This window comes from Leiobunum rupestre, chromosome 8, assembly GCF_980474605.1.
Source record: "Leiobunum rupestre chromosome 8, qqLeiRupe1.1.hap1, whole genome shotgun sequence".
Taxonomy (NCBI): domain Eukaryota; kingdom Metazoa; phylum Arthropoda; class Arachnida; order Opiliones; family Sclerosomatidae; genus Leiobunum; species Leiobunum rupestre.
In genome coordinates, this window is record NC_143391.1 from 43,628,053 (window position 1) to 43,700,141 (window position 72,089).

Consider the following 72,089-nt stretch of genomic DNA (forward strand, 5'->3'; position numbering starts at 1 on the left):
GGTCCGCTACACCATCGTATATCCCCTTAAAAATACCTTTTACAAACTTCCCCGCTCGCCTTATGCGTATATATAGTACTAGCTCAAGGCCCGCCCTACGGGCGGCAAATACAATGTTTCCAAACCCCCCAGTAAGGCACCCCTTACACTTTTCCGTGTGCTAGAATTACCGGTTTACCCTTTTTCCCTTCGCAAAAATAACTTAAAAACTTGCCTTCTCTCTCTAAATCACTTAAGGGCGCCTTTATCTTTCGTCCCAAACCCCCCAGTAAGGCACCCCTCCTCCTTTTCCCCAAGCCAGAATTACTGGGGTACCCTTTTTCCCCTCACAAATAAACAAAAACTCGCCTTTCTCTCTCTTCCCAACCCCCCAGTAAGTCACTCCTCCCCCTTTTTCCCATGCGATAATTACCGTGGGTCCCATTTTCCTCACAAAAAGTACTCAAAAACTCGTTTTTCTATCTCTTTCAAAGCCCCCAGTAAGCCCCCCCCCTTTTTCCCCATGCGATAACTACCGTGGTACCCTCAACACCAATTTGTGGTGTTCCCCCGGTTCTTTAACACTAACCCCATAAAATGGAAAGAGTCAAGTGTTGGCAGGTTCGGGGAAATTTACCATATTGTGGAAATTAGGATCCATTTTGGCTCTGAGGGAAAAAGGCATTTTTTTTAAAAAAACGTTGATTTTGTGGGAATTTTCAGGTCTGCGGGTATTTATCATATGTTTTTTAAATTTGACTATCAATAGGAAACCCAAAATTATCTAGAGCAGTGTATTTTCGTGAATCCAGGGTTTTAGAAATAATATAAAGGAGGTGCCTTCTAAGACTACAATCAATCAATGCATAGACCCAACAACCAAAATATTTAAACATTGCAATTTCAATAAAATTTAATTTTGAAAAGTAAATTTTCAAATATTTGTAAAATTTAATTTTGAAAAGTAAATTTTCAAATATTTATAAAATTTAATTTAGAAAAGTAAATTTTCAAATATTTATAAAATTTAATTTTGAAAAGTAAATTTTCAAATATTTATAAAATTTAATTTTGAAAAATTAATTTTCAAATATTTATAAAATTTAATTTTGAAAAGTAAATTTTCAAATATTTTTGGAATGAGAGATAAAAGCGGTATGGACTTCGAGCCGGTTGAGGTAGAAAAATGAGAGACGGAAAGAGAACGGGATATGGTTGTCCGCAAATCCCCAGTCCGATCCGCAGACCGCACCGCCAGCGGCGCCTCGCTTCTCAGGGGCGAGGGAGAAAACCGCCGGGTGAAAAGGGCGAAAAGGCCTTAGAGTGTTATTATATAGACTAGCTGAAGGCCCGCCCTACGGGCGGCAAATACAATGTTTCCAAACCCCCCAGTAAGGCACCCCTCGCCCTTTTCCCCATGCCAGAATTACCCTTTTCCCCACAAAAATTACTCAAAAACTCGCCATTCTATCTCTTCCAAACCCCCCAGTAAGGCACCCCTCCCCCTTTTTCCCATGCGATAATAACCGTGGTACCCTCAACACCAATTTGTGGTGTTCCCCCCGTTCTTTAAAACTAACCCCATAAAAGGGAAAGAGTCAGTGTTGCCAGATTGTGGGAAATTTCCCATATTGTGGAAATTTTAGGGATCCATTTTGGCTCTGTGGGAAAAAGGTATTTTTTTTTCTTTAAAAACGTTGATTTTGTGGGAATTTTCAGGTCTGTGGGTATTTATCCTATGTTTTTTTAAATTTGACTATCAATTGAAAACCCAAAATTAGTGTATTTTCGTGAATCTAGGGTTTTATAAATAATATAAAGGAGGTGCCTTCTAAGACTACAATCAATCAATGCATAGGCCTGCTAACCAAAATATTTAAACATTGTAATTTCAATAAACTTTAATTTTAAAAGTAAATTTTTAAATGTTTTGGGAAATTATGGCATGTTTTCCGTTGAGTTATTACTATCCAGCAATGGGAATTTCAACTTTCGAACATTGGCAACATTGGAGAGATTTGAAATGAGAGATAAAAGTGGTATGGACTTTGAGCCGGTTGAGGTAGAACAATGAGAGACGGAAAGAGAACGGGATACGGTTGTCCGAAAATCCCCAGTCCGATCCGCGAACCGCACCGTCAGCGGCACCTTGCTTTTCAGGGGCGAGGGAGATTGCTTTCCTAGCACGCAAATTAAATATTTCAAACTGTGCAATAGTGGATTTTATTTTAAAACTTAGTTATATGTACTTTTTTTTTCAATGGTATCCCACCCCCCCCCCCCCCCAACTAAAATCCTTGTTACGCCACTGGTATCTGTTGTCTTCGAATCAATACTTTACAGAGAGTCTACCCGTGGTAGTCACTGTTCCTCAATATTTCCTTTATCATAGAGCGCGTATATGTATTTTGCCAGCGATCGATCCAGACATAGAACCTTGGACATGCGCTCGTTATTGGCTTTGGCCAAGTTATTTTGCAAATTCCCTCAACGCGTATGGTTTAACGTCTAATATTAGCATACTAAAGCCCTGTTGGGTTAAATTAGTTTCGCCTCTACCTAGGTCGGAGCTTTGGTCTAGAAGCGCCGTTAGTAGCGGGGTATTGATTTCAAAAACAGTTCTATTATGAATGTCAAGTATTAAGCTTGTTTTCCACTGGCGCGCGTAACGACGCGTTTCTCAGCTTAGAAACGTTCAAACGTTTTTACGCGCGTAAAGAAAGTAACATTATGACGCGCGCTAGTGGAAAACAAGCTTTACGCGGAAAACAGCGTTCTCTGTTAAGCTGGTTTCACACTCGACGGAAAATTAGCAGCGTAAAGTTGAACGTTAGCGGTATATCGAATGGGAATCAATTTTCAGCTCGGCGTTTATTATCGTCTTTGCGGCATACTTTCCGTCGAGTGTGAAACCAGCTTTACACAGTATTCTCGACGCCACCTTCGTTTTCTTTGTACGGCTCTGACGAAAGCCAATTCCATCACTTTCTAAGTTTCAATCTGCTTATTTTATTATCTTTACTACACGTTATATTCGAATTTTGATCATTGAAATGGACACAGGTATTTTAGTATTAACTATATATTACAGTTTCCAAATAGAAATATGAAATATATTAAATAAGCTTTATACTGTTTTATCATACCTAACATAACCTAGTTACTCATAAGTACTTCGTAAATATATTTTCGTTAATGAAACCGTTTTCACCGGATATGCCGTAAGTTACGTAACTAACTAACTCAGTTACGAAAAACGCATCATCAATTTTATGGTTGGGAAACGGAAGTCCATGAAGCTTATTCAGAATACCTGTCGCGTTTATCTCTTTGATAGAGTCATATCTATGAGTGATTATGTTCACTTTCATTTATATCACATTAATTTTCAATGCAAGCGGTGATACCTCCAACATTGTTTTAAACTAACAACGTGCGCTGAGATTAGACACATTAAGATAATTTAACATGGGAAGACAGCCGGACACGATATCCTTCAAACTTGATGATTGCTTCCAGACATTATTTCCGAACCCTAAGCTCTTTCCTTGCGCCAAGTCACTTATATAATTTGGCATCCGTTTTCACAAATTGGTTTTTAACAACCATCTCACCATTTACGCATTGTTTACTAAGTTCGAGACTTCTCTGTAATATCCGAGTGGTGCGTTGCCCTTTAGTCTAGTGCGTGCTTTGCTGTAACACTCCCGTGTATCGTAAGATTGGGGTCAATGACTTTTCCCAGGCATACGTATGGATTAGTTTTGCCCCCTTCTTTTCTATCTACTTACAATACAATCGCGTGTAACTGCGAAGTACGGGCTTGTCCAGGAGGCTACGCAACACGCTGTTTGTAATTTTAAAAGGGTGAGTTTTCATTGAAAAAAATCGCATTTTGATTTTGGCTAATGAGTTTTACTAAAACAAATATATCAAAAGCGCAAACTCTGTGAACAACACTTTCTCCGTGACGTGAAACAGACGGAAGCAGAGTTTTGACACAGATTGCGCTAAATATTTGTTATATAATTTACTCTATAAATAAACGCAAAGGCCTGTAAAAACTGTTAAAGTAGTTCTCATATCATCAAGTCGTTACGTCAGTTTTAAAAAATCTTAACTCTATCTTCAATGTATGGCAATTTTGGATGTTTTTAATATATGGTAACTAAGCATTAAACTAAAATATTAATTGGTTTTATATCGTTCGTAATTTTTTTACTCTCTCACCTACTTGATTTTAATTATAAAAGTACTTTACCATTAACTGGTAATTTCAATTACTTTATCTGCATGGGCTTATTGAGATATTGGGTGCCAAATTTATAAATATAAATTATACAAGAAATCGTGCAGGTTTCAATGGATTTGGAGATATTTTCTTTCGGGCACTGAACAATATTGTGATCATGTCTGTCATTTTTACCTCTCCGAGGGGACTTTGTACCCTAGGAGGGGTTATACAACCACCGTGTCTGTCTGTCTGTCTGTGGGTCTGTCTGTGGGTCTGTCTGTCAGGCCTGCGAACGCGTTCGCATTTTCGGGGCAAAGGGTAATCACTGCGTACGCAGTTTCTTAGAATCAGGGAAAAGGTTTTTCCAAAAGCGCCCTCTTTTTGTCATTGGGTGTAGTATAATTTTTTATCTTTAAAAAAGTATAAAAACCTCTCGTAACTACGCGCACAAACTAATACTGATACGCTTCGTCTTTTTCTTCGGACAATTAAGGTGTCGACATTCAATAAATGAAAACTAATTGAACCCTTACATCATGACATATGGTTTCGAGGATAATAGGATTTCGAACATTGGAACCGAAGTGAAGTTCTCCGACAAATCTGTTTCGACCTCTTGTCCATCTTGCGGAGTTGACATTCTCACGACCGTTGGAAAAGAAAACGGACCAACAACGTATTTTCTGTCTCTACTTTGCTTCTTTACTCTGTAAGAACGCCTCCATGACCAATAATCTATTTATGAAAATAGCAAACGCAATCGAGAATTGCCGCTGTCCCATTACGGAAGTCTTTCCCCATGGGACCGCCGATTGGGCTGGTGTAAATTTGGATTTTACTTCATTTCGAAAATTAGATCATTTCACTGAACAATTTCGAAGTTTTATTTTCAAAATCTATGGCTAAATGACCAAAAACAACCCGAATAATTAAAACGCATTAATCAATTTTCTGGCCGAAACGTTTTCTAATTCGCTTATTACATTTTAACAATTTAGAAAAGACATATTTATTCACTGAACGAAAATAAATTCTAATGAGAATATGACTTCATTTTCGAATTATTCCATTTCAGCAGTCAAAAGCGTTCGTCTTGTACGCACGAATACATCGGTTGTGTTTATAGATTGCCTTTTTAAATGATGTCTTAGCGTGCATTTATTCGTAAGTCTCGGTATTTGGTGAAATATAATTTTCATAATAATCAGGCACCACCCTAGGTCCAAGTCTATCGACTTTTAATGGTATTAATTTAGGTGGCCGGTTCCAACGCGTAGGAGGGTGGTGGCCCGACCTCCATGCCACGTGAGGCAGCATCTCCCTATATTTACTATTACCATTAATCTCAACAAGTTTTAATGGAAAGGGGAAACCAAAGAATTCGGGGACAAAACCATTTTACAAGTATAGGGGATAACTCTATACGCAAAATGATTTTTTCCGAGTTTTCAGTCGTTAGTCCTCTAGAGGTGATACTTACCAAACAGTGGCGTAACTAGGAACTCCGGGGCACCCCGCGAAAAACGACTCTGGGGCTTTTAAATAGCACCGATTTTAATCATGAACGTTTGGGGGACCCCTATTCTCGGGGCCCTCCCGCGCCGCGGGGTATGCGGGGGCGCTATTTACGCCACTGTTACCAAACGAAGGTACAGTACATTCGTAAAGATTGTCGGGGAATTTCGGTGGCCCAAAAATGGACTTTTTCGTTAAAGGACTTTGCTAGCACTTTGTTGAAATTCCAACTTCGTAAAACGAGTACTGGATAAATTAGTTTTTTCAGTAGGAGATAATTTTATATTCGTTGAATACGCGATCTCAATTGATATCAGATCCACCTTCTAAAGGAAATGTTCCTTGGTGCGTGAGTACTTGAATTACACCGTTATAAGATGAAATTGGAAAGTATAGTTTCGGGTATGATTAAAAGATCTCACTTACAATATTGGCCGGTTATAATCTCTGAATTGCAGACGTGTAAGATATTCTAACGAGCCTGGCCCTAAACCAAAAATAAATATTACTTGTATCCGCTATCGCGGTGCATTGGGGCTAGCATTACTTATAGGGTCCACAGGCTCAGTGAACTATCAGTAGCATAAGTATAGAGGGGGCTCAATTTCCCTATTTGCATTGAGACCCAAATTTTCTAGTTAAAGGGGAACGGCCAAGCTTTTCCAAAGATAGCCTTATTTCCGTATCAAAAGATTAACAAGACGTTCAATATACTAACACGTACCTTTTTTTGCCTTGAAAAAATGTCTTGAATTTTCGCCGCCATCTTAGGGGCTGCCGCCAGCGCCCCTAACCCCGTATGATCGATTTGCGAACTATCCTAACTTTTAAAATCGCGCAATTTAGGCTTAGGTCTCTTATAACTGGAACGCGCCGCGCGTACAAAACATATTTTTCGCGTCTTCAGCAGCGCTCGCTTTTACATTGTTTTTCTGTATCACCGACTACTCACCAGGTGTCGCGGCGGAAGCGCGCTTTTCGATTTCCCGAAATTTCTTTATTTTATTAAAAATTAACCACTCAATATTTTTTGATGCGGTTTTCGCCATAAATTTTAGTTTTTAATGGGCTATAGGGCTATCTAACTGGTTAAAGCTTGACCGTTTCCCTTTAAATATATTTTTGTTAATGAAACCGTTTTCACCGGATGTGCCGAAAGTTACGTCACTTACCATCTCAGTTACGAAAAACGCGTCATCAATTTTATAGGTGGGAAACAGAAGTTCACGAAGCTTATTTTGAAAACATACAAAATTCCTGTCAAATTTCTCTTTGATAGAGGCTAATCTATTAATTATAACACATTAATTTTCTCTGCAAGCGGTGATACCTCAAACATTTTTAAACTAATACTGTAAAACGGGAAAAGAATTGTTTTCAGAAAAATACATTCTTCTCGATTTTTCATGACATCTTTATTAAAAATAAATATCCACTAATTAAAAAGGATATTAACTATTAGACTGTTATCTGAAAATATTCTGGAATTACTATATGTTTGAACTGCGGAATTTTTTTTATTGTTACGTATTTTTTTTGTAATCTTAGCTGGGTTGACATATAAAGCATCCCCACAAAATTGAATATCAATTGCCAGCTTTGCTTTTCCATCAACATTTACCACTCCTCGGAAAGGATATACCATACCAAGAATGTATTGAAGTTACTAAGAATATTTCAGCGTAGCATTAACCCCTGGTACCATCCTCACAGCTTTTGTTTAGAAAGTTCGTCTGCATTTAAGGCGCATTCAAGGTCATACCATATAGCAAACTTGAATGGAAAAGCAGACGAATTTAAGCTACAAAGGCTGCGAGGATGGGAATCAGAATCCTGTAGTCCAATATTCTTAGTAACTTCAATACAGTCTTGACCATACTTCGTCAATAATTTCATCAAGATTGCGTCAATTATTAACTAAGCCATCACCTTAGGCCCAGGTCAGCTATCGACTTTTAATGCCTTTAAATCAGGTGGCCGGGTTACAATGCGTAAGAGGGTGGTGGAAATCCCCACTTCAAGTTTTCATCAAGTGCCACAAGCAGGCATTGAAACCGGCTCCTTCATGTAACTTGAAAAACCCTGAAGGGAAATGTCTCCATAGGCAACCGTTTTGCCATGGCAACCAAAAATGTTTTTGACAACACAAAATGTAAATTTTGCCATTGAAAATAACATGGGAATCTGATCAATTTTAAGGGTACCCCCTGTAAAAAAATTAATTTTTTGAAAATGCTAAAAATAGAAAATATAAATATAAAAATAATGAAAAAGTGCGACTTTGATTAAAATTTTTACAGGGGGTACACTTAAAATTGGTAAGATTCCCATATTATATTCAGTAGGAAAATTTCCATTTTGTGTTGCTAAAAACAGTTTTGGTTGCCATGGCAAAACGGTTGCCTATGGAGACATTTCCCTTCAGGGTTTTTCAAGTTACATGAAGGTCTACCAAACATCCGAGTTTGATCCAAATCGGTGTGTTACACCTCGGGTAGTCTCCTTGTTAGTGAGCCTCTCTCGCGGTTAGCTCTCTCATACATAGATAAAAGCAATATAAACACGTTCTAATTTGGGTCTTTCTCGCAGCGACTCCTACTGTTATAACAGTAGGAGTCGCTGCGAGAAAGAACTGATCAAATATCATAATGATTAAGTATTAAAAAAAATGGTTTCATTTATACATGGATGTCCATTTTTAATTTGCAGATGTCCACTGTTTTGGGTTCCTCTGGTCACAAGTTTCAGCAAAGACACGGTGCACTACTGCCCGAACTGCGGAGTAGATGTTGGAGTAAAGACACCTTTCAAATGCTAAATCGCATTTTTTCACGAATCTAGATGCCAACGTCGTTTTAGATTTGCACATATTTTCCTCCTATGAATTTTTAGGCTTTTCCAATTTATGAAGTGTGCTTAAGCTAACTAAAATAATTAATAAAGTAATGTATACTATATTTTCTACTTAAACATGAATATTACCATGATAGGAAAATTTATAATATATAAAACTATCTTCGACATTTTTACATTTCATAAATATACCCGAATTTTTATCGGATGAAATGGCCGATACTAACTTACCCCCATAACGTTAATTTAGAGTACAAATTATTTGAAAATTATCTCATTTCATATTTGTAAAAATATTCTCAAAAATTTCAATAGGAAGGTTTCATAATGTTTAACTACGTCACTAGCATAAGCTCTTAAAATGACGATGGAGGTCTTCGCGATAGGCTTAAGTAAATCACGCCTGCCAAAATAATTCTTTACACTTGCGGTCCTGCTGGCAAAAAGATACATTTTTAATTATTTATATTTATTATTATATTTTATAAAAATTAATTTTCTGGTATTTTGTATCGTACTATTATATTTAATGTGTTATTTGCATGTCGAAGTTTCATTTCCCCAAATTGATAAACGCCAGAGAGTCGAGTATATTTATTTATTCATTTTGATTTTGAGGTTTCAAATTGTTTAGTTTTGAAAATCGTAGATTAGGCATTTAGCGGCGCATTCATAAAAAGAAAACACGAGCGAGAAGAATGTAAAATAAATTCACACCTGTTTTGTTTCTATCGGATTTTCGTGCAAGCAACACTTTAAACGTTTTTCAATTACCGAACCATAAATAAGAGACGAAAATAGATTTAAATATAGCAACAATACCTTAATTCTCTTTATCAAGCGATTTATGTTCGTTGGATTTTTTAACGAAGTACACAAAAATGCCTAGGCTTAAAAGAGTAAATTTATAACACAATTAAATTCAGCGAAACACTTAAACTTTAACAATTTAAAACGCTCAACGTTAAAAACCAATTGGAAGTAACGTAATAAAATAATATTAATTATATTATAATAATACATTATATAAATTCAGTATAATTTACTGATACTTAAATAGTTATTATATTATATTATAATATATTATATTATATTATATTATATTATCATAATTATATTTTTTTAGTTAAGGCATACTCAAGGCAATGTGGGGGCATCTATTATTAATATTTATATACTAAAAAGATAATTCAAAGCTGCATTTATTATTAATATTTCTATATTAACAAGGCTATCTTTCTGTTACAGGGCATTCAGTTAAAATTTATTCGTTATTTAATCTGCCCCTCGATTTGAAACCAATTTCAATTTTCAAACTTACGTGTTTAATAGCCAATCCAAAATTAAGATTTTTGGTGTCTCAATCTATTATTTAATAGTCTATTGATAAATGCTTAAACAAATTGCGTACAGGGAAACCACCATTTTTAAAATTACTTGTACTAGATGCCGCCGATTTAAACTGTTACGAAGAAATAAATACTCTGTGATTTATTACGAAAACCACTTCTAAATACTGGAAATAATCGCGAAAAACTGTTGCCGCCATCTGGTAAAACTTCGATATTTAAAAAATGACCTTTAATGGCGTCCCCTGTGAAACGATATTCTCTATTATCAAAATGTGTGTATTAATGAAATATTTTAAGAAAATACTAAAGATTGGTTTGAAAGAAAGTTTGCCAATCGCATAATTAAATAAATGGAAAACTTGGATTTTAAATTATATATTCTCATGTAGCTTCGAACAAAAATCATTAAGCTGTCTGCCTAAAATAGATGAAATAATTGAAATTTATTTCGGGCTTAAAAATGTATAAAACAAAATGTTTGTAAATTTACATTAATTAAAGGATTTTAAATTGAAAATAAGAAGTTCGCTTCCTATTATACTGAACGAGGGGCCGTGAGGGGTAACGATAGCGAGTGTATTTTGTGGGTCTTGCCTCAAGTTAATTTTTTTATATTCCACGAACAGGCAGTATCTTGTGTCCACACTTATCAAGCTTTCACCTAAGAGTTTATCATATGGGTTTTACGATAAAGAATCGTCTGCTTAGGTCCGGAATTACCGACACTGATCAATGTCCGCTTTGCGAGTGCTACAGAAACAATCCCTCATCTGTTTCTGGAATGTCTGGTCGGCTGTTTCGTCCTTGACAGCGGCAACGAAGAAAGCCATTTGAAATAATCGTTGTCTCTTTAGCTTGGGGAAGATCACCACCAATTAAGAGGGCGCTGTTTTTTCGTTTTCGCGCGCTTTTAAAAACAGAGGCTCACAACCAGATCAATTGGTACATGTACACGGAGAACAGACCAGCGAGTAAAAAGACTATTTCCGTTTCGCAACTGGGAAACCTCTTTATGGGTATTTCAATGAGTGTTATATGGTATTTTATATATTTTAATTTATTAACTATTCGCTCATTAACTATTTTATTTTCATATTTATACTTTTTAATGACAATTTGTATTTGTTTTTATGGATAAATAAAAAAGGCGATGGCTTAAGGCACCAGTCTCTTCGGAGGCGTGGGTCCGAATTCCACCGTTGCCCCATTTTTTGGAAGTTCTGCGAAACGCGACTAACGACCATGTCGGTATTATCTCCCTCTTTTACTTTCCTTTTGGTTTTATTGATATAGATATAACCACCTCTGTTTTCTGACGACGATACCGGTCTGTGCGTCAATATTTTAAGAACGCAAAGACTTATTTGAAAATAATACCGGAAATGATCTATTATTTTACGTACTTCACTTAAATTTCCTTAGATTTTCGAGCTTGACAAATTTGCCTAAGGCCTCCCAGGGCCTAAGCCACTATTGTTCAACCGGCAGTGTTTCCGCATGGACTGTAAATTTTAGAGGACGAGTAAAGCGTAGCCTTCCCCTGTAGAATTTTGGTTTCCCCGAGCATCAATCACTTCGAACTAGAGAGAGAGAGTCCGTCAAGGTCATTTGTACCACGCATAGAGATAGACCCCCCGCATGTTATCTGGAAATCGGGCCGACCGAATACTCCTTTTTGGCCAGAAAATGGGGCGGAAAAGGGAAAGGGACGTGAGCATGCGCCAAACATATTCTTGTTTCTTTTAGACGCCATATTTGAAATCGCGCCAGCTATTTTGTATGGGAAAAATTCAGGGGTAACTTCGAAACACAAGTTATTAAATTAAATATGGTTTGATGCAGTATCTTTGGTTGTAAAAGTATTTATGGAGCTCAATTAATTATATTTAATCGCTTTCCAAAGAAGATAACTCGCCTTTAGGCAAGAAAAAAACACAGAAAAAATTGGAGCCCAACGCCGAGTTTGAGGGTTTGTAGCAGACATTTTCGGAGCCCCAGGACTGGATTCCAACGCTAAATTTACCATCTAGTATAATAATTCTCCAATCAAAACGTGAATTAGTGGGGAAGAAAGTCAGCTAGATAAGAATAAATAAATATGAAATTGGATAGTTACGAAATATTAAATGAAATTGGTTCCTTAACTTAAGCCTTTTTAAGTTTTTAGTAACTTAAATTTCTAGAGATAATTCGATTATGCCTTCTTTCTAGGAAGAGTATAAAGTTTTTATGAATGAATTGGTTCACCAGCAAAGACTTGGTATATCACTAAATTTTCATAATAATTACATGTCACTTGTAGAGATATAACCATAGAAGATAATATGGAAAACTATTCTAAAGAAGTTGAAAACTCGTCCCACCGTACACCACCACAAGATAGTATTAAAAAGACAACCATATCACCAATAGATAATTTGCATGAAAATTTTATCCAGAAATGAATGGAAATGTGCCTACGGAAGTTAACCTATTACCCGAGGCTTTTCGATTAAAGTTTTGTTATAAAGGAACCCAGACAGACTACAGATGATTCAACCTGAATTTGAGAACCGAACTTTACGAGAGAGCATTAGAGCACTGAAAGAGGAAACATCACCCATGCTTTTTCCAATAGATAAAAAATTGCCCTCAAAATGGCGGCCATAGCCCAAAGCTACAGAGCAATACTACTCTATTGTGGATCAATTTATCACTGTCATAATGAGACTGAAAGTCCAATTCGAGTCTTAAATTTATTCCGAGTCTACAATTTGCAGTTGAGCCCAATCTGAGCCTTATATTAGTCAGAATCATTCCAAAAATTAAATCAGTAATTAAAATTTAAAATTAGTACCAATGTAGTTAAACATTTTTAAATATTACGAAGTAATTAACTAATTTTCTTTAAAAATGTTTTTTAAATTTCTAGATTTGTTGGTTTCTAACTTACAACAGGAGTTGTTTAATATTAACACGCAGGTCAACAATATACCATAGAAAAATAGAATATATTTTACATTTCCATTTCACAAAATCAATGTTAGAAATCTCACAATTCTAATCTGAGTCAAATATTAATGTATAAAAAAACCTAAAAGAGCTTTTAATTAGCTGTATAATTTTATACCACATTGAAATTATTTTTAAATTTCCTATAAAAATAAAGATACAGGAGTTTAGAATTTTCAATCTCTTAAAACTTAAATCCTTAGTAATCCTAATGAAGTGGTTAGAGTAAACCATATCAGTTATTTTTCCACTCCGGTGTACCTTTCCATGTAAAAGAATAGCGAACCTGCATGACTCTGATGTTATAATATACAAAAAATATATAAACCATTAGAAAAAATTTAGAACTTGCTAATAAGTTACAGAAAATATAAGACACAATTATACCCAATAACCAAATCGCAAGCCCCACCACAAATAGTTCTATAAAAATTGACAAGTCCGAGGCGTACCAGCCTGGGTTCAGGAGTACATTTTGAACCGTGCGCCAAAAACACTCCTATCTTTAGAATATCAAAGCTAATTATAATTTGTTTTGTCTAGAACCGGGCACCATTTACCCACAGTACGCCTCTGGGTCAAGTACCATAACCACAAGGTAACTGACGGATCTCATAGATGGGTAACATCTTGATTTGATGTAAAGAAACTGCCCATTAATTTATTTATTTAGAATGAAAAATTAGTCACGAATTAAAGCAGGAATAAATTAATCGATATCACTATCAATTCACCACACAAAAATTGTAGAGCTTCCTCAAATTTTAACAAAATACTAAATAGTTTAATGTGCTACTGCTTTCCAACTTCTGTAGAAATAGAAGGCCGAGCAACATCCACGTTTTCGTCAAGGCCTAGATTTTCATCATGATCTAAGTCCGGCAAACCGTACCTGTTACCACTTACATGTAATATTTTCTCGTGTTCGCTCTTTTTTTCTTAAATTCAGTAATATAATAACTTTTTTTCATTCAAATTTAATTCCTAAATTTGTTATAACACTTTCAACGTTTTATTATAAGTTTCACTGAACATTCGTTATCCATGGTTAACATACGGAGAGATGGCGTCGTCTGCTTCTAAGAAACATTGGGCCGTAAGCGCATGCGCGTAATTAAAACCAAAAAGGTGTATGACACGCGCTTTAGTTTTTTTTTATGACCTTGAGCGACTCCCGTCAGCCTGATCGGTGAACGGGGCGTAAAATACCTCGGGAATACCGGTCCTCTAAAATTTACAGTCCGTGGTTTCCGCTAGATATTTTCTAAATGTACAGTCGTGGAAGAAGGTTTCCAAACCCGATTGTCTGATTATACATGGTGTTTTCATTTGATCACCACAGGCATTTTGCTCAAAATCTATATTACCTAGAAATGTGAACATTTCAGGATGTAACTATAGAGGAAGGTCGTTATTATTTGTAGATTTCAGCAAACTCGTGAAATTTTTCACGGTTATGAAATTTTTATTTTTATAACGATAGGGGGCAGACGAAAACTGTCAATGAACAAGTTGTAGATCACACTCGAAAACCTTTAATGAAATTGGTTTGGTCGGAATAGGTCGATTTGTCACTGAGATATTAGGTCCTGAAAAATAACAAGTTGGTAGTACGTGGCCCCAGAATGATATTTTTTAGTTGCGTAAGCTATTTTACACCCAATCTCTAATTTCTTCAATTTTAATTTTATTAACACTACCACTACTAGAAGTAAATTTCAAGTACTAAAGTTCTACCATTTGAATCAAATTCTATTTTGAACTTATTTAACTCTAGTCATTTTTAGCGTGAATTGGAGTATCCCCAATCGAAGAACCTGACATGAAAATTTTCACACTTGCATACTTATCTTACTTCTTATTTTACCCTCTCCACCAATAACCTCACAATGGTAATAGGTGACTTAGATTGGACTTTTGCAACTGGTTCATTACCATGGACGATGCAAATGAAGATCGCCTCCGTTTGCTCTTCGTGTCCGATGAGTGCTTATTCTCGAGAGACGGCCCGTGTGACAACCACGTGTGGAGAAATGAAAATCCGCACTGGGGATTTCCTCACCACAATCAGATACAATTCGCTTCTGGGCTGGTCTTATAGGAGATCGCGTTATTCGACCATTTTATTTACCGAATCAGATTAATGAGGAGAGCTACTAGGCCTTCCTACAGAATTAAGTTGCAGAAGCTTTGGAACATGTACCTTTAATCGAAATTCCACACCTTTGGTTCCAGCATTGACGGTGCGCCTCCTCACCAGCAAAGAGGTTGCATTGGAAGGAATGGTCCATTGCGATGGCCACCTAGGTCCCCAGATTTGACACTGGCGGACTTTTTCCGGTGGGGATTCGTGAAGAAGGAAGTTTATAAGACACCAGTCACTAGCGAAGAAGATTGCGCCAGAGAATTACTGCAGCGTTTCGACTCGTAACTCCAGCTATGCTCCGTGGTTCATTTCAAAATATGCTGTATCGCGGACGAACGTGTGTAGCAGTAGATGGTAGTATTGAACTATAAGACTGGTACATTTTTTAATTTTGTAACACTTTCGAAAATTGTTTTTTCTCTCAAAGTGAATTACCAATAAAAGACGTTAATTTTTTTCCGTCATACAAACATTACCATTTTGATAGGTTTCTTTTTAAATTAGTTGTGAAAAAGCACAGGCCACCTACTACCAACTTGCCACTTGTTATTTTTCATGACCTTATATCTCAGCGACAAATTGACCTATTCCGACCAAATCAATTTCATTTAAGGTTTTCGAGTATGCTTTACAAATTGTTTGGTGACAGTTTTAAAAAAAATTAAAATTCCAAAAACCATGAACAATGTCACGATTTTGCTGAAATTTACAAATAATAACGACCTTCACCGATAGTGTACATCCTGAAAATTTCACATTTCTAAGTAATTAGTTTTTGATCAAAATGCCTGGGGTGATCAAATTAAAACACCCTGTATTTTCGCTCCTATCGTGGCTTCATTAAGGTGCAATACCTTTTTGTAAAGGTCTGCTTACATTTTATTCTACTCCGTTTCAATTATAATTGTAGGTTAAAAATATTTATCAAAATAATAACCCCTCAAATATGGCACCACGATATTTTTATCCGATTTTTTCACAACTTTGAGATTCAATCTGCGGTTTTAGTTGGCACTGTAGAAATATTTATACTCGTGCGACTTATCTGGTGATGCTTTTTAGATTACCGAGTAAAATATAGAACTCTTTGACCTAATTATTCAACTGTGTTATTGAAACAGGGGAAGAAAAATAAATAGAACCAATAAATTCAAGGATAACATTTTTTATTATCAAAATTTTGGTCTTAGAAAATATGTCTTACATTGTTAGTAGTGAACTTGGCAAACAAGGTTGCTAATTATTTGAACGAAAATGAACCACCAGTGGACTGATATTCTGAGAATAATTAAAACACGTTTTAATTAATCTCAAAATTTTATAAAGCAATTATTTATGGCTACTTCTGCAATATTTATTTTTACAAGTAACGAATAAAAACGAATAAAAAATGAAAACACAGCCTTTGGTGTATTTAGAACTGAAATAAAGTAAATGTAAATAAGAGGCATTTTCCATACGCGTACCCGTCTTTTTCGGCATTTTCTCTCCTAGAGAAAAATCTCATTCAGTGGGGCCACGACTCATTGGAATTTTTTCACATTACCGGGCACAAAGATACACGCGCGCAGAAACCATCACTCCCTTAATTGTAAGACACCGGGTGGGACCTGTTTGGCGCCGTTTTGGGGGTGACACCCGACCGGGGAAAAAATAAAAACATACACAAGCTAGAGAAATTTGAAAAACCTTTTTTACACGTTTTCACTAGCACGCCATGATATCCGCCCCGGGTGCCACCTATGCTAGCTACGCCACTGTAAACATTGTTATCGTAATAAAGAGTGAAATAATTTATTGCTAACACTTAGGGCTAGATCTTAATTTCTTTCACAGTTCCAATAACACGGTTAATTAAAATAGGTCAAAGAGTCTCATATTTCCCCAGTTATCTAAAAAAGCATCACCGGATAAGCCGTATAACTTTTCTATAGTGCCTACTAATTTTAATTGAATCTCAAAGTAGGACCATAGCTTTCGAACGGCTACATTGATTTCGACAATTCTTTCGGATTACTTTTCGGATAAAAATTTATTGGAGCCAATTTTCTGGGGTCATTAAAATATTTCTAACTAGTGTTGTTCATTTTCCGGAAAATAAAATGCGGGAAATTTTTTGGAAAATAATCGGAAAAATAAAAATTTGAAACATAAATTACCTTTTAAGGGTTTTTAATGTTTTTAACTTTTTCTCGATATAAAATGTCTAATATCAGTAAACATACTACAAAACATTAATAGTGTTACATTGTTAACTAGTTTAAACTAGTCTAGAGGTTTGGTTTTACTTTCAGATTCGAAAAAAGGAGGCGAAAATTCCATTTTATTTAAATTTGCGAACAATATATTAGACTAATCATGGAATGCAAACTTTTTTAATTTCTTTCGGAAAATATTCCGACTTACAACACTATTTCTAACCCACGAATATTTTGGTCCGGAATAGAATAGAATGTAACCAGACCTTTACAGAGAGGTATTGCACTTTCATGTGGCACCGATAGGAGCGAAAATATAATCAAATAAAAGTGTTCGGATCCACGACTGTACCTTTGGAGAATACGACAACGTACTTTTTGTACTTCATCTTTACGCGCATAATTGTTTCACTTTCAAATTAAAATAGGGATTTTCCGTATTTTTTTCACTTTTAGGTCTTAAAAGTGAAATTTTATAAATTTTTAACCTCATTGAAAGCTTTTCAAAAGTCGTTTTCCTCCCTGATTTTGAAAAAGCACCATAAGGGGAGCGTCCTATTTTGGCCACTCCACGATTTTGCGTAATGATTTGAGAGGGTGCAATACGGGCCCCAAACTGACCTCTAGGGCATCTAATGCTATAAACGCGCCCCTCAATCGCATTACGCGGGAGTGTTCTGAAATGAACATTTGTAAATTGAACAAAAAAGAGCTTTATTTCAATTATTGAACAATCTTCAAGCGAACTTAATGAAAGAACTTGAGAAACTTCTAGAATGTATTCGCCCATGATTAGAGGCGCCAAATTGTGTCAGGAAGAAATAAGGTTCGAACGTGAAAACGCGTGTTTTTCTCGCGAAACCTTTTAACGTAAAAGCTTCGGTTTTCCTTCTCATTTAACTAAAAAATTGATCTAAATACGTGTATCAACTATCGATAGAAAAATAACGCGCTACATAAGTCGTCCTATTACATCGTAAACTCGCTGCCTGTTCCTTTTAAAACTTAAGATTTTGGTTTCGAGTAACTTGGTTTGATTAAGCAGTTCCGCTTCTCGTTGTTTGGCCAGATCGAGCTTACGCGTCAGATCTTCCAATTTCTCGGCGTTCGGCTCGGCCTGTCGCTCGCTGGCTAGTTCGATCGCGCGACTCAATCTCGAAATTAGTCGTCTCTGGGAACTCAAATTATTTGTTAGTAGACTCAGGTTTCCGGTAGTAGTATGAATCTCCTCACTCAGCTCCATCAGTTGAGACATGGCGGATTTCAAATCATACATTCGGCTCGTTTCATCGAGTGGTTGATTCTCCAACGAAGCGGCCGTTGAATCGCTTTCGGGAGGAGAAACGGTAACCGGCGCTTGATCGGTCGCGTTCTGCGTTGCCGCAATTATTAAGCAGGAGATATTTGACGACGGTTGTACTTTCGTTACTTTGTTCGTGGTGTCAGGACGACTCTCGTTTCGGATACTTATTTCGGAGGGAACTTTTCTTTCAGATTGGATAAGGCTGACGATTTCGTGATAGCCCTTTGATTTGGCCACATCCAACGGCGTTTCTTGATCATCGTTAAGAGCGTCGGCGTTCGCCCCGTAACGAAGTAAAAGACGAACCACCGCTTTGCGACCGTATTCGCACGCGATATGCAACGGCGTTCTCTTTCTGAATCCAAGGTCGTTAGGGTTAGCCCCGTGTTCCAGTAAGAGGGCGACTACATCAGCGTGTCCGTGTTTCGACGCGGGATGCAACGGGCCATCACGACCTCGGATTTTCCATTTGGGGTCGGCCTGACCTTCTTCCAGTAGAAGACGGACTACCTCGCGGTGATCGCGAGATGACGCTACGTTGAGCGCGGAGTCGCCATTTTTAGATAAATGGTTGACCTCTGCCCCGTTTTCGATGAGGGTTTGGCAAACATCAAAATGACCATATTGCGATGCCCAAAGCAAGGGAGTGTTTCCACGACGGTCCTCCGCGTTAACGTCAAGACCTTCCATTAACAAAGAAACGACCTTGCCATTATCCCCAGCTTTAGCCGCTTCTATCAAATCCGTGTTGCTGATGGCCATGGAAAATTTAACGCTGGAAAAAATAATATAATCTGAAGTATATAATATAGCTCTTAACGCACCCCGGCTGGAAATTTACAACTTACATTACTCCTCCTATCGAGTAATGCGTATAAAATGTGAAAATTAGACGAGGTAGGGATATTTACTATGTATAAAATATATTTAGCAGATGAAATAGTTTAAGAAACAAGTTTTCATAACGGATTTCGCCCACTTAATTTTTTGCTTCTGAAACGTGTTTTGAAAAATCCGTGGGAGCCTGCGAAGGTACGCGTTTCATGCGAATAAATTAAATAGTTTATGAAGATGAATGTTTATTTAAGATAATTTTATCATATTGTTATGAATCTTGAAAATTTTTATCTATTTCAAAGGAGAATGACTTCAAGCATCATTATTGAATTTTCCCTAATCATGAGTGGAGGGAGGGGAAAACGTCATCGGTGTGCCCTTGATTTGATTTTTATTTTATTTTTTTGGGTAAGAAGTTTACTTCTTAAGCATGTTTAGAAGCAACGCCAAAAACGCCTCAACATAAGCATTCTCCCTAAATATAAACAAATATATAACAAAAAATATCAGCTGCGCTGAGAAAAAAAGAGGATATATATATCTAATCTCGTATCGATTCACTACGGCCAAGAAGGGACAGGTATTAGATTGGTTGGTTAACGAAATCTGTAATGCTAATAAGACATTTTTTGTACGTTGGTGTTGGGAAGTTCATTGAATTTTAATAATCTTTGGAAACAAATTAATGTGTAACAAAATTAACATTACATTAAAAGAGTTTTGTTTCTCCTAAAACCTAACTAACCAACCAATCTAATACCTGTCCCTTCTTGGTCGTAGTGAATCGATACGAGGTTAACTATATACCGTCTTTTTTTCTCAGCGCAGCTGAACTTTTTATGTTATATATGGCCCTTTTTCATAGCTGCAGTGTTATATATTTCACTGTGTAGTATCAGTTTAAAAACAAGAAGTGAAGACGTTAAAATTAAATCGTAAATCTCCATTCACACAAAGGACGTTACATACAATGGGCGTTCCTTACAAGGGACGTTCCTTACAAGAGACGTTCCTTATAAGGGATTTTCTATGCAAGGGACTTTCCTTACAAGTGACGTTCTGAACAAGGGACGTTCATAACAAGAGACGTTCTATACAAGAGACGTTCTATATGTTATGTAATCAGGCCCGTAGCCAGAAAAATTTCGTTAAGGGGCACATTTTTTCGTTACCTAATTTCGAAAATTAGTGGCGCCGTGAAATATTTTTGGTGATCAACAAAAAAACCTTCCTTTCTGAAACAGACCATTCTACAACTTAGTTACCTATAAATAACCAAGGATTCTATATTTTAGAAGGATAGGAAGTGATGGCGCTTTCGCGCCGGGAAGAAAACGCGCGACTGCGCAGTAACTCCTTCCCAAAATTTCCCAGCCAAGGTCAAATATCTCTATTCGTGAAGGCGCCAAAGCCCATTTTGCCGGTGAACGATTTGGCCTTGGGGGTGAGAAAAAGCGGTAAAAGTGACGTCACTCTTTTGTAAAACTCCACGCTCTTCCCGCCAGGCCGTTTATACAGGGAAACCTAGTCACTTCCTATCCTTCTAAAATATAGAATCCTTGAAATAACGATCTAAACCTTAAACAAAGACAAGTGGTCCAAAAGGAAAATTTCAACGAATAGAAGTTTAAAAAACTAATAAAGATGAAGGGGCAGATAATATTCTTTAAGGGGGAATGGATTAGATTGAGGGGGCCGGTGGGGGGCAAATAAAATTTTCATTTGAGGGGGCAACATTTATTTTTGAGGGGGCATTGCCCCCGAATGCCCCCCCGTGGCTACGGGCCTGTATGTAATGGTAGATGGCGCCAGCCACCTCGTAAAAGAGAGTCGGAGCCAAGCGAAGAGGAGCCCCGGCTCTCCCCCGGCACTTCTAGTTCCCAAGAAGAGCTACCAGTCATGATTATTAAAAGACCTAATTAAACAGTTACTTTTGTAGTTAATCCAGCTTTATAACACAATAATACAAGGGACGTTCTATACAAGCAGAATTAGATTAGAGCCTAGAGGAAGTTATCATAGAGCCATAGAGCCCACTGTGGGCGCATTTGACTTACCAGAGAGAGAGAGAGAGAGAGAGGGGAATACTCGGCGGGATGACAATTTTGGCCCCCCTATCACGGGAGTAAGACCGAGATCGGTACCTGGTGGAAATTTGTAGAAACACGGGAAAATGGCAGCTGATATAACCGCTGAAACGTCTTTGCGATATATTATGGATATTAACAGCTTAGAAAGTGAGACAGAGGCATCTAGGAATATGAATTTCCACCATCCTAGGATGCATTCACTCAAGTCTCTAGCACGTAATTTTGATAAAAAATTGTCAAATAATAACCAAAAAATGGCAAAGAATACTAAGCCTTCGCCAAGTTTTAAATCGGTCGGAAATTAAAAAGAAAAAAGATTCAAAAGCTAACAAATTTACCAATGTTGACATCAAAACGAAGAGTTAGTCCACCCTTACAGAATCAGTGGTAGTTGGGACATTAGTTTGTGATATTTCAAAGATGATCAATTTTAATTATCATGTAGAATTAAATTATGAAGTAAGTAAATTTGTATTTAGGAATTTTAGCATTAAAGATAAATAAAAAATGTATAGAATATTGAACCATATGTTTTAAATAACGCGGTTCTTGACTGAACAAATAAACTTACATCCTTTTTTAAATATATTAGTAACTTAGGTAAATATGAGTCATCCCAGTCCCACCATTCCATGTCTAACAACACTTAATACACGAATGAGAGAATGGGGCCAAAATTTTTAGCACGCCATTTTAAAGTTTTGAGCCACTTCCGTTTCAAAACATTTGTCTGGCAACAACGAAAATCCGGTAATATTCAAAATGGCGGTGAGCGTGAGTTTGTGTTCTACTATTACTCCTAGCAAAGGCTTAGGGAACGTTTTAAATGAGCAAGTACCTGGATCTATTGAAAATCGCTTAATTTTTCCAATTACCGGTTATTCGAAATCGCTAGAAAAGATACCAAAGCTTTCGGTAGAAAATGTTTTAGCATATTACGAAAATAAATATCACCAAACGGCAGTTCGAGAGGAGTTACAAGTTTGCCATCGAAAGTTATGTGAATAGCTCACGTTAGATGGCGGTATCGTTACCCAGCGTCCCTCGAGAATCTTCTCTCCTTTTGAGGGGGTGGAATTTTCAACGGGAAATTTAAATCCCCCCCCCCACGCTTTTGTAAGGCATTTGCGCTTCCAGAATCTCAGGCTCTGTAGTAACTTCTCCTAATCTAATTCTGATACAAGGGATGTTCTTAACAAGAGACGCTCTATACAAGAAACGCTACTAACAAAGGAACTTTAATAACAAGGTATGTTCCTAAACAGACACGTTCTATACATGGGATGTTGCGAATAAGGAACGTTCCTTAAAAAGGGGTGTTCCTAAAAAAGGGATGTTCCTAACAAAGGAACTTTCATAACAAGGGACGTTTCATACAAAGCTCGTTCCATACAATTGACGTTCCTTACAACGGACGATCTTAACAAGGGACGTTTCTAACGAGGGACGTTGCTAACAAGAGACGTTCATTACAAGGGACGTTCCTAACAAAGGAACTTTCATAACAAGAGACGTTCCTAAGAAGATACATTCCATACAAGGGACATTCCATTCAAGGGACGATCGTTACACGTGACGTTCCATTCAAGAACCGTTCCTTACAAGGGACGATCGTTACAAGTGACGTTCCTTACAATAGACGATCGTTACAAGTGACGTTCCTTACAATAGACGATCGTTACAAGGGACATTCCTAACATAGTAACTTTCGTAACAAGGGATGAGCGTAACAAGTGGTGTTCCATTTAAGGGACGTTCCTTACTATTGAAGATCATAAAAACAGAGGCGTTCCTAACATAGGACCTTTCGTGACGTTCCTAACAAGAGACGTTCTATTCAAGAGAAGTTCTTACAAGGGACGGTCCTAACAAGGGACGTTTCTTAAAAGGGACGGTCCTAACAAGGGACGGTCCTAACAAGGGACGTTTCTTACAAGGGACGTTTCTTACAAGGGACGTTTCTTACAAGGGACGTTTCTTACAAGGGACGTTTCTTACAAGGGACGTTTCTTACAAGGGACGTTTCTTACAAGGGACGTTTCTTACAAGGGACGTTTCTTACAAGGGACGTTTCTTACAAGGGACGTTTCTTACAAGGGACGGTCCTAACAAGGGAGTTCTTAACAAGGGACGATCGTTACAGGTGACGTTACTAACAAGGGACGATCGTTACATGTGACGTTGCATTAAAGGGACGTTCCTTACAAGGGCCGTTCCTTACAAGGGACGCTTTAAGCAATTGACGTTCCTTACAAAGACGTTCTTAACTCAAGACGTTCATAACTTGGGACGTTACGAACAAGGGACGTTCCTAACAAGAGACGTTATTTATTAAAATTTAAGTTAATAAAAATGAAACCACATCAACATTTAATATTTTATATTTTAATTAAGATTTTATAACAATAAAATTTATGTTTTACAATTTATTTTAATTTAAGAAAAATGAAAATATAGTAACCTTCCTTAACGGTACGGGGTTTAAACTGCCAACCACGTAGTATGATTTATTACCAAACAGTGCTCGTAACCTCTCGGCTGCGATCACCGGATATACGTTCTCCATTGCGATTATAAAAATCAAACGTTTAACCAAGGCTTAGCTGGAAACCAAGCTTGTGCATCAAAGTCGGCCATTTTATTTTTGCAATGAAGCAAGGGCAACGAATTATAAGAGGCCTGTTCAATAATGAAAATATTTTTGGATGTCATAGCACCATCGCCATTAAAAATTCGTTTTCTTCGCTTTAATTAAAATTAAAATTCTTATTATTAAAAATGGCCTTTGACAATGTCATATAGAAAGTCCATACGAAATTTCAGCCATTAAACCTTCACCGTTTTTGCGCTACACGTGGCTAGAGAACTTTCACGAACAAAATAGGTCAGACTATCCCACTCAAAAAGTATTTTAAAATTTAGTCCTTCTACAAGGTTAATAAGTGCTATAGCCTTGGTTCCCATGATGCTCTGACGACTATCGAAGCTGAGGGCGAAAAGATCACGCGAGGAAGGCGAGGTTTATTTACCGCAAATCTTGAGGCGAACATATTCTACGTTGACCCGAATACATTCTTGGTTAGCTATAATAAAGATAAGTGTCATATTGAAGAAATGATAGTCTATCGTAGAGGGATATAATCTTTCTCCACTGTTCTACGTTGGCCAAATCATTACCTTCGGAAACGAATGATATGTTGATATAAGGTGTTTTAATTTGATCGCCCCAGGCATTTTGTCGAAAACTATATTACCTAGAAATGTGAAATTTTCATTATGTACACTATCGGGAGAGGTGGTTGTTATTTGTATCTCTCATCGTGACATTTATCGCGTTTTTGGAATTTTTCTTTAAGACTAACTGTTAATGTACACGTTGTGGAGCATACTCGAAAACCTTAAATGAAATTGGTTTGGTCGGAGTAGGTAGTTGGTAGTACGTGGCCTCAGCCTTTTCACAACCAATTTAAAAAGAAACCTACGTCTAAAAATGAACGTTTTTTAAAACTAATTTTCTTATTGGTAATTAATTTTGAGAGAAAAAAGCCATTCCCGCGTTACGAAATTTACAAATAAACCAGTCATATACTAAATGAGGTTCGATAATTCCATCATCTGCTGCTATAGACGTTCGTGAGCGATACAGCATATTTTGAAATGAACCACGGAGCATAGCTGGAGTTACGAATCGAAACGCTGCAGTAATTCTCTTCCTCCTTCACGAATCCCCGCAGGAAAAAGTCCGCCAGTGTCAAATCTGGGGACCTAGGTGTCCATCGTACTGGGCCGTTCCTTCCAATGCAACGCCCAGGGAACTCGGTGGTTAGAAATTGTAAAAATGGTCCAATAAGGCGATCTCCTAGTAGACCAGCCCAGACCTTAAAGCGAAATTGGACCTGATTGTGGAGAGGAAATCCCCAGTGCGGCCACCTGTTTAAAGGCATAATAAGTCGCTAGATGACTTGGGCCTAAGGTGGTGCCTTGGGTAATAGCCTAGCTGATTATTGTTTGTTTGTTTATTTTCATCGCTCCACATCTGGTTGTTCTGTATGTTAAACGGGCCATCTCTCGAGAATGAGCACTCATCGGACACGAGGAGCAAACGGAGGCGATCTTCATTTGCATCGGCCATGGTAATGAACCAGTTGCAAAAGTCCAATCTAAGCCACCTATCACCATCGTGAAGTGCTTGGTGGAGCGTGGCACGGTATGAATGAAAGTAATGGTGGTCAAGAACACTCTAAACATAATACGTTGACAATCGGAGTACGACATTCTTTGTCGAGGGTAGGTGACAAAGTATGTGATGACTGTGTCTTCCATATTAATATTATGACGTCCCTGTCCGAGGAATCTGGGATTCACGTTGCCATCATAATCAAAGTCACGAACAGCACGGATAATAGTGTGGTGATCTGGTCGACTGTCAGGATATAACATTTGAAACAACTGACTTACTAGACGTGCGTTTTGATGACCATCACCATTCACCATAACTGTACCATCTTGGAACGCTGTTCAAGGCTATAACGAGGCATTCTTAATAACTGAAGTACGTTGAGATAATAATTTTAATATCGGTGACTCCGCACTTTAAATCCTAAAAAGTAAACCTAAATTTAAACAAAGTGCCACTGCAAAGAAAAACCTTAGGAAATTCGGTTTGCATAAATTACACATTTTTGTACAATAATTACAACTTCCTTTTTTTAAATTTTGTAACACTTTCGGGAAGTGTTTTTAATCTAAAAATTAATTACCAATAAAAAATTAGTTTAAAAATCATTCATTTTTAGCAGTCATACAAACATTACAATTTTGATAGGTTTCTATGACCTACTACCATCTACCAACTTGTTATTTCTCATGACCTAATATCTCAGGGACAAATTGACCTATTCTGACCAAACCAATCTCATTTAAGGTTTTCGAGTGTGCTGTACAACTTGTTCATTGACAGTTTTCGTCTACCACCAAACGTTAAAAATAAAAATTCCAAAAACGTAAAAAATGTCACGATTTTGCTGAAATTATAAATAACAACAACCTTACCCGATAGTGGAAATCCTGAAAATTTCACATTTCTAGGTAATACATAGGTGAACAAAATGCCTGGGGTGATCAAACTAAAACACTCTGTATTTAGTCAGTGTGTTGTTCCTATAGTATTTTTTTTCATTATTTAGACAAAGTAAACCTTATTTTTATTATTGAAAGCGTTACAAAACTTTTCAAATGGGCTGTTGGTTGCTACAACTCGGACTGCGTTACCTGACACTTCCTAAGACTAGTAACAGATCGCGGATTCTCACTACTTTTCAACGAAATGATTTACATGGGCATTGCCGAAATCAACTATCATTAAAACAAAATAGCATTGGGAGAGTAAGAAGTGTCAAACTGATATTTATTACGTAAATTTTAGTTGAACATAATGAAAAAATATTTGGAAATTAATTAAAAATAGTAATTACCTGATGATGAAAATAATTGTCACGAAATTCAGAGAAGATAACATATTCACGAATTAACCTAAAATGAACAGAAATAATTGAAATCAAAAGAGTGGATATGGCCGTTACTATTTAGAACTGCGATGTCCAATAGAAACAATTATAGCTATCAAAATGCGACTATTAGTAAAAGACAGCCAAGCAACTTTACTCAGCTTCTGCTTAGTCGTAACACTGCAACATAGTTACTGAAGACAAACTATTAGTTTATTTCTCTCAACTAGAGGTCGGACACAGAACGAAAAATACAAAATCCACAAAAAGTCCGACAACAATTTGGTATTTTTTAAAAGTCCCTGGATTTTTAAGAAATCCAGAAAATGCACCAAAAATTAAAACCACAAAAGCTCCCTAAAGTGTTGGTTGTACGAAATTTTAGCTATGGATAATTAATGATTCATTAGAAAGAGCAAACATTTTAGAGCAAGAACAGAAAATTTCACCAAAATTTGTTAAGCTGTCTTAAAATTATTATAAAAGAAGTCAAAATGGTGGAAACCGAGATTATCGGCGAATTTCCAGGCTTCTAAAATTATTTTCGGCACCCGTGACGTCAGAAAATGCGAAGCGTATCATTGGCTAATTGTCTGTAATACATTTCTTTACATCTGGGATTAAAAGAAGGTTGATTAACCCGGGAGCAACAAACACTGCACCCCACACAAGGAGAACGCAACCCGTCAAAAGTCGTGCATTTTCTTGTGTACATTTTTCATTTGTTAGACGCTTTAGCGCATGCTGCCCTCGGAAGGGAAAAATTCGTAAATTGTCTTCCCCCCCCCCCCCCCCTGGGAGGCTATTATCTAATTTATCTCGATCTCACTCTCGATGTCGACTCGAAGTCGATCTCGAAGGCGATCACTTCGATCGAGAAGTCATTTCTCGATAAACGCTATTCTATACTTCATCGAAATCGACTTCGAAGTGATACATCTCGACTCTCGACAAGCGAGTAGACCACGTGGGTTCTACACATTTCCGGTTAGAATCGCGCATAGGCTCTCTATTTTCCGACCAATAAGAATACACCATCACAAAAACAGCTGATTACAAACGCACATGTTTTATAGTTTAGAGAAAGGATATTTATTTTCATTGTAATACTGCAGTATATATTTAAAGTCCAAAGGATTTATTGTTTGGTAAAAAGTTTTGGTGTAAAGAATTGGTTGTGTTTTTTTAGTGAAATTTCTTTTATTAGCTTAGAATTATCTTCTATAAAGAAATAAATTAATCGCTGAAGTAATTTTTTCAATGTCGGAGAGACAAAGTCGTTTTTCAGTTTCCCAGCAAGAGGCAATAGTGGAATTTTTGTCTCATCATGAACAATTCAAGCCGAGCGATAGCAAGCGCCATTGCTTTTTTCCCTAAGAAAGTAAGAAAGACGGTTTGGGTAGTGGACTAGTGGTAGCTTTTTGGCAACACGGGAGAAGGGTGGGGGGAGGGAGTTAAAAAGAACTACCAGCTCGATGATTGGTTGAAACCTCTGTCGAAAGCGATCTCGTAAGCTTCGGACACGACTAGATCGACTTCGAGAAGTCCATCGAATTCGAGTAGCATTTTTCGACAAATATTTGATAGAATAGCGTTTTTCGACATCTCGTGAGAACGATTCGAGATCGAGAGAGATCTCGATCGAGAACTGCTTACAGAATAGGGCCCCTGATCGTAAAACTTTCAGCGAAAGTGTTCGTCCAATGAAATTTGTACACAACACTGCGTATTGCGTTAGCGTGTTTAAAGGCTAGCTGCGTTCTCCTTGTGTTTGTTGCTCCTAGATTTAACACTCAGGAAAAAATCCTACGCAGTATTATTTGACTACACAGGGCTACGTAGTAGAAAATATGAAGGTTCCTCACGCTTTCGATAATAGGCTTTGTCGGTTTCGAACGAAAATGACACGCAGCGCCTCTCGTGGCGAGCTCGCGCGTAACTTGGTGAAAAGGTTTTTCCACGCCTCATTGAAATTAATGTAAAGTTGGCGATAATTAAACGTTAATTAACCTACCAAATGATATAAGAAATATTCCACTGACAATTTTTCTAGTTTATATGAACTTAAATGTAATATAAAATCTTCTTGAAAAATCGATTATCGCTTTATAACATTCAAAAATAATATTTTTAACAGCTGCTCGTCTAGGTAAAGTTTGCGTTGCCAACGCGCGTATTAGAAAGCAAAATTAGATTTTAGAAAGTAGGTTGTAATTCTAAACAATATTAATACTTTTCGCGAATTTTTTAACTTTAAATAAGTTTCAAGGTTTATTTAAAAGCCAGTTTCATAACTTTTCATCCATTGGTTCGTGCACATCATTATTTGGCCCATGCTTTAAAGTAGTCGAAAATTTTAAGGCGGTGACTCTTGCCCAGTCTTAAGCCTCGGTTTAATCTACCGCGTATTTTGAAACGGAAAAACCCGAGTACTATCCATAAATGATGGCGAACGCTAATTGTAATACGAAACAAATAACGAAATACGTGGGATTTTTGGCGTTAAATGGACTTAGAAAATAATTTAGAGAATCTACGTATAGAAAAAGTCAAGCTCTTTTGGTAGGCAATCGTATATTTAAAGTTAGCGAAACAGTTAACGAAGACAGCTCAGTAGCTCAAGGGCAATGCATACGAGAGACGCGAGGGTTAAGTGACCAACCCCTTGGAGAGACGTCGGTGACTAAAAAAGTCTACGATATAACAACTCATGTAAGTAATTTCATTTTAATTGTCATATAATTTCTATAAAATATTACTCTAGGTTGTACAAGATAGAAGTATTTAAAATTCACCGGGAATCACCGCTCTCTCTCCCTAGAAAAATATTTACCGATTATTACATCTTTAAATTTTTTTTATTTAAAACCGGTTTATAAACTAATACCATTTAGTTTATTTCAATAATTATTTTGAGAAATTGTGTTGGTAATAAGGTTTAAATCTTGTTGAAATGGTAATTTCAATATTATTATCGGTAAATATATATATATATTTTTTAAAACACGCACGGCAATTTCGTTAAGGAGAAATGGTTTTGCTATTTTTCAGTTTTGATGACTTTCGCGATGGTCTGGCGGGTGAACTGTACGACTTAGAAAAATTCACTCCATTGAAACATTGTTCGGGATCACCTTATCTATATGATAATCAAATTTTAAAAAATTTCACCGGGAACCAAAATCAATGTTAAGTGTGAGGGGTCCTTTTGACAATATCCACAAACAAATTCATATATACAAAATCCAAATCTGTGAATTATTTTAAAATAGAACTGTTAATTCTTTAAAAAAAACACAATTCCACAAAATTCCAAGAAAAAACATAAACCCACAAAAGGAAAGAGAAAAATGTACAAATCCACCCAAAATTACAAATCTGTGTTTTTTTAAACATAGACCTGTGCATTTTAAAAAATTCGAAAAAATCTATGAATTCCAATATATTTGTTTCTGAATGTTCAACAACATTTTATACGTCGCTTTTAAAAACAGTTCGAATTAACACAAATGTGTTTCCGGAAAATGGGAATCTTGTTGCGTATAGGTTAAACATTAAAAAAAATCTGCAGGTTGTTAGTGTTAACTTTTGCATCTCTATTATCTCCCTCTAAACGAAATTTATAACATTTGTCCCTTCAGTGGCGTACGAACGTTTCAGAAGTTGGGAGGGGCAAAGCTGCTCAAACCCTGTGGTCTGAGGAGTAAATATTTTTTAAAAAAGGCAAATAACGGAAATATTTAGTATTTCTTGTATTTCGAAATTTAGTACGTGGATTTAAGTTGAACTTTAACACAATTCGCAGCATTCTAGAAGGGATTAAACCGAGTCCCTTCGTTAAGATTATAGAAAAGGTGAGCAAAATTTTGTTGCTCTTTTTGGCGTGCATGCTCTCCGCGCAGGTACAGTGGGCAGTGGCGGCGCTAGGGGGTAGGCCAGGTAGGCCACTGCCTACCTTAAAATTTTGAGAGCCCCCAAAATCACCCTATAAGGGGCCCCAAATTGATCTAGAAAGGGTCTGAAAATTGTCCCAAGAGATAAAATTATTTATAAATAACCATGAAACAATTGTCGATAATGTATTTAGAAATTTTTGAGGTATCTTCTAGTAAATTAAACCAGTTCGGTTATATTTGGACTCGTTTTACTGTTGTTAGAACTTTTTTGTTCGTCATGTACATCGCTACTTTATTTTATTGAAGCATTTCGTTGAGAAAAGGGGGGTCTCGGGTCGGGGGCCCATTTATTTGGTTTGCCTACCCTCGCTAAAATTCCTGGCGCCGCCACTGACAGTGGGGTTACCGGCGTGACGTGACTAACGTCCGATTATTTGAATTTTGAACCAAAAAGCTCATCTCTGTGAGAAAATTTACTGAAAGGCTTATATACTGAGAGGTTATAATTATGAATAATTAAATAAAATTATAAGATTGCATCTTCTTAACACTGGTAAATAATTTAGGTCCTGTAAGCAATGCAGTTAACCAAAGTATTGAAGATCTATATGAAAATTTGCGAAATATGTTTAAAGTTGATTATGAAGCTGTAAGCCTGTTCCTTACTAAACTACCAGGTAACGAAGACCCAGAAATTTAAGTAATAAAGGACCAAATTTGTTCTTTTATTACAGCTATTAGTGGAAATATAAATTATCAGCTTAAAACAAGAGATGCTTACTATTTAGATATCGGAAAAATTTGCATTTACAAAAGGAAAAAATGGCTTCCTAAAAAATATTTTTAGTGGAAATATCAATTTATGTCTTGTGAAAGACTTCTATTCAAATAATTTAGTGTCTGGAAATATTCGCGTCTCATCTTATGGTTAAACTAGAGATCGGAGTTGACAGTAGCACCCAGAAATATGATGAAAAAATACAGCGTGATTTAAAAAAGGAATAAAATATGGCCATAATCTAATTTATTTATTTATATTAAGTCATGGTGTTCGGACATTGGCCTTCGCGGGCGGTTTATCTATTTTTAAGTTATCGCACTAATACTTTTTATAATGTTTTTAACAATTTTATTTCATCTCCTGACCTTAAAACTCAGCGCAGATGTCTCCAGCTTTCTTTCGTGAGAAGCTTCAGGTCTGACCAGACAACTGAGTTTCCTGACGTCCATCATCGATATCATCGTCAGATCGCCACTAGCACAAAGGCTTCTAGCTATGGCCATGGATGCGCTATTATCCAAACGAAGAGTCATCAAGGGACAAATCACCCGCATCGAGTACAACGTACTCGACCCATCGAACCCGCAAAGGCTTCTGCCATTGTCCGACGGAGCCATCACTCTATACCTCGAGAAAGCTCAAAGGCAAGCAGTAGACCTCAACAGCATATACGAATCGCTACTGTCGAAATGCAAAGCCGATGATTTCGATAACCATCTAGAAGAGTACGACGCTCTCATCAATAGGCTGGAGTCCTTGGTCATTCTTCTTCAAAGTGCCAAGAGCAGCTTGTCCGCCGTATCGGCGTCACTTCTACAACCGGCACGATCAGCATCTGACATCCGCCTTCCACCGATCGTTCTACCAAGATTTGGAGGAAAGTTCACAGACTGGTTGCCGTTCCACGATCTATTCCTAGCAACGGTGCACAATAACACGCAACTTTCCGGGTCTAAAAAGTTTCATTACCTGAAGAACGCAATTTCCGGTAATGCAGCCCGGCTCATGCAATCAATGCAACTAACGGATTCCAACTACACTGGGACATCCTGAAGAACCGTTTCCACAACAATAGAGAGATCGTAGATGCTTTAATCAAGAAACTCTTTAATCAACCACCGGTTAAGGAGGGATCCGCAACAGCCCTACGCCAGCTGGAAGATACCACAACGGAGTGCGTCAGGTCTCTCAAGGTTCTGTCCAGCAATGGGACTCAGTCCTGGTTCACATCGTCAAGGAGAAACTCGACTTAGAATCCCGACGTCCATGGGAGCTCTCGCTAACGGGATCTACACGCCCGAAATTCGAGGAACTCGCAGCTTCCCTAGAGCAACGAGCCAAAGCATTGGTGGCTTCAGAGGGGTCATTGGCCTCGTCCAGGTCGAAAGACTCATCGCAGAAGATGTCCTCGCATTATGGACTCGTTCGGACGAGATGCGTTTTCTGTTCCGAAGAGCATCCGGTATTTCTGTGTGCCACACTGACCAGGTCGTCAATCAAAGAATGATGGGCCCTAGTGAAGAAACATTATCTTTGCGTCAACTGCCTTCGATCTGATCATCGACTTAAAGACTGCAAGCGAGGTTTCTGTCGAAGTTGCGGCGAGAAGCACAATACCTTACTTCACCGAGAAGAAGAACGTCCGACCGGTGAAAACGGGAGTGTCCAAACTCACCGTTCTGGAGATGAACCCTTCACCAAAGTGGGCCAAGTAATTCTTCCGACTGCCCTCATCGAGATCAAAGATGTAAAATGGACATTTTCGGCCATTCCGATGTCTATTGCAACTTTCATAACCGAACATGGGGTACGATGGCTGCAGCTGAAACGCAATCGGTACCACGGATTAATTGGTGGGATCGGTTCTACTGGAATGGCACTTCCCGTGTCCGATTGGATCTCAAGACAGGTGACAAGAGATTAATGACAGTGGACTCTCTGATCCTCAATAAGATCACGGAAGATTTGCCGAGCCTTGCTTTCGACCCTAGTCGTTGGCCTCACACGAAGGGGCTTAGACTTACTGATGTCACTCTCTTCACACCAGGACCATTCGATATATTGCTGGGAGCAGACATCTACTTCAACGTCGTCGAGGTCGAGAAGCTTCGCGGTGACGGAAGTTTGCCAACAGCGGTTTAGACCATCTTCGGCGGGGTGATCGGAGGCCCCTTGGCACCGATCATCTGCAAATCACGGGCCCGTTGGGCACCGGTCCTCTGAAAACCTTGTCCTGGTCAGCAGTGGCTCAAATCTCCACCTGCACCCTCGACGAGCAATTATCAAAGTTTTGGGAACTTGAGGAGATCATCCCGAGGAAGATGCAAAGAAAGATATTCCCGGCTGGATACCGGACGATTCATGGTTCGCTTCCCGTTTAGAAGCGATCCAAATGAGCTCGGAGATTCAAAGAAGGCTGCCATCCGGAGATTCTTAGCGATGGAGAGGCGCCTTCAAACCAATCCCAGCCTCCACCAGGGATACTTTAAATTCAAACTCGATTGGGCCGAGCTGTTACCGTCTCGTCTTATGGCCGAATCGACGTCCTTCAGGGAGAACCTGTCACTGATCGAGAAGCTTTCCGTGCCACGCCACGTATCACAGCCAAACGTCCATGAGTCGTCAGTCCATTGATTTTACGACGCCTCGGAAAAGGCATTCCCAGCCACTATCTACCTAAAATCATTCCAACAGCTGGTCAAATCCGTGTCCAGCTCATCGCCAAACAATTTCATGCTGGCGAGGAGGGATGCGTTCGGGTAGTAAAGGTGAAGACGGCGGAGAAGACATGCCAAAGACCAATCGTGAAGCTTTGTCCGTTACCCTTGGAGAGTTGAACGTTCTTCAAGGTGGGCGGGATTTTCGGACGTTGGCCTTGGCGGGTGGTTTATTTATTTTTATGTTATCGCACCTTGGACGCACTAATAATTTTTATTATGTTTTTAACCCGCGTTTAGTTTTTTATATCGATTTTAATTTGTATATATACGCCGTGTAGCATTATTATTGGGTGTGTAGCAGTTTGATCACGATGTTTTTAATTTAATAAAGATATATTACAGTTAGACAATTGAAGTCCAGTTTTTTCAGCGCTTGGATGCCCACGATCACATCGGAAAGTGAACTAAGTACAAAAAGAAATATAAAAAGAAGTGGGAGAACACCCTGATTTAAAAGGTAATTATATATTTTCAACGTAATCGAATTATTTCCATTAAAATTAGAAATACGAGATAGCTTACATTAAAAGTTACTTATTCTTATTCATACATGAATATTTACTTATTCGTATTCATAGCTTTCATCGCGCGAAAGAAAGGCGATGAAAATGGAACTCGATGGTTAGTCATGTCCGATTGCGTAAGTAAAATTCTAAGTCAATATGATGCCCTTAATCTCAATTTTTCCCTTGTTGTTGATAAAGAAAACTGCATGGATGCCAGGATGCTCCATGAAATGTACCAAGACTCCTCCATTAGGCTGTATTTAGAATTTTTAGAGCCACTCGCTTTCCAAGATACATCGGGAGATTTTTTGTTGAAAGATATCGCTAACGGAGCAATTAAGCTTTTATGCTTAGCATTATCTAATGCTCACATGGAGCGAAGTTTTCGCCATGTTTGATTATCTAAAACTAATTTAAGAAATAAAATGCGCCCAGTTATGCTTCGAAGCATATTTTAATTTGTATTGATACGATTAAAATTAAAATCCTCTCGGTTCGTAACTCCCGCTGACTTGTTGAATTCCTTCAACGCTGTCATTTATGATGATTAAATCGTTAATATCAATAAAAGTGCTTGAAAAAGAGTGGTATTTTTTCTTCATTTTTGGAAGGTAATTGGGCTTGTTTTACACAAATTTATTTGGGTGCCAAATTGGGCGGTTTTTATAAATTTCTTGTGCAGGCCAGTGGTTACCCTGAAGAGCAGAAATGTTATAATGTTTGAATCGTGCGGTCTGACAATGTGGGCCGACCAAAAGTAACGTAATGTGGTGGACAATGTGTGATCAAAGTAAATAAACTTTTTATTGTATAATTTTAAAGTAAGTGCGTTCAAGATTATTTATCTATTAGCGAGCTCTTTTGTGGTAGGTCACGGGACGACCAGCTCCTCGGTATCTATATTATAACAAGTCGGCCCAGGCCGTAATATTAGTTCCACATCAGTGTATTCGAGTGGACAAACCTATACACCCTTAGAAGACACAGGTAGGCAAACTAATACAAAAGCTGTTGAGGCTACGTGATTTCCTATCGTTTGATATATAAATTGCAATCCTAAGTTAAAGAGTGGATGCCGCCCACCATCAGGAGACCCGGATGGCCAACAAGTGAAAAATTGTTCGTTTGTAATTGAACAAACGTGATTAAAGTATGCTCTACAACTTTATTGTTGAAAATTTTTCTCTAGCACCTAGCGGTCAAAAAATAAATACCAAAAAAACCGTGAAAACGTATTCGAGTTTTCTGCAATTTACAATTCAAAGCATACTCTGAAAATTTCAAAATTATATCTCAAATAGTTTTTGATAAAAAAAGCCTGGTTAGAGCAAATCAAGCCACCCTAAAGATATTTTTTTAGATTAACATGTAACATATACAAATTAACGTAAATTAAGTAATAACTGTTATATTTGAAAAATTTCTAACCTCGATAAATAATGTATAAAGGTTCGATAATTTAAGAATATGTAATTTGCAATTTGGTTTTATTTCCTATTTGAAAAATAGTATTTTAAATTTACGTTTAACCATGGAAGAAGAAAACTTTCTTCTTCCATGGTTTAACTTTACGTGTTTTATACTAAAATCCGACCAAGTGGAGAAAATGTAAGATATTGCTTTTACGGATGCCCCCTTAAACATACCATCTCCTTCTCATACGAACGAGTCACGTGGACAGGCGCTTTTTCGGGGGGTCGTTAGAGTAGGACGATTCCACTTTACGGCGCGTTCTAATCGCTTTTTACGGCTGTTACGTAATAGATACGGATGGCCTCCCATCTTAAATCATTTGAGCATATAAAAAAATGTATGTACACAAATTTTCATGCTTTTATCACAAAACGCACGATTTTTTCAACATGTGAACTGACTAAAACCTAAAATTACGCTATTTCTTTATAAATAACAGCATTTAAAATAAAGAAGTCATAAAATTATTCAAATCTGGCGAATTTTTGACATTATAAAAATATTTGCTATCGACACTGAAGTTCCATTAATATTATTTTTAGTAGTTTTTATAAACTTCTGGGTAATTGTATTTTATATTTGATGTATAGTGTCAATAAAATATGTTTTGATTTAAACTCATTCACTGCCAACCAGCCCTTTTCCTTAGAAGTTAGTATTCCTAACGAATCCAAGGCCCGGATTTGATTATATAACCTTCTACGTTAAATTAATATGATTTCAAAAAAAAGCTGGGTTATCGAAAATTAAAACTAAATCAAAAAATATAAATTATCCTTACTTTCGGAAAAATTATTCTGGATTATTAAATTCAAAGGTGAAAATAACTATTATAACTTCTAGAACTTTTGGTCTTCGACTAAAATTAAATAAACCAGTTTTCGAAGGTTATAATTTAATACTGCAACGAATTCGTTTCACCAGAGAATGAAACTCTCAGCAGTTCTAAGAAAACCAGAAATTTTCCCCCCCACATGTCGACGGCGCTATAAGTGTTATTAAAAATAAAATACGCGGAAATTAAAAAGTGACAGGAAGACGACGTAAAGGAAAACAAGTTGGCAAGCCAAAATATACCTCTCCTCGGAAGAATTGTCCCTAGGGGTATTAATTTCTCGAGACCTCCCTTAAAGACATCTCCGCAATTCAGAGTTATTTACTAAAACCGTAATCCCGGTTCAATCCCGCCCGGTATAAAATTTTAATTTTAATTAAAATAATTGAGACGAAACAACCGAGTTTAATTTATTCAGAATAATATAAATTAAGTAGTTACAACAGCGAATTAGACGTACAAAAACAATGCGCAATTGAATTTAACCCTATTTACAGAGCAAGTTTATCAGTTAAATATAATACGAAGCAAATTTTAATGAAAGAAATATCTACATAGGGTATTTGTATTTTTCTCGCTTACGAAATACTTGCCGCATCTTTAACGCTCATTTTATTTCAACACTCGCCCTTGAAAAAGATACCGTAGAATAGCTATATTCGACATCTGGTAGTGGACGACTCGTAGACTTCCTGTTGACATTGTTACATACCGTCCAATTTCCAATATTATATAATGACTCGCACACCCAGGAAATCAATAACTGCATTATTAATAGTAGATGTCCAAATATCCACACCAATAAAAAATGAATTAACAAGAAGCGAAAAACTTACCATTCACAAAGCCCCTTGACTAAACGACAGCTCGTATATCAATAAATGACCGTAGACGGAAAAGTTAGGGCTCTTTATAAATAAAACAAACGAACCCAATTGATGAACTGCATTAAACATATTAATCCGTCGAGAAAACGTTTAAAATAAATTACGAAGTAATGACGACCCAGTTAAAAACCCAGACCACTATGTAAACAAGTCGATATTTTCTTCATAAATGAACTATTATTCTTGAAAACTAATACACTAAACACACAATAGATAAAACAAAAAGACTGAAAAAACGAAATAAATTACAAAAAACTAACGGGTTCTACCCTATAACCATTTTATCTGCTGACTGCGCTAAAACAAGATTTGACCTTTACATTTTCATACGTAAAATATTTAGACTTTAACAAGTTCACAAAAATTAAAAAACCAAGTTCAATAAACAATATATACAGATATTGTATTCATCCATTTAGTAAAAACCTCACCTTATCATAATGGTTCCTTTACTTTAATAGTTTTCCTAAGGAAGTCAATGGCTCGGCGGTGAACTATCCACATTGTAACAATGCGACACGAGTTCAGTGCATATACCCAACGGCAACCTATAATCTTCTCATTGGGTCTTTCAACTACTGTCGCTACCTGTCTCTTCTCCAGAACACTCATCTCCTGATCCATAGACCATTGCCAATTTGCCTTTTGTGGCGACTTAATAGCCTCGTCATAATTTGCAGGGATAACCACTTCAGTACAATTTGCCTCGAAAACTTCTGAGATGTCTGTAGAAGATATGCCCGAGACTAACGTTGCTGCCGGAGTTTTCTTCGAAAAGTCAAATAAATGTAAATCGTAATCCTAATTATTTTCCTGCATGTATCTATCGACTTCCGGCTTTGACCGCATCTGCTTTCCATCAGGATCGTAGAAATAAATATCTCTTTGCCCCGCTGTAGCTCCGGACTTCCGTACTCTGATTTCTCTCAACCACCCATCTGGTAATCCAGGACATGTCTGTCGTCCCGTTGGTACTTGGGGCTCATTTACACCCTCTGTATTTTCGGTGGCATCCACGACCCTTACAGGCTCATCAACAATTTTGTCAACAGACTGCTTCGGAATGGATTCAGTTATTTCAACTGGCCAAAATACAATATCCCCATCTTCTCTACGGGCTTGTCTGACAACATCAGCTCCTATTTTCTTTTCCACGACTCAGACATGTTTCGACTCTATTACATCTCCATCCTCTGGAAACCACACACGATACCCTATCGTATGCACGGCGTACCCAACAATCACTCCTGGTTTCGCCCTTCTCTGAAATTTATTCTTCCTCCGTTGAGGTGGGATATGGACAAATCCCAGACATCCAATACGCCTCAGAAACCTCACACTGGGCTTCTTGTTTATCCAGAGTTCCAGCGGGACTTTATTGCCAAGCTTCGAATGTTTCGATCGATTTTTAAGGAATGTAGCTGTACGTACTAATTCTGCCCACAGGTTATAAGGTAATTCTGCATCTTCCATCATAGCTCTGACGGTATTCAACAGCGTCCTATTTGTTCGTTCGGCCGTACCATTCATTTGGGGCGAATATGTATTTGTACGTTGGTGTCTAATTCCTGCTTCTATACAATATGTAGTAAACCGATCTGACAGGTACTCCAACCCATTATCCGTTCGCAACGCTCTTATTTTCCTTCCTGATTGTTTCTCAACTTCTGCTCTGTATTCCTTGAAACGTTGGAAAGCCTCACTCTTGTGGGACATTGTATACACCTTCGTATAACGGCTCTTATCATCTATAAACGTGATAAAGTACCTCGCGCCGCCAAGTGACTCAACTGGAGCTGGACCCCAAATATCTGAATGTACAAGATCCAAGAGCTCTTTGCTTCTAATGTCTTTAATTGACGGATATGTATTTCGAGTACTTTTAGCCAGCTTGCAAGGCACACAGAGCTCGAGCTCACCTCGTACCATGTCATGCGCAGCCATATATTTAAGATCATCCTCGTTCAAGTGACCCATCCGCCTGTGCCAGAGGCCTACCCCGTTAAAATTATCTTCCTGATTTGTCTTGGCTACATGATTTTGAGGAACGTCGTTAGTAGTAGATATATTTTCTATGACATGAGCTTGATCGATCAATCGACCTGATATCAGATTACGTCTCATTCCCGGCGCATGCATTACTCCTCTTAACCTGAACATGTTCTTAACTCCATCATCGATCCTGATCCATATATCTCCACGCCCAGTAGCGGCGCTAAGGGTGGGCTGAAGTGGGCTTTAGCCTCCCTGCATTTCTGAGAGGGGCCACATATTTATATTAAAAGGGCCACATATTTCAATTTATGAATTTTCTTTATCTCTAGAAATTTGTTTTATTTCCAAGAAAAGTTTTTCTGAAAAAAAACTTTCAAAATCAATTTGTTTACTAAATAAGACCATAAACAGATAGATTCGGGAGGAATGGAGCGGAAATTGAGAGAAAGTTGAATGGACAATAGAAAGAAAAGATAGGGAATTTAGGGGAATACCCCGGGCGTGCACGTGTCCCCTCTAGATCGGATACAAGGTCCAGTAAACGCGACGAGAGCCGCACCAAGAAAACGACCTTGCTCTTCTCGCTTCCTGAAAAATTTATAAGGGGTCACTAAATTTGTAAAATGGAGTGTAGCTACACTCCATGGTTGTAAGGGCCACCAAATTCTTAGGGGCCACCAAATAATTAGCCCACCTGTGAAAAAACCTTAGCGCCGCTACTGTCCACGCCCAACAACACATGACTTTCCTTCTCCCATTGTTGCTTCAGTTGAAAATTTTGAATACGTGCAGAACCAGTCTTGATTACTGCAAAAGTGATGTGTAGCGGCTGTGTCTACAATCCAAACGTCTGGATGGGCCTCGGCTGTGACAAGTGCCGATGCGATGAATGCACCTCTTCTACCACCTCTTCCTCGAGAGTTGCTACCACCTCTTCGCTCATTTCCATTAGATTCTCTTGATTTATTATGCCTGCAGTCTACTGCCCGATGTCCCCAAATGTGGCAGTTATTACACCTCCCTTGAAATTGACTGCTACGACCTCTTGAGTTGAAACCTCGATTTATATGCGTCGAAAATGCATTTGATCCTTGATTCTCTGAAGATCGTTGTAGCTGTTGACGCCCATATTCCGCAAGAAGTTGACTCTTTATCATCTCTGGTTTAAATTGAGAATCATCATATCCATAAATTATCGACACCAGACTTTGATAAGACTCCGGAAGAGATCCTATTAACTGATAGGCAACTGTCTTGTCTGCAACTGGCTCACCAGCTTCATCTAATTGTCGCTTTGCGTAATAAACCCGTCCAATAAACTTGATCATATCTTCACCCGGTTGATAATAAATACTGTGAAATTCCCGAAGTAATGTATTAATTCTTGCTCTAGTAGTTGGTTGGAAAGCTGTCTGTAATGTCTTCCATATTTCAGTAGGAGTCTTCTGCCCTTCAATGATGCACCTTAAGTCTTCTGATAAACTCATTGCAATTGTGGTATAGGCTTGGGTTACTCTTTGCTTATACGCCTTCTTAATATCTTCGGATTTCTCTCTATCAGGGGCCTTTTCCTCTTCTGATACTATCTCCCATAATCCGCGATTTTGTAATATTAACTACATTTCGTACCTCCAGCTTCTATAATTGGTTGTAGTAAGCTTTGTTGTGATCCACTCTCCGCCATTTTGTTCAACTTGGTATTCACAACGTGACTAAGCCTTGTCTCTCACCTCCGTAATGCAGCTTCAAGCAGTGATGGGCAAAACTCTGAGGGAATATTGAGAGAGGGAATGAAGCGTCCCTCTTTCCCTCTCACTCTCTTTTCTAACGCTCGCTCGGCAGAGGGAATTTTCCCCTCTTTCGACGCTCTTTGCGATCTCCCTCTTTCGAAAGAGGGACCCTCCTATTAGAGGGATATTGAGAGAGGGAATGAAGCGTCCCTCTCGTTTCCAACGCTCGCTCGGGAGAGGGTATATTCCCCTCTTTCGACGCTCTTTGCGATCTCCCTCTTTCGAAAGAGGGACCCTCCTATTAGAGGGGTATTGAGAGAGGGAATGAAGCGTCCCTCTCGTTTCTAACGCTCACTCGGGAGAGGGTATATTCCCCTCTTTCGACGCTCTTTGCGATCTCCCTCTTTCGAAAGAGGGACCCTCCTATTAGAGGGGTATTGAGAGAGGGAATGAAGCGTCCCTCTCGTTTCCAACGCTCGCTCGGGAGAGGGTATATTCCCCTCTTTCGACGCTCTTTGCGATCTCCCTCTTTCGAAAGAGGGACCCTCCTATTAGAGGGGTATTGAGAGAGGGAATGAAGCGTCCCTCTCGTTTCCAACGCTCGCTCGGGAGAGGGTATATTCCCCTCTTTCGACGCTCTTTGCGATCTCCCTCTTTCGAAAGAGGGACCCTCCTATTAGAGGGATATTGAGAGAGGGAATGAAGCGTCCCTCTCGTTTCCAACGCTCGCTCGGGAGAGGGTATATTCCCCTCTTTCGACGCTCTTTGCGATCTCCCTCTTTCGAAAGAGGGACCCTCCTATTAGAGGGGTATTGAGAGAGGGAATGAAGCGTCCCTCTCGTTTCCAACGCTCGCTCGGGAGAGGGTATATTCCCCTCTTTCGAGGCTCTTTGCGATCTCCCTCGCGCCATGGACTAATTATAGTACTTCGTACGAAGTACTATAATTAGTCCATGCTCGTGCCAAAGAGGGAACCTCCGGAAACTCTCAACATTACCCTCCTATTGTTATAATAGCGCGCTTAAGAAGGCGGGAAATTCGAATTTCAATGCGGTTTTCTCACTTTAACGACCGCGATATTCGAATTTCGGTAGGTTTTCCTATCTTTAAACCAGACGGAAAATGAACTATCTATATTAAACCAAAATATATATAAAAATTTGTGTTTGGGTTTCGGTTGCCGTTGTAATGATTTTTATCCTTGATAATCAAAGATTTAAAGCTGGTAAGACATTTTATATTTGGATTTATAGCCAACGTTTCACACTAAAAACAGTGCTTGTTCGTTATTGATTTGTAGATTTTTGATGTATAGTAGGATATAGTAGTATTCATAGTTTCGACTAAGCTATGTCTTCAATATTTATTATTTCGTACCGTTTTGTGGGGCCCGGGACAAAGGTTTTACTGGCGGGCCCTTCGATTTGCCCCCCCCCCCCACCCCTTGAAACCTAAAATTTATTTTTAAATCTTTCTTATTTGCACCCCCCCTTGAACTTTTCCGGTGGACCCCTTTGTTGAAACTTTCGCGAGAAGTCGCCATTTTTTAATTGTTTCAATTAAATTTGATTAAAGTGTTAAATGTTTAGAGTAATAAATCTTGTATAACGTAGTCAGTAATTTAGTTAATCCACAAAATGTATTTAAAACTTAGTTTACAATTTTGGTGTATATTTCGCGGTTCCCTAAATAAAATAAAAATATTGGCTTGTTTCCGGTCCGTTCGAGGGGACTAGTAAAATTGTAACTCGCGTGGAGAAGGGGTTTGGGAGGACGGCCGGAGCTTGTTTCCGGCCAATATCCTGCCAGGCCTCTTCTAGAAAATTCATTTCTTTTGTATGAATGTGAGCGAGCCTATAAAAACTCCAGGCTCCAACATTATTCATGTTCTTTTTCGTTCATCGCGGGGTCTCGTAAATGACCAAATTTTTAGGCGTCTCCAAAAGAGATTTTAGTTAAGCTCCAAACGAGCAAATCTTGTAAATTTGTAATTGTAAATAAAAGTTGTTGTTCAGTTTTTAACTTCAGCATTTTATTCTCAACAATAAGTAAATTCAGTTCGTTCGCGAATAATTTTAGTAGGTCCTGAGTAGATAGATATTTTAGAACTCTAACGCTTTTTCAGTCGGGTGTTAGGGTTAGTATTCGCCGAAAATAAGCTCTCCCAATTAGGGTTAATGTTAATTTTAATTTTAACCCGAGCTACGTCCCGCAACACCCTTCAGCTGCGGGCCCCCTATCAGTCCTTCACGGGCCCTTTTCATCCCTGGGGATTTCCCCCTCCCCCCGTCTGCATGGTCCTGCTCGTTTTCCGATATTAGGCCCCCTCGCGACTCTACAACGCATTAGGCTTCAATCTTTCTTAAAAAGTGTTCACCGAGAAGGGTAAGTTTCGAGTCCAACTCGCAGCATGGAGAGAGTCTCAGTACCAAAAAAAGGTTCGGTGTGAAAGTTAGCAATTATGCAATAGGAAATGCAATACTTATTGTTATTATGTTACTTATCGTATAAGCCTTATACATCAAAATAAATAAATAAATATCTAAAAATATGAATTTCTTTTTTATTACAGAATCAATTTTTAGTTCCACATCTATATATATATATATAGAGTGGAACTATTGGTTTCGTCAGATAGATGTGAAGCGTTGGCGTTGGCGTCGGCGTTGGCATTGTTGTTGTCGTCCCCCATTTGCGACACCTTTCGTAACTTTTTATTCAGTAAACATATCAATATAATTTTTTAAAGAGTTATTTAGTAGGGTTTCTTCTACCCGCCAAACCCAGTTTCGCTGGTTAAAAGTAGTTAGCGGCGATTTGCCGGTCTCTTTAATCCGACCCCCCTTAAACACTTTTTAAGAAAATACGCAGTCTTATAATTTTGGATTCGATTGACTTTTAAATTCCGTTTCATTTTTAATCTATATTGCTGCTATACCTCTACACTGTATAAGAGTTGCAGCTCCGTCAGGTCAACGAGGGGGTCGCAACAGCCCCACTTTCCCGATTTTGGGCGTTGATTTACGCTTATAATTTTGGATTCGATTGCATTGTAAATTCCGTTTAATTTTTAGCCTCACTCGTGTGCCGTTTCATCTGTCTCAATTCCCTCTACCTTACTAAATTAGTTATTAAGCAGTGGAGGTAATATAAGTCGGAGTTTCTCCCCCACGCTTGCAAATATGGCGCCTTTGTCTTCACGAAGTGAATGGCGATTTCTCCGTAACGTGAAATGCTAAGGCTTTCGTTCGTATGGCGTTTCATCGGTCTTAATGCCCTCAGCCTTATTATATTAGTTACGAATCAGTGGTGGTGGTCCCCCCCCCCGCTTGCAAATATGACGCCTGGTTCGCGTGTAATTTGCGTCAGATTTGAGATGTAACTTTGAAACTTGATATAGTTATCCGGTTGGGTATTACGGATATTTTACCAGGCTTAATTTTAATTTGACCAAGGCTTAGAAAGTTTTGGACTCTTTTTATCGCTATTTGCGTGCGATTTGAGGTATAACTTTGAACTTTGATACAATTATTAGGATGGGTAGTGCGGAAAGTTGGACTTGTTATTAGCACATCGATGTGGAACTAATTTTACGGCCTTGGCCGACTTGTTTTAATTATACGAGAACCCTACGACACCCAACGGTACAAAATAATAAATATTTAAGACATATTTTAGTCCAAATTAGAAATACTATCGTCACATACCCTACGATATATAACATTGGAATTCGGTTCAATAGTAAATTCCGACGAATGGGATTCGCCAATGGTATACAATCAAAACGGTTAATAGGGATAAGTCAAACTAATTAAAACAATTAAATCTTAAAAAACGTTGGCTTTTGTTTTTGGTTCTAGCGGGCGAGACAGACGAAAATAATTGTTTCGGACCATTTGACCGGCCGTTGGTTAATTATCGGATTAGATACAGCAGATGAATCCTTACATATAACTGGTGACTCGTTGCGGTTTTCTTATATGTATGACCAACGTGTGTAAGGTTTTTAAGGAATTCGTCATACAATTGATGGACGGAAATATTCCTAACCCTTGCTCATAGATTTTAATTCACCAAGGCGGGGGGAAGATGGCGACAAAATGCGAGTCGTGGCCTTATCGTGGAATGAATTAAATCTGAAAGAGGGGGTTACATACAGGGGAAAGAAAAAAATAAAAAAGAGGGGGAGATTCGAATTCAGAATGGAAACCCTTTGTCGTTAATCAATCACAAAATCTTTATTTAACACTCAAATTTATAAATAACACTAAAATACAAAAAAAACAAATGAACAAAATTGCGGGGGGAACTGAGGGGATAATCTTACTTCGCTTATAGTGATGGTTAGGCCATCTCTACTATGGTTCTTTTAGCTTTTTCCAATATACGAGGGGAATTTAAACACTAAAAATATACTCTTTGACCTTAAATTTGTTAATGAAACTATCTCTTACTATTTTCTATGGGATCGGTTCCTGTATCCTTACTCTCAGGCATCTTGGGCTCGAAGGACGGAGGGGACAGAAATTAATATACACTTACACTAAATAATAATAAACACAACAATTAAATACTACAATTAAAGATTCTACAATTAAACCATGACAATAATTAACTAAAAATAATAACAACGGCGAGGGCACAACGCGAACGGAAAAAGTAATCTGAACTGTATAAATACAAGAGGCAGAATGAACTCTCAACCTCGAGGGGACCTGTCTTAAATCCTTTTCTCGGACAATAGCGAGGGATTAAGCTTTCTTTTCAAGACCTTTTTCTCTACTTTTCACTGGCTACTTCGTATTTCGACCCTGGGTACTCTACAAGAGGGGGGGGGGGGGTTATGATGGAAATTCTACTCATCACTTGGTTTCGGTGTCCTCCGCTACGTTGTCGTCTCTCCGTTTACGGGTTTTCTCGTTCCTCGGTTTACGTAAGATGCCCGACACACGCACTTCACAGAACGGGACGTCTTTGGGGATTGCTTGTTTACGCGTTTCTTTATTCACACTTTTCGTTAATTATCTTTATTTACTCGTCTACGGTTTGGCGGCCGGATTGCGGGTTTCTTCCTATATTATTTTACTTCACAAGCTGTGGTGGGCGTAGGTACTTCGGGTTTCGGTCTGAAATGTCCGGCTAGGCTAGGGAATCGGTCTCGGTCATCTGGCTGTCTTCTCTCGGAATGGCTAGATATTGGGTGATCAACAGGTGATTCGAGGGTGTCGAGGGCATTACGCTTCTCAGACCCATTACTGCTTGGCTTATGTTCTTCCGATCGGAATGTCCTGGCTGTGGGTCATCTAGGCAATCATGGAGCGTTGTTCCGATCATGTGGTTTGCATTGAGGGTTAATTAATATTTAAGCGAGACTTCATCGCACATTATTTTATATTTTTTTTCGACATGGTTCTTCTCTTGCCCGAGAAGCAGAGTTCTATCCAGTTCTGGCACAAGCCAAGCTCTGTACCGTTCTGTCCCATTCTCTCAAGCTCTCTCAACTTTTCTCTTTTTGGGGCTCTGTCTCTTGGTTTTGTTCGGATTATTGGGGGGCGGGGTTGAATCAAAAAGCAACTGGTGACCTTCCATTTTACCTAGGTCATTGGTGTATTTAAGACTCGTGTCTAGTCATGCGGTGGTGACGTTGTCCGATTTACGAAAGTTCGCTTGGGATTGCGGGGGGGAAATGCCAGAGAGTCTCGAGGTTCCCGATTTTCTGTCTCCAAGCGGAAACGTCCGGGCGCCCTCTTGACCCTATGGCGGCAACCTTGGAAAACGTCCGCTTTTCTTGAGATCTTGCTACCTGATAGTTAATATGAAGCTTGTGGACTTGAAATGACTTCATGGGATCGCTGTAAGCTGAGGGAGCTTTACTGGTTTAGTTCGGAAAGTTTTAGGGAAATCTGGGCTGGGAAAGTTCGCTGAATGTATTGCAACACGGTCTTGTGACCGAGAGAAAAACATTTTCATTAGCGAGGGATTAATATTAACGTTGCCGAAGGCAGGGATTTAGTTTATAATTTATATTGAGAGAATGGTTTAATTAATTATCTTAATTTTATATTTTATCGTGGGGTTTGATCGAGTTCTATAAGGCTTATAAACAATAATTAATTTGTATGTATGGTTCAAAAGTTATTTAAGTTTTTAGTTTATCATTAAATTAAATTTATATTTAACACGGGGATTAGTTTCATTAAATAGAGCTCGGAATTCCAAGAAATTTGACGTATGGGGCTTTACGAATACTTAACAAAAACTGTAAATTTAGAGGGTCAAGAGTGCGGGGAAAACGTAATAACAAAAGTAAATAAAACACAGAAAAAGTAAAAAAAAAATAAGTATACGGGGGAAAATGAACCTTAAGGGTTACACGTGTCGCTGCTTACGTAAATATTTTCGACCCCGTAGAAAGAGCTACGTCAATTTCCTCAAGTTTGTTGCAATTTTATAGTGGCGGGAGAGGGAGGTAGAAGAATATGGTGGGCTTAGTAGGTAGTTTGGACCGGGAAAGGAGTTAGTTGAAGACGTTACAATGGGACAATATCGTGGCTGTCTGTCAACAAGGGCATATAGATCTTGCGGATTTGCAAGACGCAATACATTTTGGTAGGAGTTTAATAACAGCATAAGTAACATAATATTCATAAGTAGAACACTTAATATTAAGTCACTGCTAATGTCTTTAATGATATCCTGTTTCGCCAATGACGATTCTTGGCTGAGGACCGACATTTCACGAGAGTAAAATTATCTATAAGAGATCAAACGCGTTTTCGGTCGTATTTACCATGTTATGTTACAAATCTAATATTTACGAAAATATAGTTAGTGGGCAATTTACAAATCAAATTACTGTTTACAAACAATAAACTATATAAAGGCCAATATGGATCAGATTAGCGTCGGGAAGATACGTAGACGTTCGACTCAGTGGCGCCTTAAGAAGGCTGGCTCCCCGGGGCGGCAATATTTCGTGAGACCCCTACAGGGCCGTGCAGAGATTCTGGCCAAAGCTACAAAGCGATACTACTATATATAGTAATTTTTCTTGGTAGCGCGAATATTAAAAAAAATATTAGGCTACATTCGTAATAAATATATTTTTATTTTTCTTAGTTTTTTTTTCTACTTTTCGCTACCCCTTACACAAAACGCCTACCCTTACGCCTACCCTTACCGCGTTACGTAATTTGTGAATGGCACTGAGTTTGCTTTATTTCAACTTACAAATGGGTAAAGTGCATTGACTCATGTCGAACTTTAGTATATGTTAGTATATGGGCCGATGGCAATAACCTCGTAAAATAAATATTTCTACCCTGGTTATATCATAAATTTGTTGGAAATATGCTTATGTTTATAGAAATATGATTTTTTAAATAACATTTTAAAACGCGAAAATGTATATAAGTCCATCCCGAACGGGGGGGGGGGGGAGATAAACCCTAAGAAAAAGCCTATCGGCCTGAGTCTGGCGTCTCTAAGACCTATCGGTCCGAGTATCTCGTTGGTTTTTAATTTGTTTATCTTTCTTTCCCCCGTTCATGATGGACTTATCTACTTTTTCGCGTTTTAAAATGTTATTTGATTGCTTAACTTATAGAAATAGGAGACATACATAAAAAAATAAAATTTTATTTTAAGTTTTTTATTGCTCCGAACGCCACCTGTAAAGTTAAAATACTCTTAATACGACGATGACATTAGATGTACTAATTTATCAACACTCACATAAATCTATTTTAAATCCACCCATTCCTTGACTATAAGGAGATTGGATACGTTACGCATGGATGTGCGGTTCCTCCTGTACCTTGTTATCGATCCCGCTACCGAAAAGGTTCTCTCGACGTCAGCGCTAGCGACTGGTATGCTGAGGATCCGCTTGGCCAATTCTGATAATATCGGGCATTTCTTGCGGTACGTTTTCCAGTAGAGTAACACTTGACACTCTTCTGGCTGGATCGACTCCTCCAAATACTTTTGGACTTCACTTTGGAAAGCTGATCGTACCGTATCACCGGTCCGAGGCTCCAACGTGGTCCGGGTGGACCAAACTCTCGACCAGAGTCCGGCTGATGTGGTCGGCCGTTCGTTGGGGGACAGCTGCTCGGGTTCTTCGATTGGTATGCGGCTGGCGAATCCGTCAGAGGCCGCGCAGCTTCTGTCTCCGCGAGCGAGCGGAAAATCACCAACGCCGAAGAAGTCCCTTCGTAGATGGTATTTGATGCTGTAAAATGTCATTTAGTTTCTAGCAGTGGAAAAAATTACTTTTGCAATATCTTACCAGGAAATAGCTGTCTTTCCTCGAGGGTCTAAGAGAGCGGCCACTACATACTGGGGGTCGATGATTTCTTCGTGAAATCTGGTTTTCAGTCTGCATAAAAACTCATCTTGAAAATCTTTGTAATAGGGCGCGCTAGCTTCAGTTATTTGATCAAACACATCAAGTAGCGTCCCTATTACTAGATGAGCCAAGGGCTCCTTTTTCTGAAATATGTCGGTTGCTAATTTCATTGGTTTTAACAACCGTAATAATTCCTTCATTTGGAAAATGTAGTCATCACTTGGATTTGTGAACGCCCCTGCCTCTAAAAACGTTGCCTTGAGCGCGGTTAGCACTCCGTCCTGTAAATAAAGACCAAAATATTTGCTATTAGTATAATGACATCTGTCATATTTTTTTTTAATTTTGTTTACTTGGACGAGACGTTCCATAGCGGAATATATTGAATTCCATCTCGTTACTCCGATGGTCTTCACGCCAAGCCCCCCGGGTGACTTTCCCCGAAACACTTCGCTCCATTTTGTGGAACGATGGAGAAAAGTCACCCAGTCGTTGACTCGCTTGACCATCACCTCGGCCCTCACTATAGTTTTAATTGAGTTGTTAACTACGAGTTGAAGCGAGTGACAAACACACCTCATCCTGATCCAGGTGTTCTGGAGGATGGGTAATATCGGGAGGATATCCGGCTCGGGCGTAGTTGAAGACGACTGGATCGACGAATCCTGAATCAAAATTTGTTTCAGCGAATTCCATCCTGTAAACGATAGCAAACGTATATAAGTGAAGAATCTCTACACACCGACGGGCAACGAGTGAGAAATGAAACTTGCCGTCGTCCAAAACGAAACTGTCGCCGTCATCGTCGTCAGAATCCGACGATTCGAGATCGGTGAGATCTAGAGAGTCAGCGTCAGAGTTGGAGGCAGTGGATTGGAAAGACGAGTCAAACTCCCAGGGCTCTTGAATAACATCCAGTAAATTCACCGCTTTGGTGATGTTGGATGCGTTGTCCGCGCAAACGCGTGATATCTTAAAATGAAGAAAATCGAATTATAAATCTCGCGATATAATTGCGTAAAATAGAAACTCTTACTGATGACGGTGATAATCCAAATTCGGCTAAAATAGCCTTAATTTTGGCTAATATCATGGCGCCGGTATGTGCCCCGGGGAAATAGGAAAACGCCAGCAATAGGTTGCGAAAATTGAAGTCCGCGTCGATAAATTGAACGCGAACTCCAATTACCGATTGCTGGCGTTGGCTGGACCAAATATCCAGGGTCAAGTGTAAACTTCCATGGTTTACCTTCCCTAGAATAGTCTGAAATTTATTAAAAAAAATATTAAAAAAATATAACAGCTGAAAAAACAATCGAATATTATTGAGTTAAGAATACATAAATGTATTAATATGAATACCAAAAATATGAATATCAAAAAACTAACTACCTTGATTTTTGGTTTCAAATCTGCCTCAACCATTCGGTTCAACTTGCCGACCACGGATCTCCTACTTAACAAGTGTAGGTCAGGGTTAGCGAATTCTAAAACCTTTCTAAAACCCTTTCCATCCACGGCGCTAAATGGCAACCCGTCAATAGCTACCATATAAACAAGAAGCCTCTTAAAGACTTCTTGCATCGACTTCTTCGCTGCTGGATTAATTTTGGCCCTTTTCGTCGTCGATGTTTCCCCTAAGAGACCAATCTCCAAAATGGGGTCGGTCGGTGACTTCATCTAAATGCATCTTGCGCACTGTCTAATGAGCGAAAGCGTTAGATGAATTAAAATGAAAATTCTTAAAACAAGAAAAAATCAAGGACCAAAAAATTATAAACTAACAATTAGATGCCGTTCCAGGTTCGAGGCACTACCGGTGTCGCCGATAATTTCTTGGCTGCAGATATTGCAGTTGCCCACGACCGAGATAGAAGGCGTCAACCCGTCGTTCTCGAGTACGTTCCCCAGGTACGAGAAATGGAGATGTACGTTTTTTTCTCCGTACCCTCGCATCACATCTAGTTGGACCAATTTTCGAGGGCCCTGTCTTAACGACTCCGATGGTCGCTTGTGACCCCTCTTGCTAGTAGATGACGCCCCCATTCTACGGGGAGAATCATCCCTGCTGCTCTGACTACTATTTAAAGACCTATAATTTTGCGATTAGGGAGTAAAACAATTTCGCTCATTAACTAAATAGTCTGCATTTGCAGAACTATTATGTAGAAATAATTATTAATTAATTATTAAATATCTTTACATGAAGGTGGATTTTAAATAAAAGATACATTTTCATTTGGCTGCCATTTTGTTACCATTGTAGCTACTAAATCGCTTATGGCCTCTTTGAAAATGAAATCGCGGTAAAAATCACTCTCAGCTGCAAAAAAGTGCTGGACCAGTTGGATTCCAAGTAAAACCGGAAATAGTGAAACCCCCCGAACGTGACGTCACTAATAAGGGGTCAAATTACTTTGCGGCTAATATTGATCGACGCATGACACCGCTCAGAAAACAAAAAAGGTTTAGAAATAAAAATCGGACAAGAACTTCAAAAGTTAATAAAATAATTGTGCCGCGAAACAACCAGAAAATTAACCCTAACGTCAACTTTTGAGTGAAACCGATGAACTTAACTAAAAAGCAGGCGTCAATATAGGGAAAACAATATGGGTCAAAACCATAAACCTTTATACTTTACCTGGCGTCTGAAGTTATTACATTAGCGATCGTCTCGCGTAGATTCTTTAAATTTGGCTCTGGTTTGCTCTGTTTTGCGTGTTTCCGCTGCATTAATTGCTCGCCGAATATTCTACTGTCAGTCCATCGGTGGTTTGTATTCACTGTTATGCTACTGAACTCCTTACTCTGATTTCATTACGTCGGTGTCATTTTCAAAATTCTTCAATCCATTTTTTCTCCTTTTCAAGTTTGTCGTCATCTGCTATTTCATAAATAACAATTATCTTCCACAACAAGGTTGTATTAACAGGGGCGAACCTGAAATTTTTCTTCTCTATTTTATATTTCCCAAGTCACTTGAAGAAATTTTCTTAACGTAATTTTTTCTAATGATGCTAGATTCGCAAACTATTCCGAAATTTTGGTTCGTGGCTACCCGACCCCTTCCCACGGACGCCCCAGTGTATTTCAGGGCGAATTGAATTTCATACTTTTTCTCTATTATGAAACGGCAATCGACGGAGTTTATGAGCTGAGCACGTGTTAGTATGTTTCCTCCAAAACAGCTTCAAAATCCTCAGATATTAAATCCTGGGTACGCTCTTTTTCGTTGGCTATAACATGTTCGATTGTGCCCAAAGCCCAAATCCATTGATTGTAAAGCGCTAAATTGTTAGTGGTGAGCGTTGGCCGCCAATTGCTTTTCGCCTGTAATCACCTTAAAAATTAACTCGTTAGAAGAGTACCACTTCTTCGGCAAGGAACTTCTGCTATTATATGGTAATCAAAAAGGATTCTAAATGTATTCTTATGAATGTGTGTTTTTCCATGACGCAATATGTCCTCCGTGTCTTAAACGAAAGTAAATGAAACAACGCGATACTGAAATGTGCCAGTATTCAGCGCTGACATTATTTGTTGTGGGGCATCTGGCACTTATTATTTTGGGCCCACTTCAATGGTAACATATCCACATTGAGGCTCTTAACGTGGGGCCCTTGGTAATTGCCCAGTTTGCCAATCCGTAAAAGAAGTTAAAAAAATGTGAAAGGGTTCCTTCGCCTAGGGCCCCGTATTTCAGAGGCCCCATTTTGACCTATTGATATAATTTTCATTGTGCGAATTTTTAAAATACGCTTTCAGATTTTGTATAAATTTAGTTGTTGAATCATGGGCCCAAAATCACAATGCGTCTAAGGTGTTTGTTTGGTCTATAATAAATGTTTTTTTGCTTTTTTTTCGTTAAGAGGTGTGATTTTTCGAGCTCTTGGCGCAGAATATTATTGTTTTTTTCGTTTTCTATATTTGCAGGTAAAGATTGATTACTTTTTATAAACCTATAGGTCACTGTGGAAGGAAGCATAGGCTTCTTAGCTGCGTCATTCGTTCGTTTCACTTAACTAATCGCATATTTAACTATATTTTTGTGAAAGTATTTTTTAGTTTTATTTACTTGGATATACATACAATATCTTTTTTTTTTCAAACTTAAAGCCCCGTTCACACTTTGAAATTAAATGGGCCACGTAATTATATCAAACTATTTTTAAACAACAATATTGTATCGTGTTAACAGAAAAATTTAAATCAATGTTACCAATTTTGTTTATTCACACTATACAATATTCTTGGATGAAATTAGTTGGATACAATTGCGTGCCCAATTAATTTTGTATACTGGGAACGGGGCTTAATTTACGTATGAGCCTATTACATAAAGGTCAAACTAAGAAAAAATATGTAAAAATCGGTAAAATTAGATGAAAAAAAAACAGGAAACATTGAAGCTATTTAATGCACGATCATAGACTGAAAGTATTTACAACTCAAAGTTACTTTGACAAAGTGTTACAATAATTAATTAATATCCAAGTAAATGAAACCAAAACAAACTTTCACAAAAATATAGTTAAATATGCGAGTAATTAAGTGAAACGAACGAATGACGCAGCTAAGAAGCCTATGCTTCATTCCACAGTAAAAATTGACGTGAGCCCACAACCTATAGTTTTATAAAAAGTAATCAAACTTTACCTGCAAATATAGAAAACAAAAAAATAATAATATTTTGCGTCAAGAGCTCGAAAAATCACACCACTTAACGAAAAAATGCAAAAAACATTTATTATAGACCACTAGCAGCAGGGGCCCTTAGGCGCAGTGTTATTTTGGGCCCATGATTCAACAACTAAATTTATACAAAATCTGAAGCGTATTTTAAAAATTCGCACAATGAAAATCATATCAATGAGGAAGTGATACTCTTCTAACGAGTTAATTTTTAAGGTGATTACAGGCGAAAAGCAATTGGCGGCCAACGCTCACCACTAACAATTTCGCGCTTTACAATCAATGGATTTGGGCTTTGGGCACAATCGAACATGTTATAGCCAACGAAAAAGAGCGTACCCAGGATTTAATATCTGAGGATTTTGAAGCTGTTTTGGAGGAAACATACTAACACGCGCTCAGCTCATAATCTCCGTCGATTGCCGTTTCATAATAGAGAAAAATTATGAAATTCAATTCGCCCTGAAATACACTGGGGCGTCCGTGGAAAGGGGGCGGGTAGCCACGAATCATAATTTCGGAAGAATTTGCGAATCGAGCATCATTAGAAAAAATTACGTTAAGAAAATTTCTTCAAGTGCATTGAGAAATATAAAATAGAGTAGAAAAATTTCAGGTTCGCCCCTGTTAATACAACCTTGTTCTGGAAGATAATTGTTATTTATGAAATAGCAGATGACGACAAACTTGAAAAGGAAAAAAAATGAATTGAAGAATTTTGAAAATAACACTGACGTAACGAAATCGGAGTAAAGCCTTGTTTTCACTGGGCATAACGCACCCAAAACATTTTGCGGTAGGATTTCAGTTTGCGGAAATTCTGTAGATGATCGCGGCAGCGCTGCGATATCCTCTCTTTACCGCAGAACGCGGCAGAAGTTTAATCGCTTCTGTCGTCTGCTAGAAAGGCTTTTTTATGGGCCTTGTAGTAAAAAACTGATAATTTCTAACCTCATCGATTAATAATTCTTGATCTTTAAACGATAACCTTTCCAATATTGTATTACGAACTACAAGCTTAGCCACTAGCTTTCCTAAATTCCTATTTAGGTAATTTTCTAGATTTTTCAACATGTTTTTTTGGCCATTAGTCACGTGGTATCGTAACTTCTGATTGGCCAACGCTTCAAATTTCCGGGTAGCGGCGCGGAAAAATAGAAACCACGGAAAGTGTCGAAGTGCGTTAAAAGTGCAGCGTTACCGCGAGCGTTAGCGTTAATAACGCAAAGTTAACGCAACGCGAACCAAATTTCGGCGCGTTAAGGGCCAGTGAAAACTAGGCTTAAGGAGTTCAGTAGCATAATAGTGAATTCAAACCACCGATGGACTGACAGTAGAATATTCGGCGAGCAATTAATGGAGCGGAAACACGGCAAAACAGAGCGAACCAGAGCCAAAATTAAAGAATCGACGACAAGGCGATCGTTATTGTAACAACTTCTGACGCCAGAATTTTAAGGTAAAGTATAAAGCTGGTTTCACACTCGACGGAAAATTAGCAGCGTAAAGTTGAACGTTAGCGGTATATCGAATGGGAATCAATTTTCAGCTCGGCGTTTATTATCGTCTTTCCGGTATATTTTCCGTCGAGTGTGAAACCAGCTTTAAAGTTTATGGTTTTGATCCATGTTGTTTTCCCTATATTGACGCCTGCTTTTTAGTTAAGTTGATCTGTTTCACTCAAAAGTTGACGTTAGGGTAAATTTTCTGGTTTTTTCGCGGCACAATTATTTTATTAACTTTTGAAGTTCTTGTCCGATTTTTATTTCTAAACCTTTTTTGTTTTCTGCGCGGTGTCCTGCGTCGATCAATATTAGTCGCAAAGTAATTTGACCCCTTATTAGTGACGTCACGTTCGGGGGGTTTCACTATTTCCGGTTTTACTTGAAATCCAACTGGTCCAGCACTTTTTTGCAACTGAGAGTGATTTTTACCGCGATTTCATTTTCAAAGAGGCCATAAGCGATTTAGTAGCTACAATGGTAACAAAATGGCAGCCAAATGAAAATGTCAAACTTTTGATCGGGACTGTACTTAAAAATAAACAAAATAAATTAAAATTGATTGAATTGATGCGAGTTATAATAATTTTAGAAGTTAAGGCCTTTTCACACGAGTCAACTTTTCAAATCAAAATTCTGAGTCAGCAAAAACGGATCAGTGATATATTGAACGACAGCACAATAAGTCATATAAAGGTCATATAAGCTTAATTAGTTAGTCAAAATATATTTCCGCGAAAGATTGGTAATAGCCCTAAGTTCAAATAGGCTTACGGTAATTTTAAAGTCAAAACATTTCGCTACCACAAGTGGCTACACTACAGCGGACGACATCCGGTGCGGTAACTCAAAAAGTGTCACCCTCCTCTATAAAAGCGTCACAATCTCGTAAATCTCTCACTCGGCGCGCACCACACGCGACGAAAGGTAATAAATTAATCGTTGGTAATCATAATAAAATGATGTTATGAAATTGTCCCAGAATTTCTCATATGCAACCTCTCAACCGATTAATTGCCCCATTGCAACGTCTCCGGATTCACCTTTCGCCTTCCTCCTCGATGCTTCTGCCCAACGGAATAATGTAAACAAAACCACGTGGTCGGAAACGTTTATGTAAGTGGCAAAATGTTGGAAATTGAAATAAGCTTCTCTTTGCCCCCTTCAATTTCTAAAAGGTTACTACGCCCCTCCCCAGGGCCGGATTAAGGTGGGGGCCAAGGAAGCACTGGCCCCCGGGCAGGGCCGCCGAGAGTGGGCCCGGGCTCCGGTAACATAAGGTGGGGTGGCGGAGTGGTTAGCACTTTCGCCTCGCAGCAAGAGGAGCCGGGTTCGATCCCAGCTTGTGGCACTGGGTGAAAACTCGGAACAACTCCTTCCGCGTTGAGTTTGCAAGTTCTCTCCCCACTGGTTTAAGGGGTTTTCCCCCGAGTTCTTCGGTTTCCCCTTCCATAAAAACTTGTCTAGGTTAACGGTAATAGTTAGTGTAGGGAGCTGTTGGCTCGATCTCGTGGCATGCAGGGCTTGCCACCACCCTCCTACGCTTTGTAATCCGGCCACCTGAATTAAGGGCTTCAAAAGTCGCATGATGACTTAGGCCTAAGGTGGTGCCTTGGGTATTAGCCTAGCTGATTATTATAATTATTATTATTAACATTGTACTTCCGGGCTCCAAAAGAGAGCATATTTCTTGAAATATCGATTTTTCACGGAAGAAGCATAGTACAAGAGTTTAAACGGGGGCCCCCTAATGCTGTACGGGCCCCGCTAATTTGTACCGGCTTCCCCCCTCTCTTGTCGGGCCTGCCCCCGGGCGCAAGGCTGTCGGGGGCACACTGGTCTAGACACTTTGTAAAATTTCGCCAGCGATATCTCCATTCGTTTAGTTAAATGAGTAGTTGACAGAAGTTTTGGGTAGTATTTAAAATACAAATATTTTAAATACCATTTTAAATACTTTATTAGTATTTTATTTCAATATTTTTATATTGAGCGTGACCTTCTATTTTGCTATTACAGAGTAAACCGATATTTTGAATGCCCTTTAAGGGGAAAAGTTTGCGAAAACAGTTTATTTTGTCCAATCCCTTTATAGACGTTGGAATTAGGGTATAGTCGTTTACTCGTTTTGTTTTTTGAAATAGTTAGGGACACATTATCTTGGGCCTCCGGGCGAAAAATAGCTTAATCCGGCACTGTCCCTCCCAAAATACAGATTATCCACATCTGATAATATATGTCTTACAAAAGCAGTATTTGTTCTGAACTCTTCACTAATTATTGACATTTGACAATTAGTTTCGAGATAATATTTCCTAGGGAAGCCAAATTTCTTCTCTCATGAACAATGACGTTAAAATGGTTACCTCTGCAACACCCTTTATTTTTATATTTAACAATTTTGATATTATTTTATTTATCTATAATAACACGTCACTATAGAAAACAAATTTGTATACAATATTCATTGGAAATTAGGCGTGATAATACAATTCAATTGTAATTAAATTGAAATTACATCATATTTTCCGTCTGGTTTAAAGGTAGGAAAACCTACCGAAATTCGAATAACGCGGTCGTTAAAGTGAGAAAACCGCATTGAAATTCGAATTTCCCGCCTTCTTAAGCGCGCTATTATAACAATAGGAGGGTAATGTTGAGAGTTTCCGGAGGTTCCCTCTTTGGCACGAGCATGGACTAATTACAGTACTTCGTACGAAGTACTATAATTAGTCCATGGCGCGAGGGAGATCGCAAAGAGCCTCGAAAGAGGGGAATATACCCTCTCCCGAGCGAGCGTTGGAAACGAGAGGGACGCTTCATTCCCTCTCTCAATACCCCTCTAATAGGAGGGTCCCTCTTTCGAAAGAGGGAGATCGCAAAGAGCGTCGAAAGGGGAATATACCCTCTCCCGAGCGAGCGTTGGAAACGAGAGGGACGCTTCATTCCCTCTCTCAATATCCCTCTAATAGGAGGGTGCCTCTTTCGAAAGAGGGAGATCGCAAAGAGCGTCGAAAGAGGGGAATATACCCTCTCCCGAGCGAGCGTTGGAAACGAGAGGGATGCTTCATTCCCTCTCTCAATATCCCTCTAATAGGAGGGTCCCTCTTTCGAAAGAGGGAGATCGCAAAGAGCGTCGAAAGAGGGGAATATACCCTCTCCCGAGCGAGCGTTGGAAACGAGAGGGATGCTTCATTCCCTCTCTCAATATCCCTCTAATAGGAGGGTCCCTCTTTCGAAAGAGGGAGATCGCAAAGAGCGTCGAAAGAGGGGAATATACCCTCTCCCGAGCGAGCGTTAGAAACGAGAGGGACGCTTCATTCCCTCTCTCAATACCCCTCTAAAGTAGGGTTTAATAAATACGGAGGATAAAACATAATGTGTTTATTTAAAACTATAATTTAACATAACGAATAAATTAATTAATAAATATTAACTAATTACAACCATACTCGAGGGAGAGGGAGTGCAATGACCCAACTGCATCAAACGTAAGCTAGTCTAAAACTGGGGTCAACTACGCATGCTACGCGATAACAAAAACTGCGCCAAATATGACGTCATCAATTTGGATGGCGGCCAATTTAAATAGACCGTGAACGTCATTAAACAACTTTATGACAAAACTAATATTTAATTTTACCTCATCTTTTCAGCTTAAAATAAGCACGATTTCAATCGGCGTAATAAAATAACCATTATAAAGATGGCTAATCTCCAAAAATGTAGCTAGTGAAAACATTGTTTTCAAATTTTGCGCCGGTGAATAACGATGAAAGCCCAATTGCGCTGCAAAACCGCCAAATTGCGCTAAAACGCCGTCAAACTGGTAGCATAAAACTTTACGAGAAGCAGCGCCACCTCTCGGGGTATATTTGAACTATGACTTAAATTTACCCCTCTCACGATCAAACGCACGCCGGCCTCTAATAATATCGGAGGCACCGGTCCGATAAACTAACCACTGTCAGATGGCCTGTACACCGATTACGCGTACTCAACACTGATAAAGGTACAGACACAAAAGGGTACGCGTAATCTCATTAGTACAGTCAAAGGTACGGGCTTGTACACCGATTACGCGTAGTGACTAGCCCCTCGGAGATCTCGACGACTTACGGCAGCGCATAATTGATGGATGTGAGACTATTCGTAATACGCCACAAATCTTTGAAAACTTTCGTCAATCATCTTTACGACATTGTCGTTTGTGTATTATAGCCCAAGGTGGGCATTTTGTTGTAAATAAATGTTTTTGGTATTTATTAAAAAAAAATTTGATTATGTGTCCCTGGTTTTGCATATCACTCACTATTAGGGTTTAGCTAAGCTGATGTTATCATTAACTTGAAAGATTTAATAATTAGTCAATCTTTCCAGCTTAAATTTAGTAAGTTCAAAATCTTTTGAACGATCTCTAACTGATATTTTGATATTCGACAATCTGTTTATCACTTTATTGCTAAAAAACAACCGATAAATTTATGAAAACAATTGGGGTCAAGGAAGAATAATGATTTCACATTTGCGTTGATTTCCATGTTTTTGGCTGATTTTTGAGAGCTCGTAACTCCGAAACGGGGCTTTTTAGGACCGTAGTCCATTTGAAATTTTAAGTTATATGTATATATATATATTTATTAGTAAATAACTAAAATAATGTTGCTAATATTACTCAATAATTTTCTAAAACATTACAAAAACTTAAATTTATAAATTACTAAATTAGAAATAAATTAAATTATGAAAGTCCTACAAGAAATTATTCCTTTATCTCTATCCCAAAAAAGACTGGCCTTTATCATCAAGTTCTCCCTCTTGCCAAATAATTAACGGGCCCAAAAATTAAAACTTGTACTAAGTTCCATGGAAAGCTAGTAATCGCACACAATAAAAAATAACAAAGTAGTTTTTGGAAATTTCTATCAAATACTAGTTTCCCAGCAAGTCACAATATTTTTCAAAGTAATTCAACAAAAAAACACTCATGCTTAGTTATTGTAGACAAACCACACGTTCAATAAATAATTAAAAAAACGCGGTTAATTGGGCCTAGAATACCTTTAAGGGGATTATTCTGAGCCATGTTAAAAATCAACACCACAAACTTAAAGGAGAACAAAATTATTACTTTATTTATTTATTAACATACCTTTTAATAAATTTGTATTAAACGAATTTAATGTTGAGTTTTTTATAAACCATGAAATAAATTGCAACAAACGTTTTAGCAACATCTCATCAAACAGGACTAGTTTTTTTCTCTTAAATGTATTTTTTTAAAATGGTCAAATAAAATTCACATTTTGCGTGGTTTAAACAATAAACTCTTGGAATACAAAGCAATTAAATTATATGGCTAATATGATATGTTTAGAAATATACAAATTACTATAATTTTTTTTAAAGAAATGTGTTAAATGAGCAAAATAAATCTTTGAACATACTTTTGGCAGATGAAACTGCACCAGTTACGTATTTCCTAAGGGCAAATAATTTAAGAGCGTTTGAAACACCATATCTGTCAGGGATAAATGTAACTTTTTGGAATTAGCAAATTTGATGTCAAAGTTTGACAGGAAATTTCAGAGATGCATATGCCAGAGTTAATCTGTTTTCTCCATAAGAAGTTTTTCATACAATAATTCATGATGCCACAATTGTTAATTGTAAGTACACGTAGCTACATTTTACACTGCTAGATGGCGTATATAATAAGAAATTAATTTATTGAATCAATAATTTATAGTAGAAACTGAGGACATAAGTGATATGTAAAAACAATCAACACCAATTTAGCTAGTAAAATTACTTTTAAATTAAAAAAATACAAAGTAAAAGTGCAATTTATGAAAGATTAATAAGAACATGAACTTATCATACTGATAGATATCTTAAAAATTGATTTTTCACTGTTGCAATATTTGATTTATCATTTACTAATTGGAACCAAAGCTTCAACACTTAATGGAACACTTTGGGAATACACTCATTTTATTCGCAATTGGCCAATGATCAGTAATGAGATAATTTAAAACACTGTGGAATTTTGTCATACGCTTTTATGATTTAACTTTTTAGGTGTAACATTTTCATCAACTATTTCCCAATGATCTTTAACTTTGAATGACGAAATATTTTTATGTGTAAGGAATTTTTTAAAAACCCAGAAACTCGTGACATTTTTTCTTCACTACTGAAATCAGTCAGAGTTAAGATTTGTAAATAACGCGAATATTTATTCCATGTAAATCTCTCATATGTATACGTCTCCTATTTTAGTTACTAGGTAACTGGTATATAATCTCAAAACCCTTTGTGATTTAATTATTGAATTTTCATTAACCATTATCTTACATACTAAAGAAAGAAGCTATATAGACAACTGTGAATATTTCTATGTATATATACCGAATACCCGCATATCTTCTCAAATGTCATTGAATACTGTGATTGCATTATAAGTTTATAGTCGTTACACATAATATTAGCAAAAAACTCAAAGCTACGAAATAGAGCCTATTCACGCGGTTGGACAAAATTGCATACATGTACAACAAAGATCACACTATACAAATGATATTAATATTTTCTGTTGTAGAGTTACATATCACAAAATCATTACTTCCAAAATCCCAAAAGCAAACCATTTTGTTTCTGGTAAGGTTTCTATCGTACAGTGGATGGTGATTTATTTCATTGGGTTAATAAAAATTTAATTATCTTAATATCCCCAAAGATACTCGTCCACTCCACACTTTACTCATTAAAAAGGTTATGTGACGATAAATTCGCTTTGGTATTGAACAAGGCTTGAATTTCATCAGGAGCTGTCCAAATGATTTCATATAATCTGTGCAGGTTACGTTAAGGAAAAAACCTATTACTTTTACACTTTATTTAAATAAATGAGTACTTAAACCTACCAAGGATAAACCTTATTTGTATGTAATATATTTAAATAAAAAAGACCAGGGAAAGCCCACTATTGGCTGTATAAATGTGACTTGATTTAAATTGAAAGCCTAGTATGAAAATTAAAAAAACTAGACAGGCCTATTTTTATCAGAATAATTTCAAAAACTTGAATTCAAGTAGGCTATAGATTTGGTATAGCTATAGTTTACAATGATATGCTAGAAAATAATATCAAATTGTACAAGGTACCAAAATGGTGTGAAAATTTGGTACATTGAAAAGCTTTGATATAAAGACCCACTGGCTAACAGTTACAGCATTTATGCTTTAAACATAAATGCATCATTAAGACATCAATTTCTATGTCAGGAAAAGGGTATCATCAGTTTAAAGATATTAGATTTTGCCATCTCATTTTATGAAAATGACAACGTCACCATATCTAGTTTTGTTTCTCTTAATGGGCTAAATATATTAAAGGGAGCAGAAACTAAATTGAAAAATCATAACCCCTTTTAAGACCAGGTTGGGAAATATGGTAATATTTTCCAATGGATTTAAAATCAAAGATAACGTTTAACTTATATAAAAGGGCCATAAATTTAATACAAAGGGAACCATTTAAATTTCCCAGAGTTAATAAAAAATTTTGGTTGGGACTCATATATCTATTAAAAATATTTAACTTTTTAAAACTTTGAGCTGATATGCTCAGTTGCAACCTTAAAAAGGCAAAAGTGTAGGAGAGAAAAACCTTTTAAATAATATGCAGTTGACTATCTACCCGAATTGCTCACAGAGTTTTCCTGTACACTAATTTAGCCAAGTACACAGATAACGTACTCTTTTCAGGAAACGAGTACACCAACTATTCAGAGTAGACCGATCCGTGCCGACCCCGGGGGGGGGGGGGGGGGGGGCGGGGGGAGTGGATAAGGGAATGATAGTAATTAAATTTAATGTATATAACAGATAGATTTGGTCAAAACTAGCCTTGTTTAATCTCTAACTACTCAAGTAAAACTCACCAAATAACCACTTTAAAAGAATTATTGGGTTAAGTAAACTATAGAGGCATTATTGCTTTAATTTGTTTGGCTTGTACCTGGTAGACCGTGTCACGTAGATAACATGGGTATTTTTTTTGCCACAAACCAGTATTTCATATTTTAACAAAATTGTTTATGTGCCAATTTTGTGTGAAGCTTCTAAATTTTTTAGGCTTACATCTGGTAGACATTGTCACGTAGATAGCATGGGTATATATTTTTTTGGCCGCAAATGAAGATTAATTTTTTCATTTAATCTAAAAGTTTGATAATTTTTTGGGAATTTTTACATTTTCTGTTGTAATTATATTTTTCAAGTGTTCACCGAAACCACTGCTTTGGTAGCCCACACAACATGTTTTTGAGTGCGGTAGATTTAGCAAATAAGTCTAACATGTATTATTCCACCAGTTTATAAAACTAAATTATGTCTTCGGGCAAAAGTGATTCTAGTGGTGAAACAACAGATTCTACTGGTGAATCGTCTGATGACAGCGAAATTTACGAAGGTTAATTGCTGTTCACTTTATTCGAATTGGATCGCCTACCGCGTAATTCCCCTAAAATGATCGAATGGTTGCAAGAAAAAAATCTTTTGGCATAGGGCTTTGATTGTGTGAAATGCAATCAAAAAATGCAATTATACCCAGATTACTCGGCACTTGACCGTTTTGTATGGAAATGTCGCTGTTACTATTTACGCAGTATCAAAACAGAAGAAAATTCAGTGCAACACCGAATTTTCTGTTTAAGGAATCTCCATTGTTGTTAAGATATATTTTGCTGAGAATTTACTTTTTCACATTTTATATCCCTTACCAAAAAATAAGTTGGATTTTAGTTTGTATTTAGTTGGTATACACATTTTAGTTGATATTAAGTTGGTTTTAAGTAGGCTCAAGTTGTCAGCATATTTCAATAAACAAGTTAAAGGGGTAATAAATTGTTATTAAGTTGGTGGTAAAATATTTTTCTTTAAGTTGGTAATTAGTTTCTATTTAGTTAATATTTAGTTGGCATTTGTTTACTTTAAGTAGTTCCTAGACAAATTATTTTTTGGTAAGGAATACCACAAACCTGCCAGGTTCGGGCAAAAGTTACGACGCGTTAGATTGTGATCCCAATTTTAGGCATTTTAAAGTTAGCCGTTCGTTACACTTTAAAGACCCTGAAACTGGGACACATACTAACCATATAGAGGGCCTTTGGGCACATGCAGTGGCGCAGCTGATGGTCCGCCGAGCCCGCGGGGGCCCCACTAACCAAAAAAAAAATTAAAAGGGGGGCCTCATAGAGATTTTTGCGGGGGGGGGGGGGGGGGGGGCTCTGAGTTCTCAGCTACGCCACTGGGCAAATGCCAAACAGGCTTTGCCAACTTCAGGTAGGAGGAGAAGGTTTATCCCCGGTTATCTAGCCACCGTCATGTTTAGAAGCAGGGCAAAACAGCAAGGAAAAAATGTGTTTTTGGAATTTTTGAAAGCTGCGGCTTTGCTTCATTCACCTAACCCTTGAAACATTTGTAAATTTTTTTGGATATTAAATTTATTGTTGGTGTATTTTTGGTTTTCTTAGAGGGCGCCACAGAAGCTTCTATTGGCTTAGGCGTATTATGTACCCAGCTCTCTTTATGAATGAAGAAATAAATGCTTTTGAAATATTTAAGTACAGTTTAACCCTAAAATTTGTATAATTTTTACCCATTGCACTTTGCCTTGGTTTTGAGATTTATTGAAATCTTGGGTACTACCCCATGCCAAAAAATAAGTTGGCTTTTAGTTTGTATTTAGTTGGTGTACACATTTTAGTTGGTATTAAGTTGGTTTTAAGTTGTCAGCATTTTTCAATAAACTAGTTAAAGGGGTAATAAGTGGATATTAAGTTGGGAGTATGGTTTTAGTTGGTAATAAGTTGTTTTTATGTATGGTTTTACTTGGTATTTGTCTCAAATACAAACTTAAAACCAAGTTCCTAGACCACTTAATTTTTGGTAAGGGACTGTATCCAACATGAGTGTCGTACCAAAAAAAAACTATAAACTTCCAAAAATTGTCAAAATGTTTAAATTATAATAAAAATTGAAATCTTCATTTGCGGCCAAAAAAAACCCTTGTAATCTCTCTATTGTATCCGCCGAAACATAGGGAAAAAGAGGCCGCTGTACTTTAATTTCGCCGAATTATTTTTAATTAAGGCTATTTTCGCAATTTGCATTCCTTACCGGATCATCTTTGACCGGAATCTAACCCACGACCTTTGGCATTTATCCCAATTCCACTGGCACTGTCATTTATCTAGAGCCTATTAAGGGCTTGTTATAATTATTACTTGATTTGAAAATGTTACAGTATAATCAACAATGAAAAAAATTACAAGATAGAATATAATCAAACCAGAGGTCGCAGGTTTGATTCCTGCGCAAGGTGATATCAATTTTCAGTCTGCTACGGAATGCTGATGGGCAAACTAAAAATCCTTTTAAATAATTCTTCCATACAGATTATAAATTCTGATAATTTACTTCTTCAAGAAGTCATTTTGGGTCACACCCTAATAGAAATATAATTGGAATGGTTTGTTTAAAAAGAAACTGAAAAGGATATATCACAGAGAATGGAGGACAACCTCCATTGATGTAAAGAACGTAAGAATACCCATCCTTTCCAAGACCTTTTACAGAATAGTAGAGAGGAAGGTAGTTATGCCTTCGAAACATGCGACGTTCGTAAAACTGGATTGCTGAAGCGTTAGTTGTGAGGACATGCAAGTATATGGCTTTGCAAGTGTTGCTGTTTTTCTCTTGACCAGATGTTAAATGAGCTATAAGGTTATCTAGCAACATAGTGGCTGAAAAAACAAAAAACATAACCTTAAAAAAATAAGCAAGGTTAGATTTTTTAAATAATTAGAGCTTAACAATTATATTAATTGGTGTATGTTCCATTTTCAACACTATATCACAATACTAATCAACTCAGGCTCTTTTTTAAATTAAGATATGCCACAAAAGCTTCAAATACCCAACTTCTTAGAAATAAATACTCAGTATCACATTCTAAGACTTGCTATACTTGCATCATCGACTTAAATCAAATAAAAAGGTATGAACTTTTTTACTAGTAACCTATTACTATTAAGTTGGCCCCCCTCTCTACAATTTTAAAAACTTTCATTTGCGATCGAATGCGACCTCGATGCGAAGCAATGCGACGGTCTTACTTTCGAATGCGACAGTTGTGTTAACTAGATAATCGATCGAACCAGATCGAGAACCATCTAAGGCGGGCTACGTCAAACATAGCCCCCCCCCCCTTTCAAATATAAATACGGAAACACTCCTAATCGAATGCGAAGCAATGCGACAGCTTCATTCACGAGATAATTAAACTTGAAATCAATTATTAATTTACAAAATCGTATAATAAGAATATGTCTTAAGAAGCCATGGTAGTACTCCGCCAAAAAACTATACAATGAATTTAATGTTTTTAGTTTTAAACAACTATATACAGGGTGGCTTAGGTATTTGTGGCCAATACGTTCTATGGGAGAGTATTATTCCACTGAAAATAGGTTTTTCCCTACTATCTGATTAAGCTATTAAACTGAAATGTGAAGTTAAGGGGGCGTCCATGGTTCTCGATCTGGTTCGATCGATTATCTAGTTAACACGGCTGTCACATTCGAAAGTACGACCGTCGCATTGCTTCGCATTGACGTCGCATTCGAATAGCGGTGATTATTTGTCTTAATTCCAACATGGGGGGCGAGCATTAACCTAGCCCCCACAATTGTTTATTTAATTATCTCGTGAACCGAGCTGTCACATTACATAATTATGGTGTCGCATTGCTTCGCATTGACGTCGCATTCATTTAAAATGAGGTCGCATTCATTTGAATTCATTTAAAATGAGGTCGCATTCATTTGAATTCATTTAAAATGAGGTCGCATTCATTTGCATTCATTTAAAATGAGGTCGCATTCATTTGCATTCATTTAAAATGAGGTCGCATTCATTTGCATTCATTTAAAATGAGGTCGCATTCATTTGCAATCATTTAAAATGAGGTCGCATTCATTTGCGTTAAGTTAGCCCCCCCCCCACTTACGATAGCAATTATCTCGTTAACTAAGATGTCGCATTCGAAAGTAAGGGTCTCGCATAACGTCGCATTGAGGTCGCAATCGAATAAAGGTGTTTGGAGGTCTCAACTGTTATAGGGGGGCTCGCGTTAAGTTAGCCCCCCCCCACTTACGATAGCGATTATCTCGTTAACTAAGATGTCGCATTCGAAAGTAAGGGTGTCGCATTGAGGTCGCATTCTATTGGTTGTGTTTCCGGGTTGATAGTTGAAAGTGGGGGGCTGTCATTAAGTTAGCCCCCCTTTTGTTTTAATTATTCCAACTTAACAATTATGTCGCATCTTTTTTTTAGTTTCGCATATGGTCGCATCAAGGTCGCATTCGATCGCAAATGAAAGTTTTTAAAATTGTAGAGAGGGGGGGGGGGCAACTTAATGGAGCCTATTTTTAGTTACATATAAATAACTAATACAAGCTTATCTTCTCATGTCACTGAATATCATGATTGCATTATAAGTTTATTGAAGTAGAGTATTGAACCCGACTTAAACTGGGTTTCTTAAAGATGCAGCTTTGAAAACCACATTCATATCTTTATTTAGGACTATATATGAGGGGGAGGTAGAGCTTCACGTAAACATGTGCAACTCATAATTTAAGATTTTACGATTACAACACTGGTCTTTGAAAATAGCTCACCTATGCCATTTCTCCTGTATTCCCTTACAACTCCTAATGTTAATATATAAGCCACTTCTGTTCGATTTGGAAAATATGATGCTAAAAGTCCTTGATCCTAAGAAAAGAACAATTCAATAATTTTAGTTTAAAGTAAACTGCAGTAATAGGGTTTATTTTTATCAACATTGGTGAACTGATAATAATCTCCCACATCAAAAAGCTGCTGGGCCTGTGATGCAGGTGATTAACTGGCAAGAAATATCAGGATCACGCAACATTGCACATTCATTTGCAGTTGAAAATAAAAAATATTACCAATGTTGCGCCATCCAAACATTTCAGGTCACTGAATAAACTACTATTTTACTACTGGTAGCCTAATTAGAAGGGAAAAGTCACAGACGGATTTGGTTATGGGATAATTTCTAAATATATATAAAACTTTGAATCTACAGAAGAAACATCTAAATTAAAAACTGAAACTATGAAACAACTCAGAACGACCATAGACATTTGACTTTAGTAGACAACGATTACCTTCCATCTATTCACCCCTAAAAGCATAAAAAAGTTCTAAATTTTACGATTTCTTACCTAAATTTAATGGTCATTTAATAAGCGACTATAGCCCTAGACCTTTATGTAAAAAAGTATTCTGTACATACAAGGTGATCCAATAAAAATCTATTGTTATTATTATTATTATTATTATTAAGTGTTAGATTATTTTTAGGTAAATCGAAGAATTGTGGGATATAATATGAAACTTGATGATGTCAGAGTTATGGCACTTAATTATAATGTTGTTTTAAACTTAACGACCAAATCCCCCCATTAAATTTGACTTATCGGACAAAATCAAAATTTGAAGTGTTTTCTCACAATTTGTTTTTGCAATTTACAAAAAATTTTAAAATTAATTCCCTCTCCAATTTGAATATCTTATTACTCAAGTGACTAACGCCTTATTTTGAATGCAATAAATAGAAATATATTTACTTCTTTGTTGCATTTTGTTTGAGGCTTTATTTCAGAAACAATTAAACCTATTATTTGACACTTTAAGACTGCAGCCAAACTGAAGAACTTCGTATTTGAGGTGATTTCTTCATACCAACTATCTGGATACTCGATTGGAAACCATTCTGTGCATAGCCGTTTTACTTCTGGCATGTCATCAGGACAGAGAAATCGAAGTTGAACATTTGTATCATTGCAAAGGGGGACCTTTTCGCTCATTCAGTTGGTTTGCACCCATTTGATATCACTAAACCAAAGACAAAATATATTTGTAGGCATAGTTATAGATAAAACAAATTATTTGGTATTTGCACATCTCTCATACTTGTAGGTCCATGTCAAATCACAATGACGTTTACATTAAATTAAATTAATAAATAAAGAAAATTATAAAAAAAAATTACAGTTCAAAATATCAACCATGAAAAACTATTTTTAGTCTAAGAAAAATTATTTAATTTTTAGAAATAACAAATTCTTAGAAAAGGAAATTCCATGACGATAGTTTCAAGGTGTTCACGCCACTTTGCTAGTAAAATACTTTTCTAAGTTTCTTTGACATAGAAGCCAATTCCTGATTTTCAGAATGATTAATATGTCCATTTTTGAGATCCAGTACAGGTGAATTAAATGGCTAACTTTGATTTATGAGATGACTCTTATTTTGAGCTCATTACTTGCTTCTCTGCCAATTTAAAGCAGCAGACGAACTTGTAAAGAAGATTACAATTCAAAACAATCCTTCCTTAGTATTTACACGATTTATTTTGTACAGAATTTTTGTTTTTCAAATCCTTAACTTATCCAGGTTATCCCTGACCTTTTTTGTAATATACCTGGTAATTTTCATGTTTTCATAGGTGAAACAATTTTTTAAATATCACAAACTTAATTAAATTTTATAACCGAATAATGAGATTGTCTCTCTCCTCCCTCAGGAAAAGGTGCTAGGGATGAGCGCGCAAGAGAGGACACTTCATTTTTAGCCAACTATATTGGGAATAGTCTCATTGACGCAAAGTTTGTTGACTAATAAATCCCCGACTTCTCCCTGACCTTTTACAATATTATTTAAATCCCTGAATTTTTCCCTAATTTGGAAATCCCCGACTTATACAGGTTACGTACGAACCCTGTATTACCACACAGGAGTAAAAAGTGTAACAATAAACATTCCAAATACACCAAAATTACACCAATAGTTTACAGCGTAGTGTAGTTATTGTAACATGAAAATGCAAACAATTTGGAAAAGCATAAAACGTGTAAGCTTTCCATCTCAAGGTAAGCAAATATTTGTTCTTTGAGCTCTCTCTATTAACAAAAACATAACCTAAAATTTACTAAATTTCATTTTACGAGAAAAATAAACCCCCCATGAACAATTTTTTCAACTTAAATCAACACTGAATTTCTAAGATTCAGTTTTAAGGGTTTTGAACCGAATCCATGGGTAGTGGTAGACAATGCTGCTCAATCTGTCACAGTATTACCCAAGTAATTGTCAGTTCTATAAATTAAAATTTAATTAAGATTAAGATTTTGGGCATAATTTGTGACTATATGATATTTTTTTTAATAATATATTACATTATTATTAAAAATGCAAATATCTTAGATTTAAAAAAATTATAAAATAAACTGAAATTTTGCTAATCATCATTACTTCAAAATTAGTGAGGTGCGCAACCACATAGTCTGACCTTTTGAGCTATAAAAATTAATAAAAATTCCTGCTTTTAGAATATTTGCCTTCAAAAATTAGCCTTATATATCTGCAACTGCTTTAAGTAAAATAATCTCATGGTTTATGGAATGAGATTTTGCAATTTTATAGCTTTGTTTTAAAAAACCAATATTACCTGAAAGTAGCTAGGGATGCACTAATATGGGTACAGCTGATATATCGGCTACTCGTGATCGATCGATAATATCGGACGATATATTAACAAAATTTATCTAT

General features: G+C 37.5%; 4 protein-coding genes across 10 annotated transcripts in view; 1 reads left to right on the forward strand and 3 right to left on the reverse strand.

Annotated features, from left to right (window-relative positions):
* Positions 1-18,176: 18,176 nt before the first annotated feature.
* On the reverse strand, positions 18,177-37,278 carry LOC149933414 (uncharacterized). Of its 3 annotated transcripts, none has more exons than XM_090156182.1 (3): positions 37,163-37,272; positions 26,973-27,030; positions 18,177-19,346 (listed from the first exon to the last, which is right to left on the reverse strand). In XM_090156182.1, the coding sequence occupies exons 2-3, from the start codon at positions 27,014-27,016 to the stop codon at positions 18,221-18,223; spliced, it is 1,170 nt and encodes a 389-aa protein (XP_090012308.1). In that variant the 5' UTR covers positions 27,017-27,030; positions 37,163-37,272; the 3' UTR covers positions 18,177-18,220. The 3 variants fall into 3 exon arrangements, with proteins under 3 accessions (XP_090012308.1, XP_090012309.1, XP_090012310.1); XM_090156183.1 differs by lacking the exon at positions 37,163-37,272 and adding an exon at positions 27,163-27,179; XM_090156184.1 differs by lacking the exon at positions 26,973-27,030 and having other exon boundaries at positions 37,163-37,278.
* Positions 32,178-32,735, forward strand: LOC149933415 (uncharacterized). Its single transcript, XM_090157293.1, has one exon. The coding sequence runs from the start codon at positions 32,178-32,180 to the stop codon at positions 32,733-32,735; it is 558 nt and encodes a 185-aa protein (XP_090013419.1).
* Positions 37,279-49,568: 12,290 nt separating the features above from the next.
* On the reverse strand, positions 49,569-51,858 carry LOC149933416 (uncharacterized). Its single transcript, XM_090157294.1, has 6 exons — positions 51,571-51,858; positions 51,215-51,442; positions 50,952-51,150; positions 50,532-50,875; positions 50,119-50,459; positions 49,569-50,061 (listed from the first exon to the last, which is right to left on the reverse strand). The coding sequence occupies exons 1-6, from the start codon at positions 51,856-51,858 to the stop codon at positions 49,569-49,571; spliced, it is 1,893 nt and encodes a 630-aa protein (XP_090013420.1).
* Positions 51,859-62,087: 10,229 nt separating this feature from the next.
* Naa60 (N-alpha-acetyltransferase 60) overlaps positions 62,088-72,089 on the reverse strand; it is a 15,323-nt gene continuing 5,321 nt past the window's right edge. For all 5 annotated transcript variants that reach the window (XM_090156435.1, XM_090156438.1, XM_090156436.1 and 2 more), the window contains exons 2-5: positions 70,106-70,373; positions 69,125-69,221; positions 66,942-67,186; positions 62,088-63,229 (exon numbers count right to left, since the gene is read on the reverse strand). In XM_090156435.1, the coding sequence (XP_090012561.1) occupies positions 63,095-63,229; positions 66,942-67,186; positions 69,125-69,221; positions 70,106-70,345 (717 nt within the window). In that variant the 5' untranslated portion in view covers positions 70,346-70,373 and the 3' untranslated portion in view covers positions 62,088-63,094. The remainder of the gene's footprint in view (positions 63,230-66,941; positions 67,187-69,124; positions 69,222-70,105; positions 70,374-72,089) is intronic.

Excerpts from the sequence above, each read along its gene's own strand:
- LOC149933415 (XM_090157293.1), top strand. The coding sequence starts at position 32,178 with ATGGCCATGGATGCGCTATTATCCAAACGAAGAGTCATCAAGGGACAA.
- LOC149933414 (XM_090156182.1), bottom strand. The coding sequence starts at position 27,016 with ATGTTATCTTCTCTGAATTTCGTGACAATTATTTTCATCATCAG. Across the intron at positions 19,347-26,972 it reads ACAATTATTTTCATCATCAG|CGTTAAATTTTCCATGGCCA; the intron begins GTAATTACTATT and ends TATTTTTTCCAG.
- LOC149933416 (XM_090157294.1), bottom strand. The coding sequence starts at position 51,858 with ATGAAGTCACCGACCGACCCCATTTTGGAGATTGGTCTCTTAGGGGAA. Across the intron at positions 50,460-50,531 it reads CTATGGAACGTCTCGTCCAA|GACGGAGTGCTAACCGCGCT; the intron begins GTAAACAAAATT and ends CTTTATTTACAG. Across the intron at positions 50,062-50,118 it reads GGAAAGACAGCTATTTCCTG|CATCAAATACCATCTACGAA; the intron begins GTAAGATATTGC and ends GACATTTTACAG.